Source organism: Cydia amplana, chromosome 3, assembly GCF_948474715.1.
Source record: "Cydia amplana chromosome 3, ilCydAmpl1.1, whole genome shotgun sequence".
Lineage (NCBI taxonomy): Eukaryota > Metazoa > Arthropoda > Insecta > Lepidoptera > Tortricidae > Cydia > Cydia amplana.
In genome coordinates, this window is record NC_086071.1 from 22,350,230 (window position 1) to 22,422,318 (window position 72,089).

General features: G+C 38.9%; 1 protein-coding gene across 1 annotated transcript; it reads left to right on the top strand.

Annotated features, from left to right (window-relative positions):
- Positions 1–21,764: 21,764 nt before the first annotated feature.
- Positions 21,765–50,878, top strand: LOC134662622 (uncharacterized; the record flags this gene model as incomplete). The annotated part of the gene is made up of 3 exons (XM_063518895.1): positions 21,765–22,517; positions 36,246–36,531; positions 50,697–50,878. Coding segments are annotated over 3 exons (1,221 nt in total), but the record flags the coding sequence as incomplete, so codon positions are not given.
- Positions 50,879–72,089: the final 21,211 nt, after the last annotated feature.

Sequence of the window (72,089 nt, forward strand, 5' to 3'; positions counted from 1 at the left end):
AGTTATTTTATTATTAAATTCCATAATGTATACCTACTTCTAACAAAAGGGAGCCATATAAATGCCCTACTACGCGCAGTGTACCGAGGGGTTGATGTTTAGGTTCAGACGTTAGTTCGTCGTCAAACTTGCTCAGTCCGTCAGACTTCTTGGGAATGGAAGCAAGAAGCAGACGACGGATTCCACACTGGTCTGACACCTGCTTTGGTCAGAATATGGTTGAAACTGACCAGAAGTAAATGCAAACCGGAATAAAAAACGCGATGCAACTACATGAATGATGAAATGTACGCATTTATGTGTCTGGGGAAGGAACTGTATTACGACACAAGACGCAAAATTAAAGTGTGGTAGGGTAATTCGCCAGTAACTGGCCACTTTTAGTAAGTGGCCACCTGTAACGTTGCACGTACATATTCAAAAATCCCAAAACCAAAAATTCATTTTAGGCTAGCCAGTGGCCAGTTATTGAAAGCTGGCCAGTTTTTGGAACCTTATACTAAAATGAATTCTGTTTATAGGTGAATAGAATTCATTTTTAGTTTAGAGTGGCTAGTTATTAAAGCGGCCAGTTACTGGAAAATTATTCTATAATGTAATAAGTAAGTACATTAAATAATACTTACAGTTTACTTCTTATTCATTGAGAACAGGGACCATGGAGTCCATGGAGTGGTTGGAATTAACTATGCTTCTATACAAAAGAGAGGCTCTATGATAAATTTTTCCAAGGTCCCTTTTTTCACTGAACGACACATTTTTTTTCTAATCAAATATTATGTACGCCTTTCTATCTTTAATATATGATCTACAATAATAAACAACACATTTAGTCGGTCTCCAGAGTGTGTACTTCGGATGTTGTCTATATCGATGCCTTTGTCGGTAACAAGATATTCACCGGCGCGGGACGATATATGTTTTTTTAATGCAATTTCTTTTTCATAAAGGTAAGTGTAGTATTCAGGATTAAGGAATCTAAGTAAAACCAGGAAGATAGCTAGATAATGACTGATTTATTTTTATTCTCAACCTACCGCACATTCCTCAGCTACCCACATCTATAATTATGATGATATACCTATGTATACAACATCTTCCCCCTTATGAATAATAATGCATATTTTCATATTAGGTATATCAATCAAGCTTAAAACACAGTTAACCTAGCCAAGCAAAATCAAACTAGAACCTTATCTTATTAAATGCATAACAAGACCATATATATATTTATACATATTTTTTTAATATCTAAGATTATATATTTATTTAACTATCACTATAGCAATAGCAACACTACTTTTATCTTATAATATTACTTCTACACATTTTTCTTATAATTTACAAAAATAAACATTAACATGCAGCGATACTTGCACTGGGCCATTGTAAACCCTATTACATTGCATTAAGGTTCATCACAAGCTTATTTACTGTAATTAGTATATGAATACAATGCAGTTGAGATCTTTTACTTTTGCTTTGTACATTAGTTATTTACGAGTAACCTATAACAATATCTTATTACTATTTATGATATCCTTATATACTAGTTGACATTTTAAACTTGATAAGTAAGTTAGGTATAGACAATATTTTGAGATATGTATTAGGTAATACCTAAGTGGTTTTTTTTTTATATGTATATACCTATACCATACCTATCTACTTCAGTTTTATAACTAAAACCTATCCGGCGTGCGTATTCGCCGGCCTGAACGAGTGTAGCGGAAAGCGGAATCTTGATCAGCTGTGGCCTGGGGCCCACGGGGACTCTGTGGTCCCGGTGTTTGACCTCCGCCACACTCCTCCAAGTCATCGTAATAGTATTTTGGAATATTTGCCCCTGAACTGCTACTATTGCCAGGACTGTCAGTAGGCGGCGCCGGCGCCGCCGGTATGATCTGCTGCCTGTTGCGGCGGTATCGGCGGCCGTCCGGCGTGCGCACCCAGTAGGAGCGCGGCTCGGCGGCGGCGCGCTCCACCTGCGCGCGCACCCAGCGCCCTCTGCCGTTTATATCGGTCGGGTCTCGAATACGCACCTGCTCATTATCTTTTAATGGTTTTAATGACCTAGTTCCTCTATTGTAATATTGCTTCGCTTTGTCATTCTTAATATCGCGTCTGATTGATATTTCTTTTCTCACCGGAGTCTTAGGGTTCAATAGGCTACTTTTTACCGGTAACTTTGTATTTAATCTCCTACCAAACAATAACTGAGCAGGTGAGTATTTTTCACCCGATATTGGTGTGTTGCGAAAATTCAATAGTGCCACGTAAAAATCAGTTTTAGTTTCTTGTGATTTTATGATCATATTCTTGACCGTCTGCACATTACGCTCCGCAAGACCGTTCGAGCGAGGATAATGCGGTGAACTAGTAACCTGTTCGAAATCCCAATCCCTAGCGAACTCTCTAAACTCCTGCGACACAAATTGACAACCGTTATCTGATACCAATCTTTGCGGTATCCCGTGACGTGCAAACATAGGCTTCAAAATACCTATTACTGTCGCGCTTCTCAAATCCACTATAGTGGCCACCTCCACGTACTTGGAGTAATAGTCGACCACGAGCAAATAATGTTTGTCCTTTACCTGAAAAATATCAGCTGCGAGCACCTGCCAAGGCCTATCGGGGTCGGCGTGCGGCGCGAGCGGCTCGCGCGGCGGCGAGGCGCGCCGCTGCGCGCACGTCTCGCACTCGCGCACCGCGCGCTCCACGGCGGCCGCCATGCCCGGCCACCACATCACGTCGCGCGCTCGTCTCTTGCACTTTTCGATGCCGAGATGACCTTCATGTACCTTCTTGATCATTTCGGCCCGTAAACCACTAGGGATAATCACCAAGTCGTTCCGAAACACTACGTCCTCCACGACATGGATCTCATCTCTGACCTCCCAGTAAGACTTCGCTTTTTCAGTTACAATACTTTTGGTATGCGGCCATCCCTTTCTGTAATACCCCATTACTTCGCATAAACTCTGGTCTATTCTCGTTGCCTCTCGTATTGCCTGCATTTTAGTGCTACTAAATGGTAGGTTACTCACCAGAGTATTTACGTGTAAATTTACCTCCTCTTGAACTCGGTGATCGCTCCTACCGCCTAAATCCGTGGTCGCCCTTGACAACGTGTCAGCCACGTACATCAGTCGCCCTGGTACATAACAAATGCTTAAACAATATATTTGCAGTTTTAATAACATACGTTGTAGTCTTATCGGTGTCTCGTTCAGCGGCTTTTTGAAAATTGCCTCCAATGGCTTATGATCCGTTTCTACCGTTACCTGAGAGTGGCCATAGATGAATTGGTGAAACTTACTGCAGCCAAACAGGATAGCGAGGAGCTCCTTCTCTATTTGAGCCCATCTCGACTCGGTGGGAGTGAGCGTGCGCGCGGCGTAGGCCACGGGCCGCCCGCCCTGCAGCAGCACGGCGCCCAGCCCGCGCGAGCTCGAGTCCACCGACACCGTCACCGGCTCGTTGGGCGAGTAGTACCTAAGTGTCGGCGTCTGTGCTAATTGACGCTTAAGATCATTGAATGCTTTCGTGTGCCCCGCATGCCAGTCGAAACTTACATCTTTTTTTAATAGCTCCCTTAACGGCTCCACCTTATCTGCATAATTATGAATAAAACGAGACACATAATTTGTCATGCCTATAAAGCGTTCTAACCCTTTTTTGTCTTCCGGAATAGGCATATTCTCGATACACTTCACCCTATCTGGATCAATCCGAATTCCATTTCTATCAAGTATGTGGCCCAAAAATTTTACAGTATCCTGACCAAACACACACTTGTTCTTATTGAACTTAACCCCATACTCAGCCGCTACACGCATTACCTCCCCCAACCTCTGATCGTGTTCATCTCGCGTCTTTCCGTAAACTAATATATCGTCAATAAATACCTCCACACCCTGCCTTGCAAATAATTTATACATTATACTGTGAAAAACTTCTGACGCACAACTGACCCCGAACGGTAACCTGAGGAAGCGGAAGCGCCCAAAAGGGGTCGCGAATGTGCAAAGTTTTGAGCTAGGTTCATCTAGAACACACATATAAAACCCTTTACTCGCATCTAACACCGAAAAATACATGGCACCCGAGATATTAGCCGTTATTTCATCAAGAGTGGGGAGTTGGAAATGGCTTCGCTTTATCGCTTTATTTAAATGCTGAGGATCCAGACACAGTCGAATATTTCCATCCGCTTTTTCTACTATCACAATATTGGAGACCCAGTCAGTCGGTTCACTAACCGGCACTATTATATTTAACTGCTGAAGCCTTTGCAACTCCTCCTCTAATTTTGGCCGTAATTTAATTGGTATTTTTCGAGACCCTCTAACAACAGGCGGGACAGTTTCATCAATTGTTAACTTATGTAACCCCGGTAACTGCCCAATTCCCTCAAAAATGTGCTTATGCGACGCTATCATCTTACTAATGCAAGAGTCTTTAATTTCATAAATACGCTTTATCAACCTTAATTGTACACAAGCATCTCGCGATAACAAATTGTCAGAGTCGGCGTCTAGCACATATATTTTTTGTCTAATTATAGCATCATTAAAACTCAAGTCCGCTTCAAAACAACCTACAACTGGTAATATATGTTTACTAACCTCTTTCAATATTGAACTCGTCTTACATAATGATTGCTTATCAAATCCGGCAGCCACATAATTGTTTATCGAGATAACTGTCACGTCCGCACCGCTGTCCAATTTAAACTGCACCCGTGCTCCGTTTACCACTATCCACTCGTACCAGTCCTTTCTGTCAACGCTTCCGATTTCAATTCCCCTTATCATAAACTCCTCCTCTTCGCTCATTTCCTCCGTCGATTGACACGATAACTCACGCATCGTATGACTCACAAATCCGGACGACCGACAACATCTCGCGAAATGCCCTCTCCTATTACACCTAAAGCATGTCACTTGCACAGCTGGGCATCTGTTGTCGTCGTGCGTGTAGCTACAATTCCAACATCGGCGCTCCCTCCGGCCGGCACCGGCACCGGTAGCGGTCGCGGCGCGGGGCCGGGCGGGCGGCGGCGGGCCCGGGCGGCCGGCGGCCCGCGGGCGCGCCACGACGGGCTCGATGGCGGCGCTCGGCGCGGGCGCAGGCGGCTCCGCGGCGCGCACGGCCCCGGCCTGCTCGCTCGCCACCTCGGCCACCCTGCACCATGCTGCGGCGTCTTTTAACTCCAAGTCCGACTTTCTGAGCATCCTTTCCCTCAGCTGGCCATCTTTTATCCCCCTTATCATTTGAGTCAAAATCAAGCTATCCCTTAGATCCCCAAATTTACACGATTTACTTTTCACTTTCAATGTGGCATAATATTTCTCAAACTTGTCACTTCCCTGCGAACACTCAAAAAACAGATGTCTCTCAAAGTTAATGTTTTTTGTTGGGTCACATCTCGATTCAAACTTTTCGCACAACACATCAAAATCGTCCTTTTCGGCCTCTTCAAAGTCCAATTCTTCATATATTTCGCGCCCGCTTTTACCAATGATATGTAAGAATAACGCACACTTTTCCTTCCCCGATGCCCCATCACGCCCCGAAGCTACTAAGTACCAATCGAATGTCTTTTTCCAATCACGCCAATTGTCCGCCATATTACCGTTGCTGCCGTCGCATAACGGCGGCGGCTGTTGTAAACTTGCATAGCCACTATTCTGAGCGGCCGACCCCGCAACTTCATTTCCCGTCATCACTAAACAACCGAGACGTCCGATTTACGATTAATACACTGAGTTATTTACACCTGACACCATGTAGTATTCAGGATTAAGGAATCTAAGTAAAACCAGGAAGATAGCTAGATAATGACTGATTTATTTTTATTCTCAACCTACCGCACATTCCTCAGCTACCCACATCTATAATTATGATGATATACCTATGTATACAACAGTAAGTAAAAGTTATGTTTTTAAAATCTACATTAAATAGTCTTTATCGTCATATTTTGTATGTAGAAAAACCAAGCAGTTTAATTTTGGCAATAAATAAAAAACCAAAATTACACTTGAAAATTTATTTTTTTGTGTTTTTTTTTTAATTTTTTCTACAAATTGCAATTTTTTTATACCAGAAATGAATTCTACGTTATTGATTTATCCGAAATTGATACCAAATATGACCTATTAGCTAAACGGGGCCTGTTAGAATTTTTAGAATGAAGCCGGGCGGGGCGCTACTTGACCCCCCCCCTAACCCTCTCGGGCTTAAGCGGGGGGTCCCTCGGGCTACCGATCTTAATCGGCTTATTTTGATATAAGGAACAACTGTGCCAAGTTTCATGCTTTAATCAAGCAAAAAAAGGTTCGACCTTTTTAGGGTTCCGTGGCCAAATGGCAAAAAACGGAACCCTTATAGATTCGTCATGTCTGTCTGTCTGTCCGTCTGTCCGTCTGTCCGTCTGTCCGTCTGTCCGTCTGTCTGTCCGTCCGTATGTCACAGCCACTTTTCTCCGAAACTATAAGAACTGTACTGTTGAAACTTGGTAAGTAGATGTATTCTGTAAACCACATTAAGATTTTCACACAAAAATAGAAAAAAAAAACAATAAATTTTTGGGGTTCCCCATACTTCGAACTGAAACTCAAATTTTTTTTTTCATCAAACCCATACGTGTGGGGTATCTATGGATAGGTCTTCAAAAATGATATTAAGGTTTCTAATATCATTTTTTTCTAAACTGAATAGTTTGCGCGAGAGACACTTCCAAAGTGGTAAAATGTGTGTCCCCCCCCCCCTGTAACTTCTAAAATAAGAGAATTATAAAACTAAAAAAAATATATGATGTACATTACCATGTAAACTTCCACCGAAAATTGGTTTGAATGAGATCTAGTAAGTAGTTTTTTTTATACGTCATAAATCGCCTAAATACGGAACCCTTTATGGGCGAGTCCGACTCGCACTTGGCCGCTTTTTTTGTTACTTAAAACCTTAACTATTGTGTTAAATTGTTACTCAAAGCTAAAGTTATCTAAAAGTATGTCAGTTGTTTTCTTTTCATAAACAATTTTGATTCTTCATCGTATTTTTATGAATTTCTTTAACGAGATAAATCATTATTAAATTATACAATGGGACTTAATCGCGTATCTAAGTTTTAAGATTTACCTCCGACGTTTCGAGGACGGCGTTGTCCCCGTGGTCTCGGAGAAGACTGGCTTAAGTTGACATCAGCATCGTCTAACCGCGCGAGTTTTTCGAACTACCCGCACTTGGTCTTGTTATCCGCTTGAACGTTTTGCGCACTAGGGATGTCACTCTGTCGACACACAACACTAACGATATTCGATTTATCGACTGTCGATATTCGTTTACGCTTACATCTACTAATGACTGGATTCCATGTGGATGAGATCTTGAAACCCTCGTCCCGATTGAAATTACTATGTTTTTTGATTTCAATGGCTTCCCGTGCGTATTTCTACAGCAGGAAAGTACGGGAAGCCATTGAAATCAAAAAACATAGTAATTTCAATCGGGACGAGGGTTTCAAATAGTTAAGGTTTTAAGTAACAAAAAAAGCGGCCAAGTGCGAGTCGGACTCGCCCATAAAGGGTTCCGTATTTAGGCGATTTATGACGTATAAAAAAAACTACTTACTAGATCTCATTCAAACCAATTTTCGGTGGAAGTTTACATGGTAATGTACATCATATATTTTTTTTAGTTTTATAATTCTCTTATTTTAGAAGTTACAGGGGGGGGGACACACATTTTACCACTTTGGAAGTGTCTCTTGCGCAAACTATTCAGTTTAGAAAAAAATGATATTAGAAACCTTAATATCATTTTTGAAGACCTATCCATAGATACCCCACACGTATGGGTTTGATGAAAAAAAAAATTTTGAGTTTCAGTTCGAAGTATGGGGAACCCCAAAAATTTATTGTTTTTTTTTCTATTTTTGTGTGAAAATCTTAATGTGGTTTACAGAATACATCTACTTACCAAGTTTCAACAGTATAGTTCTTATAGTTTCGGAGAAAAGTGGCTGTGACATACGGACGGACAGACAGACGGACAGACGGACAGACGGACAGACGGACAGACAGATAGACATGACGAATCTATAAGGGTTCCGTTTTTTGCCATTTGGCCACGGAACCCTAAAAAGGTCGAACCTTTTTTTGCTTGATTAAAGCATGAAACTTGGCACAGTTGTTCCTTATATCAAAATAAGCCGATTAAGATCGGTAGCCCGAGGGACCCCCCGCTTAAGCCCGAGAGGGTTAGGGGGGGGGGGTCAAGTAGCGCCCCGCCCGGCTTCATTCTAAAAATTCTAACAGGCCCCGTTTAGCTAATAGGTCATATTTGGTATCAATTTCGGATAAATCAATAACGTAGAATTCATTTCTGGTATAAAAAAATTGCAATTTGTAGAAAAAATTAAAAAAAAAACACAAAAAAATAAATTTTCAAGTGTAATTTTGGTTTTTTATTTATTGCCAAAATTAAACTGCTTGGTTTTTCTACATACAAAAAATATGACGATAAAGACTATTTAATGTAGATTTTAAAAACATAACTTTTACTTACCTTTATGAAAAAGAAATTGCATTAAAAAAACATATATCGTCCCGCGCCGGTGAATATCTTGTTACCGACAAAGGCATCGATATAGTCTTCGTCAGTCTTCTCCGAGACCACGGGGACAACGCCGTCCTCGAAACGTCGGAGGTAAATCTTAAAACTTAGATACGCGATTAAGTCCCGTTGTATAATTTAATAATGTGTAAAAATCGTGAAAGTTTAAATCAGTGAGATAAATCATAATTTGGTTACTTTAACTAAGCAAAAAAAAAGCGGCCAAGTGCGAGTCGGACTCGCCCATGAAGGGTTCCGTATTTAGGCGATTTATGACGTATTAAAAAAAAACTACTTGCTAGATCTCGTTCAAACCAATTTTCGGTGGAAGTTTACATGGTAATGTACATCATATATTTTTTTTAGTTTTATCATTCTCTTATTTTAGAAGTTAGGGGGGGGGGGACACATTTTACCACTTTGGAAGTGTCTCTCGCGCAAACTATTCAGTTTAGAAAAAAATGATATTAGAAACCTCAATATCATTTTTGAAGACCTATCCATAGATACCCCACACGTATGGGTTTGATGAAAAAAAAATGTGAGTTTCAGTTCGAAGTATGGGGAACCCCAAAAATTTATTGTTTTTTTTCTATTTTTGTGTGAAAATCTTAATGCGGTTCACAGAATACATCTACTTACCAAGTTTCAACAGTATAGTTCTTATAGTTTCGGAGAAAAGTGGCTGTGACATACGGACGGACAGACAGACGGATAGACAGACGGACAGACAGACAGACATGACGAATCTATAAGGGTTCCGTTTTTTGCCATTTGGCTACGGAACCCTAAAAAGCTTATTATACATTAAATGAATTTTTTCACGACCAATAATTGCAATTAAAAAAGTACCCCTATACAATAAATAACATTTAAGTATAAATAAATAACATCTTGTACAAAAAACTCGATCTCCTCTTGAATAAACTGTTTGCTGTGCCCTACAGCACGGCTAGCACATGATTACCCGCGGGATAGCTCGCGCCGCGAGAGACGGCAGTCGCCCGTCACAAATTTCTATCTCTATCTGTCAATTCCTCGATTTTGGCAGCATGAGTTCGCACATCGAGAAAAGAGTTCCACGAGAGAGAGCCATCCCGCGCGCGACTTAGCCAATGTGGCCATTTATACATGGAACAAACTTTTCATTCGTGGCAACACTGAATCGGTAAAATAATAATCGGATAAGTAATGAATAGTCAGCCTTAGAAACGGAGCGTCCCTAGTCACGATAACTTTGTCTCTTTCTCGCAGTATGAAGAATAAGAAATAGCAAATATTATTTTTAAGTCGAAAATGTCAGTGTCAATACTGTCAATCAAAATTTGATTCGCTTTGTCGTTACAAGTTGGGATATATTATTATAATTATCTAAAGATTACCTACCTAATCATTAAATAAAATACAACTCCTTACGAATAATTGGCGTTTTGTTAAAAGTTTTGGCTAACAAAATACCATCTTTACGAAGAAGTCAAGTTGTAAGTACGTACACAATTCAATCTTCATAAAGCTCTTTTCCGTTGTCTTTTGCAAAAAAATTACATTCCTTTTAAATCTTATTTACAGACTAAATATCTTATGCTAATCCCCGACATATCTCCCTTATGGCTTCGAAGATAGATTGAATGATAATCATGCACAAGCCTGTCATCAAACACGGAGGTATTCTCTACACCTAAGCATGCTGCTGCTAACCGCAGCCCTCCTGCCATCACGGAGGACATAGAAGGGCTCAAGTTGGGAACCTACTCCGTGCAAGGACAGTCGAGTGTTGATAACACTTCTCAAATAATGTGACTTTTAAATAAATACTACCAAAAACTTTAAATGATTTTATTTACTTTGACCTTTTTGAGATAGGTACTCAGATTTAAGTACGATTCGTCGGAGTCGGAGCGCATTTCACATTTGTATGCCCAAAGCCGGTCGGCTGCTTGCGGATCGGATGGCTCCGGACGGATTCTATCGCTTCTGCCACACATTATGTAATAGGTACACTGAAAAAGCACTCCGGCGCGGCCCAACTCTAGCCGGTCGGTGGAAATCGTAACTTAAGGATTAGGCTAGTACCAACTCGTACACTACAAAGTAAGTATTACGGCTGTGGTCTTCTGTGAGGTGGAGGTTGAGTTGAGCTGCCAGATTCATTATTTGCATTATTTGTGGAATGATGTTTCACAAAATTTCGTCTAAATCGGTTCGGCGGATTAAGCGTCAAGAGGTAGCATATAGTCAGCAGCAATAGTTGCTAAGCGGGCGAGGTGTTCAAAATTACCTTGACGCGCTCTTATTCTCTTAACAATAAAGTCGCGTCAAGATCATTTTGAACACCTCGCCCGCTTAGCAACTATTGCTGCTGACTGTACATAGGTACATATTTACTTTTGCATGTACTTATTATAAGTAAGGTTGATCGCAATATTCAGGTCGGGATTGTGTTGTTTATATCCCGCAATGAATGGAAACACCTAAGGAGCGACATAATATAGGTTGTCAACAATAATTGCATGTAAAAATACGCGTGTAAGTAAATATAACGGGTTAGCACTGATTGATAGCACGTAATTGTTTCGCGGATTAGCAATGTACTATTTTTGTATCAATTATTTATGTTTCTATTAATTATCCCCCAGTCAATTCGCCACCAAAGGTTTGCTTTGTTGATGAGGTCGTGGTCGTACAATCTTAGGCTTAGATTTTTTTCTGTCGGATTTTCGTTTAACTTAAGAGAACAAACAAGTCATTGTGAAAAAATATAATCATTTTGATATTAATGGCATGATCATGAAACTCAAGATTCAAATTATACTTAAACAAAAAAGTGTTGTAGTATGAAATAAATATAAAATATGGAAAATTATCTTTCTTTTAGAACAAAAGTCAACAAAACTTCGACCAAATACGCTTGTCGCGACCCTCTAGCCTCGAAGACAATTTCTCTCATTTTAACGTTCAAACGCGGGACATTTTGTCTCCCATAGTACACTCGTGCTACGATTTTCGAGAGTATCCCGCGTGGAACTGTCAAACGACAAAATTATGTCGCTTTGACATTTGTCCGCGAGACAGCGGGTTGTCGCGCGGTTCTTATGCTACCGATTCGCGAGAGAGCTCTATGTCGCGGCATTTTCTCGCCTGTCGACTGTCGCGCCCATCATGTGCTAGCCGTGCAGGGTGTCATGTTGTACACGATTATCTTGTCTTCGCCTCCGAGATTTATCCTTTACATGGTAGTTGTCTAGCTATGCAGCAACCTAACGCACAAGTATTTAGAGTAGAAAGAGAAAACAAGATTGTTGTCTCTTTCTCCCATCGAATGCTCCCCACGCGCTACACCCGGGTGCAGCTTCATTCTTGTCTGTGCGTGCGCACCGACTGCACAAGTGAAATAAACCTTTGGTTAGTTTTTACTTCGTACAAACTACCTACGTTTAATAAGTAAAAATGTCACGACGTCGTCATGAAGAAACCGGTGAAGAACAATGGGCCCGGCTAATGGAGGATTACGAACGGATGTTTCAAGAGGATCGAAGACCGAAACGTCGGCGTATTATATACTCCAGCTCCAGTAGTGAAGATGAAGATGTGCCACCCGAAGGTTAATATTATGGCCCCTCAGCTCGCCGTGCTTTATTGCTTTTACCGTTGAATTCTTCGGTAAAAGAAATGATATTTTTAAATATTTATAAATCCCGTTGTATTCTTCGGGCTAAAAATTGCCTACACAGTACGCATCTATGCGAATGATTATTCAGTTGCATTCCACGGACCACTTTAAAAAAAAAAAAAAAAAAAAAAAAAAATAGTTTTATTTGCCAAAAAGTTTACAGGTTTTACTTAACCTATGACTGCCACACTAGGCTACGCCTGTATTGTGTAGTCAGATTGAAAACATTACTACATTGAGTTACCTACATCCTACGCTGAAGTTTTATTTTCTAATAAGCATCTAGTACTAACTAATATGTTTAATTATGATAACAGGCTTAATCTAACAGGAACAATCACAATTTAGGTAGAGCAATAAGTTTAATATTAATTCATACTATTTTTTTTACCTATTGTATACAGCAACCATGTGAGGTGTGTTTGTGGTGTGAATGAATGTGTGTGTGTGTGTGTTATAAGACGTAGCGAGAGTGAAGGTTAAATTTCTATTATTAAAAGCCTACCGAGAGGTTAGACTATTGATTTTACCAATCATTTGTCTTCATTAGCTGCTCTGTTTCAATATAAGTAAGATTTTTTATCCAAGAAGTTACTATTATTTTAGCTTTGCTAGCAGTATAGTTTTTAATATCGCAATCTTTGTTTACTTTATTATATATATATGGCAAAAGGAAGTTTTGAAATCTTTTTGCAAAAGCAGTTTTTGTCCTGGGAACAGGCAGCTTAAAAACACGTTTATTATAAGAAGTTCCATATCCTGATTTGACTAATTCACGGTGCATTATCATTGTTAACCTAATGATAGCAAGCTTACGGACGCTGAGCACGTCCATGTCCCTATACACGTCTATTGTAGGGTAAAGCCTGGGTTTTTTAAGGATTACCTTAAGTAAAAATCTCTGTGCTCTTTCTAGGGTAATCATTGCCGAACTAGTTGCCCCTCCCCATACGGTGATGCAGTAAGTTAAAATTGGCTGACAAAGTGCAGTATATATCATTTTAAGTAGTCTCCTGTCAGCTGCATCTCTTAGTTCCTTCATCACATAAATTAATTTTCTTACTCTAGCAGATACTGATTCAATGTGGTTAGAAAAATTAAGTTTTTCATCTAGTGTCACGCCTAAGTATTTTATAGATGATGCTCGTTCAATTGCAATACAATTGCAAGAAGGTGTACAGTCACCAGCAAAAATATATGACTGTGGGCAGCCGTGCAAAAATATCTGATGCTCCATTGGAGGCATAAGTATATGACGACACTACCTCGGTAAAAATATGTGATGCTTTGTGGCCGGCAAAAACATCGTTACTCTGTATCCGCATAAATATCGGATCGGATCGCTTAAAAATATTTGATTACTCATAAAAATCAAAATTATGTGATTACTCTCATCTGCACGGCTAGCACATGATTACCCGCGAGATAGCTCGCGCCGCGAGAGACGGCAGTCGCCCGTCACAAATTTCTATCTCTATCTGTCAATTCCTCGATTTTGGCAGCATGAGTTCGCACATCGAGAAAAGAGTTCCACGAGAGAGAGCCATCCCGCGCGCGACTTAGCCAATGTGGCCATTTATACATGGAACAAACTTTTCATTCGTGGCAACACTGAATCGGTAAAATAATAATCGGATAAGTAATGAATAGTCAGCCTTAGAAACGGAGCGTCCCTAGTCACGATAACTTTGTCTCTTTCTCGCAGTATGAAGAATAAGAAATAGCAAATATTATTTTTAAGTCGAAAATGTCAGTGTCAATACTGTCAATCAAAATTTGATTCGCTTTGTCGTTACAAGTTGGAATATATTATTATAATTATCTAAAGATTACCTACCTAATCATTAAAATACAACTCCTTACGAATAATTGGCGTTTTGTTAAAAGTTTTGGCTAACAAAATACCATCTTTACGAAGAAGTCAAGTTGTAAGTACTTACGTACACAATTCAATCTTCATAAAGCTCTTTTCCGTTGTCTTTTGCAAAAAAATTACATTCCTTTTAAATCTTATTTACAGACTAAATATCTTATGCTAATCCCCGACATATCTCCCTTATGGCTGGCTAGCCGCTGCATTGCTGGCTTCGAAGATAGATTGAATGACAATCATGCACAAGCCTATCATCAAACACGGAGGTATTCTCTACACCTAAGCATGCTGCTGCTAACCGCAGCCCTCCTGCCATCACGGAGGACATAGAAGGGCTCAAGTTGGGAACCTACTCCGTGCAAGGACAGTCGAGTGTTGATAACACTTCTCAAATAATGTGACTTTTAAATAAATACTACCAAAAACTTTAAATGATTTGATTTACTTTGACCTTTTTGAGATAGGTACTCAGATTTAAGTACGATTCGTCGGAGTCGGAGCGCATTTCACATTTGTATGCCCAAAGCCGGTCGGCTGCTTGCGGATCGGATGGCTCCGGACGGATTCTATCGCTTCTGCCACACATTATGTAAATAGGTACACTGAAAAAGCATTCCGGCGCGGCCCAACTCCAGCCGGTCGGTGGGAATCGTAACTTAAGGATTAGGCTAGTACCAACTCGTACACTACAAAGTAAGTATTACGGCTGTGGTCTTCTGTGAGGTGGAGTTTGAGTTGAGCTGCCAGATTCATTATTTGCATTCTTTGTGGAATGTTGTTTCACAAAATTTCGTCTAAATCGGTTCGGCGGATTAAGCGTCAAGAGGTAACATATAGTCAGCAGCAATAGTTGCTAAGCGGGCGAGGTGTTCAAAATTACCTTGACGCGCTCTTATTCTCTTAACAATAAAGTCGCGTCAAGATCATTTTGAACACCTCGCCCGCTTAGCAACTATTGCTGCTGACTGTAGGTACATAGGTACAGATTTACTTTTGCATTTACTTATTATAAGTGAGGTTGATCGCAATATTCAGGTCGGGATTGTGTTGTTTATATCCCACAATGAATGGAAATACCTAAGGAGCGACATAATATAGGTTGTCAACAATAATTGCATGTAAAAATACGCGTGTAAATATAACGGGTTAGCACTGATTGATAGCACGTAATTGTTTCCCGGATTAGCAATGTAATATTTTTGTATCAATTATTTATGTTTCTATTAATTATCCCCCAGTCAATTCGCCACCAAAGGTTTGCTTTGTTGATGTGGTCGTGATCGTACAATCTTAGGCTTAGATTTTTTTCTGTCGGATTTTCGTTTAACTTAAGAGAACAAACAAGTCATTGTGAAAAAATATAATAATTTTGATATGAATGGCATGATCATGAAACTCAAGATTCAAATTATACTTAAACAAAAAAGTGTTGTAGTATGAAATAAATATAAAATATGGAAAATTATCTTTCTTTTAGAACAAAAGTCAACAAAACTTCGACCAAATGCGCTTGTCGCCAAACTCAGTACCGGGAGCAAACCCTAGTCGCGACCCTCTAGCCTCGAAGACAATTTCTCTCATTTTGACGTTCAAACGCGGGACATTTTGTCTCCCATAGTACACTCGTGCTACGATTTTCGAGAGTATCCCGCGTGGAACTGTCAAACGACAAAATTATGTCGCTTTGACATTTGTCCGCGAGACAGCGGGTTGTCGCGCGGCTCTTATGCTAACGATTCGCGAGAGAGCTCTATGTCGCGGCATTTTCTCGCCTGTCGACTGTCGCGCCCATCATGTGCTAGCCGTGCTGGCATAAATATCTCTCCAATGTGAATGCAAATACATCGGATGGCAGACGGACCGCCTATATATCTGACACGTTATTATGAAATATGTCATCAATCGGCAAAAACGAACCGTACCTGGATAGCATAGAGCCTTACATTGTTTGAAGTGATTTGACAATTCACGAAAAGAGTGCAGACTTGTCATTGCATATGTCTGTCTCACATATTTCATTTGCAATTTTAAATTGTGACATAATTCAGGTAGACTTTTAATAGACAATGTGTAATAAACCTCCTTCTTACATAAAAAAGAATGATGAAGAGGTCAACCTGTGAGACTGACAAGGACAAACAATAATAGCGCTTTCGCTGCTACTCCTACTGAAAGATACATAAGACTATCCCGTTTTGTCATTTCCCCCACCCCTCATGCCAGATCCAGTTATATACTAGATTCATGATTGCAATACGTTACAATTCAAAATTATATCCAGTTTATTCCGTCAAATCGATGATAGAATATAATATGAGACAGACATATACAATGACAAGTCGGCACTCTTTTCGTGAATTGTCAAATCACTTTATACAATTTACGGCTCTATACCAAACATGTATGGTTCGTTTTTAAAGGTCGATAACATATTTGTGATTTTCCAACGTGTCAGATAAATAGGCGGTCTGTCGTTCATCCGATGTATTTGCTTTTACAGTGGAGATATATTTATTCCAGATGAGAGTAATCACATAATTTTGAATTTTATGAGTAATCAAATATTTTTAAGCGACCCGATCCGATATTTATGCGGATACGGACTAACGATATTTTTGCTGGTCACAAAGGATCACATATTTTTACCGAGGTAGTGTCGTCATATACTTATGCCTCCAATGGAGCATCAGATATTTTTGCACGGCTGCCCATAGTCATTTATTTATGCTGGTGACTGTACCTTGTTTGCAGTTTATATCATGTATTCTTATTTCAGGGCGGATTGACGGCTCTGAGGCAGCAGTTTTGTGAAAACAAAGAAATTTAGTTTTCGTAGTATTGAGAGTTAGTAGATTACTTTTTAGCCAACTGTAAACCGATTCCATACCGTTCTGGGCGATCTCTAGGCATTGCGACCACGAGTCACCGTGAAATAGTATAGCAGTATCATCTGCGTAGCAAATAATATCTGCGTTATGTATGGGAATATGTGTTAAGTCATTTAAATATGCTATAAAAAGAGTTGGGCCAAGGATACTCCCTTGCCCAAAAGTTACTGGTTTTGCCTCGCTTAACGTGTTTCCAAACTTTGTACATTGACGTCTGCCAGTCAAGTAACTACTGAACCAGGTTAGGGCCACTCCTCTGATTCCAAGGTGTTCGAGTTTCTGTAGTAGTATAGGAACCGAAACTGTGTCGAATGCCTTGGACAGGTCTAGGAATACTCCAGTGCATGGATTACCCTTATCCAAGTATGTACTGACCTGTTTGGTAAAAAGAGAGACCGCATCCTCTGTAGATTTTCCTTGTCGGAATCCAAATTGCCTTTCCGAAAACAGGCATTCTGAATTTAGGAAGTTGATAAGTCGTTTGTTAACTAGCTTTTCTAGCACCTTTGAGCAACTTGACAATAGTGATATCGGCCTGTAATTACTTGCATTATCCTTGGCGCCAGATTTATAAATTGGTACTACAGCTGCCGTCTTCCAGGTTTCTGGAAAGGATCCGTGTTCTAGACTAAGATTACATATGGTTGTTAGGGGTTTGGCCACGTAGTCTTTCACGCGTTTTAGAAACTGGTTGCTTATCCCATCTATGCCTGAAGCACCACTCATTTTGAGGCTCATGATTATACTTTCAACTTCCTGTATGTTAGTTGGGGTCATAAAGAAAGACTTTGATGATGATGTGGCTATTTTAAATTTGGATGCAAGGGATGCTTCAGTTTCTCCAGAATTGGCAAGAATATTATTTGCAAGCGACTGGCCTACGGTCGAAAAATAGTCATTTATGTAATTCAATGATTCAGGTAAGGTCGATTTTATGGTGGTATAGCCAGGGGTTCCATTATCTTTAGGGGTTTGTATTATTTGCTTTATAGTTTTCCACAGTTTTATTTTATTTTATTTTTTATTTTCTTTATTGGGGAAAAAAACAGATACAGGCCAATAATATTTACAGGTAGAATTACAAAAATGGTAGATATAGCCTACATCCTAAGACAATTCCCACTAGGAGGTGTGACAATAGTTTTAGGATAGCATTGTGATCGGAACTAAATAAACAGACTTATACTATACAAACTTACACTAAGATTTAACAATGCGACTTTTGACACTTCCAAAGCGACATTGAGCACATGCATAGGTTTATCGTAAATATAAATTACAGCTAGTAGACACTATAAGAGATACAATAGAAACAAGGGTACACAACATATATTATTAGAAACTTAAAATTAGAGTTATAGTAGCGAGCTGACTTTGCGTTTAAATTGAACTCGAGTATTATTGAATATGTCGGCCGAGACTAGGCGTTTGTTGTAGTTATTACATATCCTACGCATCGGGGCTCGCACCCCAGCGTTAGTGGCAGCTATCGGGACCGCGAATAGGGACAAATTTCTTGTCCTATAGGTTGAAGCTCGGAAACTAATAGCCTCAAGTAGCTCTGGGCAGTTATACTGACCTGTACATATATTGAATAAGACGGTGGCATCTTGGGCGTGGCGTCTGCTCGACAGCGTTTTCAATTTGTACCTATCAAGTAGCTTGTCATATGACATTGTTGTATGTTCGAGTCTGTAGTGGAGGGCTCTAAGAAAACGCTTCTGTACCGCCTCTACAGCATTAATGTAGACGGCGTAATGTGGGTTCCACACCTCTGATGCATACTCGAGGTAAGGGCGGACAAGAGCATTATAAAGTAACATATATGACGAACATTTTCTTAAAGGTTTAGCTGATCTGAGAACAAATCCTAACATTTGTATCCTAACCTAACGTTCCTATAGCGAGTGAAAATTAGTTTAGCATTAAGGTCATTAGGGTTTTTACGGCTTATCAAATGCAATCGGTCCTTATGTTTAGAGCACCTAATTAACCCTGGAGTTATCCATGGCTTAATATTAAACTTGGAGCGACTGACAGCCTTTTTTGATGAATTATTGTGGATAATTGTTGTCAAAGCTTTAGTAAAGATATCTGCAGCTTCAGTGGGAGAGGAACTATTGGTGACAGTATCCCAGTTAGCTTGCCCTAATTCATTATAAATAGCATCATAATCTACTTTGTAAATATACCTTTCTTTTGGGACTGATTTGGATTTACCTGACAGGCAGAGTATTACCATATCATGATCAGTTATGTCTGCTTCACAAATTACTGCTTTATAGGATTGCTTTGATCTTACTAGGTAATGATCCAGGCATGCTTCATTTCTTGTGGGCTTGTCAACTGCAGATTTGAGACCTAGGCTAGCCATTAGACATAAGTAATCAGAGGACTGGGGTGTTACCTTCATAATATCTATATTTATGTCCCCTGTAATAATGAGATCCAGACCACAATCTGTACCGTTTATAAAGGATTCTAGTGAATTTAAGAACGGGTCAATATTATTCGCTGACGGAGAGCGATAGATTCCTAGAAGTGAGAAACATTTAGGAATATCAATATATAGGCAATTTGCATCTTGAATTTTTGGCTCACTTACTTGAACATTCCAAGTATCTTTTACATACACCACGACTCCACTAGCCTGGTTTCCTAGATTTTCAGTTTGGTAGGAGTTGTAGCCATCAATTTGTTTGATCACTGAGCCTTCCTTCAGCCAACATTCGGTCAGTACTATAAAATCAAACATTGTATTAAAGCGTTTTAAAGTGACTAAAAAACTAGAGATGTTATGTTGCAGGCTTCGAATATTAAAAGTTATAATCTTGATGTTGTGTATTTGGCTAAGATAATATTGGCATAGCTCTGGAGTCCCTACCGTGTGGCAGTTCACCATGTAAGTTTCGTCAATATCCTCCCCCGGGTCTAGGTCGGTGGTGGAGGTTGCATGAACGGAGCATCACTAAGCCGCAAGGTAGGGAGGAGTCCAGATTCAAATTTTATACTGGATAAGTGTCGGTGAGTAGTGTTTTTTTGTGTAAGACATGTGTTAGCATGTATCCATAATATTTGTGACTGTTTGAAACGCTGAATACAACTTAATGTTATACTAGTTACATTTTTATTAAAAATACGACAATAGCAAATATACCAAAATCTACTATATATTTTTAAATTATATTGAAATACACTTAAGAGACATAAGATACACATATATAAGATAGTACACGGTATCCTTACAGTTAGGGAACTATTACTCCTCAGGAAAATCTTTAGAAGCAGACCCAAGCTGGTGTTCAGTTCCAAAAACGCGGTCAATACAGTCTTGATTAATAATATTGATGGCGTCTGCTCCATCTCGCTTTCGTGCATAGATAAATCCGCCTCGTGTCCAACAATATTTGAAATTTGCCTGGGCCGCCCGCTCCCTGGCGATTCGAAATAACTGGCGGTTTTCGCGAGTTAGCCGTTCATTGATGTATATTTTCTGTGGGGTACCTTCAGTGATAATATCTGTAGTATCCAAATTTCGTCGGATTTTAGATTTCGCTATAAAGTCATCACGGACCTTCCTGCGGGCAAAGCGTACAATTACAGGTCGTGGTAATTGACTGAACTCATTGCTAGATTGTTTCCTCTTGTGGCCTGCTCTTGAAACGTAGTCTATGTCGACGTCCGATACACTGGCACCAATCTTCGTGGCTATGGCCATCATAGTATGATGTAGATTTTCATTTTTAATTTCTGGGCATCCTATGATTTCTACATCGTTTCTTAAAGCTAATTGTGCTTGAATGTTGTACTTGTTTTCAAGGTCCTGTAACGTAGCTTTAATTCGCACATTTTGGGATTGCTGGTCTTCCAAAGCCTGCAGCCGACGTTCCGTATCTGTAAGCTTGCCGGTTATCTCGTCCATTCGGGTCTGGCACTTGGCCAGGGAGTCTAGTGCAGAAGTTATTTGGCTTTTCAGATCTGACATGTCACAGCGTAACAGTTTAATCTCCGATGTAAGCTCGGCGAGATCACCGAGATCTCTCTTAGGTGTCTGTGGCTTTGGCGGTTCAGCCGCCGGTTTTGACGGCTCGGGCCCCGACCCCGGTTTAGACTGTGAGGTTTTATTTTTATTACGTATAGTGACATTACTATCAGATTGCAGGGTACGAACCGGGGTGGAGGTGTTATCGCCACCTCTTTTTGACAAGGCTTTGCAATCTGGGCATGACCAGACGTTTTTTTCTGCCATTGATAGTTTAATTGGAATACACAGGTTGCAGAAGACTTTTTGACATCCTCCTGACTTACATAACATCATAGCTTTGATGTCCGCTATTTCTTCATCGCATCCAGAACAAATCTTCGTATTGGTATTTGGTGACATTGTTTTTTTTGCAGTATTCGACTTATTACCGTTGAATTCTTCGGTAGAAAAATGTTTGTCCTATACATATTTTTAAACCCGTTGTATTCTTCGGGTTATGTACCTATCTCAAAAGAATATTGGAACAGGCTTTCTGCCTTTCTTACTGTTAATTTGGAAAAATAACGCTTGGTATTTGCCGAGAGCAATATAGGCACCGCAACTGCAGGCTACCCTCTTTTTTGCAATATTTGGTAACCCGTTTAATGCGCGTGAGATCATCGCGCCCGAGCATTTGGCCTTTATAATTGTTACATTTTCATTTTTACGTTATGTTCGTAAATTGTTACAGAACATCTCAGTCCTACGAATGTGGATGCTGAGGTTTTAGAAGAAACCAATCCTGTTATTTCTCCCGCCAATGAAGAGGTCGCGGATAATTTTGACCCAGATTTAATAAAAGCTCTTGGCGAAACGGAAACCGAGCAAGGTGAATTTGGAGTGGACCTGCAACCTGACATCGCCAGTCGTTTCCAACAGATTTTGATAAACGGCTTAAAAAAGGAAACGCGGGAGGAGTTATTGAAAAAATATTTGTTTCCCAGCAATGTTCCTCTGGCCAAAGCTCCTACACTGAACCCGGAGGTAGCAGCAATGTTGGTGGAGACTTGCCGCCTTCGGGACAAGCGATTATATGGTAAGCAGGATCAGCTTGGGAGAGCTCTTGCGGCTGTCGGGAAGGCCCTGACATATTTATTAAAGAAGAACCCTGACATTGCCGAGGTGATGTCTACTTTGAATGATGCCGGCAAACTAATCGCCGATTCTCATTATGCGGAAACCGACACCCGTCGATCAGTCATTATACCTCTGGTTGATAAATCTCTTATTGAATCCTTTAAGGACAGGAAAAGAGATAGTTTTTTGTTCGGTGACAAATTGGGCGACTTAGTAAACACCTCAAAGGGCATAAAGAAGACAAGTCAATTTATACAAGCATCGACATCTGCAAACGCAGGGTTAAACTCGACAGGCCCACCGCCTACGCCTTATCGACCGCGGCAACAACGAGCCAGGCAATACTACCCGCGTCGTGTCGGTGGGCCGCCGACGACCTACCCTCCGCACCAGAGGGCCTACCGCGAACCACGTTCGACGTGTTACCTCCCTGTCACACTTACGTACGAATTTACAAGTGCGACAGAGAGGCAACACGTCGAACGTGGTTCGCGGTAGGCCCTCAGCTCGTGAATCGGCGGCGCGAACTACCGACGCGAGCGCCCGGTCGACGTTATCCCCGCCGCCTCCGCCGCCGCCGCCACCGCGCGCTCGACGTCACCCACCGCAGACGCATCGTTCAACCTATCGGGATCGGGACCGCAATTAGACTTACAGTCTCAGGTACACGCAGGTCGTTTGCGACATTATTTACCGGAATGGCGTTTGCTTACGAATGATAATTTTATTTTACGTGCTGTTTCAGGATATAAGATCCCATTTATCACTGAACCAAAACAAGCTCTAAGCGATTATCCAAAAAGACTTTTTTTCCAAAAATGAGCTAATTGCAATTAAACAGGAGTTAGCACATTTTATTGAGATTGGGGCAATTAAAAAATGTTTGCCTTCTACTGGCCAATTTGTTTCGGATGTCTTCCTAGTACCGAAAAGTGATGGCAGTATGCGCTTTATACTAAATCTCAAAAAGTTAAACAGATTCGTAAATACAGATCACTTTAAGATGGAAGACATTCGAACTGCAACTAGACAAATTTCAAAGGGATGTTTTATGGCTACAATTGATCTGAAGGAAGCTTATTTACTAGTACCAATTCATGATTCTCACCAAAAATATCTACGTTTTTTCGTCGAGGGTTCACTATTCGAGTTTAATGCTATGCCTTTCGGTTTGTCTGTGGCTCCATACATTTTTACCAAAATATTGCAGCCAGTAATAGGTTACTTAAGGGCTCGTGGTTATAAGTCTGTACGATACCTAGATGATCTGTGTTTATTTGGAGATACGGAAGAGATGTGTATGGAAAACGTCAATCATACAATTGAGTGTTTAACTCGTCTTGGATTTGTAATTAATTATAAAAAAGTAAGCTTACACCTTCCACGTCATGTAAGTTTCTAGGTTTTGTCCTTAATTCAAAGTCAATGGCCTTGTAATTACCTAATTGTAAACGTCAGAGTCTGTTGAAACGCATAAATAATATGGTGCTTACAAAAAGTATACGAATCAGAGATTTTGCGCGTTTCCTTGGTTCGCTTACCGCCGCGTGTCCCGCTATGGCTTACGGTTGGTTATACACCAAGTCTTTTGAACGGTTCAGGCGGAGTATGTCACTTTCTTAGGACGTCACATTCTGAGTTCGTCACTTTCTGACTTTGTCACTTTCTGAGATCGTCACATTCTGAGTTCGTCACTTTCTGATTTTGTCACTTTCTGAGATCGTCACATTCTGAGTACGACACTTTCTGAGGACGTCACTTTCTGAGAACGCCACTTTCTGAGGACGTCACTTTCTGAGTTCGTCACTTTCTGAGTTCGTCACTTTTTTAGCATAGGTACGATTTAACAGTATAATATACCTGCACGAAAGATGTATACTGCCAGCAACCAGATTAATAGCTGTTTGACATACGGTCGCTTTTATATCCTACATACCAATACCAATCTCTGTTTGCCTTACGCCTGACTCGTAGAGAATTCCATTTGGCAAAACGTCCTATGTGTCGTGCAATAAAGTGAAAATAGAGAAATAAATAATAATAAAAAACAATCTAATTATGTTTCAATCAGAGTATTTAATTCAGAATAAGTACTTAGAAACTACAAGCACCAAAACATTTAGCCACAAATTGGAGTTAGGCCGGCAACAGCTTCGATTCAATACACATAAATGTATCGCACAGTAGGAACCATGATTTTATCATTCTCCGCTGTGATTAGCTCGTGAAGGTATCACGGCAAGCTCGCTGACACCAGTAGAAGGTCATAATTCCAACATATTTACATTTAAACGGACTGCCGCTCCTTTCGTGACAACATATTCTTCAGCATACCGCGTCTTCTGTCATGTCTCCATAAACTCAAACGTCTTTTTTTCTGATGATAGTGTAAATTTTGGATACCTATCTGCGTATAAAATCAGCATTGCAGTTTTGTTTCAGACAATATTTCTTCTCGTGTCATCTGTGGAGAATAGGCGTCAATGGATTTTTTCTTCAAAGCGTTGCCGAATTTCAGAATACGTATATGTTCAGCCATCAATCACTTTTGCGTATGGAGTGATCCATACTCTCATAGTTCTCATGTTCTTTATTTGTTTGTTTTTTTCCTATATAGGTTACACGATGAATTTTTAAATTATTATTACATTATACTTTTAGCCTGACAATAGAAATCTAGCATGTCGCCGATTTGATAACGCTGATTTTTTTTCTATTTAAAATGCGAAACTACAAAAAGGTTATATATAGTTTGAGGACTGTCTCATTTCAAACATAGACAGAGATAATCATACTATCTTTGTCTTACTCTAGTACTAGCACCCAAAAGAAAAGGATGAGTATAGTTTGCATTGTTCTTATTTAATGACAAATTGGTTTAACCAACTGTAATTTGATAATATGGTGCGCTAGCTTCGACCCGTGACTTCATCTGCGTGGAAATATGATGATAATAATTATAGCTGGTCAACCAAATCTTGTCAGTAAAAAAAGGCGCGCAATTCTAATTTTCTATGGTACGATATCCCTTCGCGCCTACATTTTTCAAATTTGCCGCCTTTTTCTACTGTCAAGATCTGGTTGACCAAGTATATGTCCTTCCCCGGGCCTCAAATCTTGGGGAACGAAAATTTGATTATTTTTGCGCTACGACGTACGGTTTAGGAGATACAGCATTATAAAGTTTTTTTTTTGGTTAATTAGGGGTTTCTTACAGAGGAATGAACATTTTATTATTTTTGCACTACGACGCACGGTTTAGGAGATACAACCCATAAACCTTTTTCTTTCTTTTTTATTTTTTTCTTGTTTTTCGTGTTTTTTAAACATCACTTAGGGGTTTCAAAGGGGAACGTAAATTTGATTATTTTTGCGCTACGACGTACGGTTTAGGAGATACAGCTATATAAAGTTTTTTTTTTTTTTTTTTTTTTCTTTTTTGTCTTTTTTTTTATATTAATTAGGGGTTTCTTACAGAGGAATGAACATTTTATTATTTTTGCACTACGACGCACGGTTTAGGAGATACAACCCATAAACCTTTTTCTTTCTTTTTTATTTTTTTCTTGTTTTTCGTGTTTTTTAAACATCACTTAGGGGTTTCAAAGGGGAACGTAAATTTGATTATTTTTGCGCTACGACGCACGGTTTAGGAGATACAGCATTATAAAGTTTTTATTTTGTTTTTTTTTTTAATTTTTTTTTGTGTTTTATTTTTAAATATTAATTAGGGGTTTCTTACAGAGGAATGAACATTTTAATATTTTTGCGCTCGGTTTAGAAGATACAACCCTATAAACATTTTTCTTTCTTTTTTTTTCGTGTTTTTTAAATATTACAAGGGGTTTCAAAGGGGAACGAAAATTTGATTGTTTTTGCGCTACGACGCGAAGGACCTAATTATTGTTTATAAATCATCATCATCATCATTATATTTCCACGCAGATGAAGTCGCGGGTCGAAGCTAGCGCAACATATTATCTACAGTCCGTTAACTCTAATGACCTTCGGATTTTAGAAAGATCGGGTATCGGCGCTAACACGCGAAGGTGATACTGCTATTCTGCTTTCTTACTCACTCACAAAAAGTTTTAAACTTACCGCAAAAAGTTAGGGATACCTATTGTCTCAATGTAAAATAAGCCCTAATTTAATGGCGTTATGCTTAATATTTGGTTGATGACTATATTGCTATTTGACTTTTTGTCATATTCTATATAAAATAGAATCAGAATTTGAAAGCAGAACGTCACACCGTCATTTACTACTTCTGGCTGAAATTATATAGAGTGGTAATAACAGTCACATTTTTTTTTGTAGGTAAGTAAGTATATTTTATAGTTTGTGTTTTTTATTTTATCTCTAGTTTTAATTCAAATTTACTTTAAAATAAAAGAATAAATTAAAACAATAATTTTAAATTTAATTTGTAAATATACAGTAAGTACTTACGAGGGGCGTTCAAAATATTCTCGGTATTGATATCTTACAACCTCTTCTAAAATTTCTTTCGTTACTGGCCGCTAAGGTTTATTCATTGACATTAAAAAAAAGTATAATTCGAACCGAGATGTTTTTTTGTTTTTCTGCAATTGCTGAACAAACATGAACATCATGTGGGAATTGACAATGTTAACTAAATTAGAACATCGATGCGTGATAAAATTCTTGACAAAACAGGGTAAAAATCAAAAAACCATAAAAGAGGAAATGGATTGTGTTTACCGTGAGTCTGCTCCTTCTTTATCTACCATTCAAAAGTGGTCAAGCGAGTTTAAACGTGGAAGGGAGAGTGTTGAAGACGACCCTAGACCTGGCCGGCCTGTAGTAGCTACTTCACAAGAAAATATTGATAAAGTGGAAAAACTTATATTGGAAGATGGTCGAGTGAAGGTAAAATCTATAGCACAAGTAACCAATCTCTCTATTGGTACCGTACATGATATTATCCATGACCATCTTAATATGTCAAAAGTAAGTGCAAGATGGGTTCCGCGAATGCTGACTCGGCTTCAAAAAGACATGCGTGTAGCTTGTTGTTCCGATTTTATTGACCTGTGCGGTGAAAATCCTGATGAGGTGCTGCAAAGAATAGTTACTGGAGATGAAACCTGGGTTCATCATTATGACCCAGAGAGTAAACAAGAGTCCATGCAGTGGCACATTAAGGGTTCAGCTCATCCCAAGAAGTTCAAGGTCATCCCTTCAGCTGGCAAGGTCATGGCCACGATATTTTGGGATTGTGAAGGAGTATTACTGATCGATTATAAAGAAAAAGGTGTAAATATCACAGGACAGTACTACGCTAACATTCTACGTCAATTAAAGGATGCAATCAAAGAAAAGAGGCGAGGAAAGTTAACCAAAGGTGTTATGCTTCTGCATGACAACGCCCCCGTCCATACTGCTCATATTGCCAAGACAGCTATTGTTGAATGTGGGTTTGAAACTGTTACTCACCCACCGTATAGTCCGGACTTAGTCCCCAGCGACTTCTTTTTGTTCCCCAATCTTAAAAAGGATCTGCGTGGAAATAAATTTTCCGATGATGAAGCATTGAAGGCGGCAGTGGAGGAGCATTTTTACACCAAAGATAAAAAATATTTTTATGCAGGATTAAAAAAAATAATTGATCGATCTTTTAAGTGTATGAACATAGGGGGGGAGTATATTGAAAAATAAAAATATCAAACTTTTCGTACTTGTTTGTTTTCATTCTCATACCGAGAATATTTTGAACACCCCTCGTAAAAGTCACATATTTTAATGAATTTAAATATTTACTTACCTACTAGTTATGGTGGTATTAACTACTCTATACAAGGTGGTACAAACCTCGATGTCCAAAAATTTTTTTTAGATTCTTCACTACGTGGGCTATCAGATTACTAATTTGGGAACTTTCCACCTCGGTTCCTTTGACCGGCGACTCTGTCAAATTATGATGTTATTATGGTGTTAAGGTCCCTTTTTAGAGTTTTTCGTAAATAACTCTTGAACGGTGGCCCGTAGCAAAAAATGTTCTACTACATAAGTAATCCATATAAAATTTCCTACAAAAAAGATTCAGTACACTTTTTCGCTAGGATCAATGTTTTAAAATATATGAAAGTGGGAAAGTCACGTATAATTTATTCTAAGGTTGTTATTTTTTAGTTTTTCGTAAATAACTCGTAAACGGTAGCTCACAGCAAAAAATTATCTTTTACGTAAATAATCTATTTGAGATTTCTTATAAAATAAATGCTACTTTTTTTCGCTAGGATCAACATTAAAAAATATATTTTCTATTTTCTATTACGCGATTACGTCCGATTTTACCCGAAAAACGAATTTCATTCTGAGAGTTAACGGACTGTAAGTATAGTTGGTCAAACCAATTTGTCATTAAATAAGAACAATACAAACTGTACTCATCCTTTGCTTTTGGGTGCTAGAGTAAGACAAATATAGTATGATTTTCTCTGTCTATGTTTGAAATGAGAGAGTCCTTTGACAAACTACTTATATATAACCTTTTTGTAGTTTCGCATTTTAAATAGAAAAAAAATCACCGATGTCAAATCGGCGACATGCTAGATTTTTATTGTCAGGCTAAAAGTATAATGTAATAATAATTTAAAAATTCATCGTGTAACCTATACATATAGGAAGAAAACAAACAAATAAAGAACATGAGAACTATGAAAGTATGGATCACTCCATACGCAGAAGTGATTGATGGCTGAGGCTGAACATATATTCTGAAATTCGGCAACGCTTTGAAGAAAAAATCCATTGACGCCTATTCTCCACAGATGACACGAGAAGAAATATTGTCTGAAACAAAACTGCAATGCTGATTTTATACGCAGATAGGTATCCAAAATTTACACTATCATCAGAAAAAAAGACGTTTGAGTTTATGGAGACATGACAGAAGATGCTGAAGAATATGTTGTCATGAAAGGAGCGGCAGTCCGTTTAAATGTAAATATGTTGAAATGACCTTCTACTGGTGTCAGCGAGCTTGCCGTGATACCTTCACGAGCTAATCACAGCGGCGAATGACAAAATCATGGTTCCTACTGTGCGAAACATTTATGTGTATTGAATCGAAGCTGTTGCCGGCCTAACTCCAATCTGTGGCTAAATGTTTTGGTGCTTGTAGTTTCTAAGTACTTATTCTGAATTAAATACTCTGATTGAAACATAATTAGACTGTTTTATTATTATTATTTATTCCTCTATTTTCACTTTATTGCACGAAACATAGGACGTTTTGCCAAATGGAATTCTCTACCAGTCAGGTGTAAGGCAAACAGAGATTGGTATTGGTATGTAGGATATAAAAGCGACCGTATGTCAAACAGCTAATCTGGTTGCTGGCAGTATACATCTTTCGTGCAGGTATATTATACTGTTAAATCGTACCTATGCTAAAAAAGTGACGAACTCAGAAAGTGACGTCCTCAGAAAGTGGCGTTCTCAGAATGTGACGTACTCAGAAAGTGACGTCCTCAGAAAGTGACGAACTCAGAATGTGACGATCTCAGAAAGTGACAAAGTCAGAAAGTGACGAACTCAGAATGTGACGTCCTAAGAAAGTGACATACTCCGCCTGAACCTTTTGAACGGGTTAAGTACTTGGCACTATTAAAGAATAATGACAATTACGACTCATTTATGTCTATCCCAGAAACTTTGATAGATGATTTAAATTGGTGGAAGAGAAATATATTATCGTCGGTAAATCCTATAAAGCACTACAAGTACAAATTGGAAATTTTCACGGACGCCTCAACCACTGGCTGGGGGGCTGCATGTAATGGTGAAAAGACAGGAGGTCTTTGGACCTCATCAGAGAGTTGTAAGCACATTAATTACTTAGAACTCTTAGCAGTATTTTTTGGATTAAAATCTTTTGCTGCAGACTTAAGTTGTTGTGAAATTCTTTTACGCGTGGATAACACCACAGCTATATCATACGTCAATCGCATGGGAGGTATCCAATATCCTCATTTAAATTCGGTATCGAACATGATTTGGAAATGGTGTGAAAAAAGAAATATATATATATTCGCGTCATATATAAAATCATCATTAAATGTGGAGGCTGATAGTGAATCCCGGAAACTTAACGTCGATACGGAGTGGGAATTAGGAGCGTATGCTTTTGAAAAGGTTGTAGAAACCTTTGGTCAGCCGGAGATTGATCTTTTTGCGTCAAGGATAAATGGAAAGTGTCATTTATATGTGTCTTGGAAAAGAGATCCATTTGCTTACAATATTGATGCTTTTACGATAGAGTGGAGTTCATATTTCTTTTATGCCTTTCCGCCATTTTCCTTAATATTGAAGGTTCTAAATAAAATTGTAACTGATCAAGCGACGGGCATCGTGATTGTACCGCAGTGGCCGTCCCAACCTTGGTATCCCTTATTTAAGGCCTTATCTATATGTGATATATTGATATTGCCTCCTAATAAAAATCTTCTTTGTTCGTCTTTCAGACTAACACACCCGCTTCATCGTCAGCTTTCCCTGGCTGTGAGTGTGTTATCCGGGAAGCCTTCATCAGGCAAGGAATATCATTAGAATCTGCAGATATTATGCTCGCTTCCTTGGCGAAAAATACAAAATCTCAATATTCTTCTAGTTTACGGCAATGGATAATCACTTTCCCTATGCTATAAATGTGTCTTTTCTATTACATTTTTTAACAGAATGTTTTAAGTCTGGAGCCTCTTATGGAACTCTTAATAATCATAGGTCAGCGATTTCATTGATTTCTCCTCATAGTGTTGGTCAGGATGAAAAGGTTAAAAGGTTCTTTAAAGGAATATTTAAATTAAAACCCGTGTTCCCGCGTTATAACGTTACTTGGAACCCATGTGTAGTGTTAGAATACTTACAAACCATTGATAATGATACTAATGATTTAGAACAATTAACAAAAAAGTTAGCCATGTTATTAGCGCTAGCGTCTGGACAAAGGACCCAGACACTTTCATTAATTCGAATAACAAATATTAAATCGTACAATGATCGAATAATAATCACAGTTTCAGATTTGATTAAAACTTCTGGTATCGGCCGTGCTCAACCTGTTTTTAATTTGCCTTTTTTCAATCAAAATTTAAACATCTGTCCACCGACGTTGCTAAATAAATACTTGTCATTTACATCATCTCTTAGACTTGATAATGAAGATCGTTTATTCTTAACACATAAAAAACCGCACAGAGCTGCTTCATCCGAGACTATAGGTCGTTGGATCAAGCAGACTCTTCAGGCTAGTGGTGTCGACACTTCCATATTCGGAGCTCATAGCACGCGGCACGCTTCAACTTCTGCCGCTGCGCGTAATGGTGTAAGTGTCGACGTCATAAGACGATCTGCTGGTTGGTCTGGGCAATCAGCCGTGTTTGCAAATTTCTATGACAGACCAATTGTTGATTCAAACACAAATTTGTTACCAGAATAATATGTTATGTATTAATGTGATATTTAGATTGTGTAATAATTAATACATTATTTAAATACCTTATATTACTGATGAGTTTCCTTTTGTGTCCTATTTTATTACCTATAACTATATTACACGTCGCAACATTGAAAATCTGAACATCTACCATGTAAAGGATAAATCTCGGAGGCGAAGACAAGATAATTAGATGATCAAACGAACTTACCTGAAGTGAAGTTCGATCTTAATTATCTTGTCTTCGCCGAGGAGATTTAAGGGCCCTCCCTCCACTTATTTTCATCTGGTTTGAATATTTATTTTTTCCCCCTTAAGTTCAATGTTGCTGTTCCTATAGTTTCGTCTCTGAAAACAATGAAGCTGCACCCGGGTGTAGCGCGTGGGGAGCATTCGATGGGAGAAAGAGACAACAATCTTGTTTTCTCTTTCTACTCTAAATACTTGTGCGTTAGGTTGCTGCATAGCTAGACAACTACCATGTAAAGGATAAATCTCCTCGGCGAAGACAAGATAATTAAGATCGAACTTCACTTCAGGTAAGTTCGTTTGATCATCTAATTCTATGCAATAGGTTAAGATACAATGTGATATGCAATAAAGATTATGAGTATGAGTATGAGTATGAACCCTTTGTGGAGTAGATAGACTGGAGCCTTGTAAACCATTATTTATTAAACATAAGTTACTATCCTTCCCCTGTCTCTATATTTACGAGATATGTGTTTTTGTAAAACTCAATATTCAACTATTCACGTTCGTAGAAGATAAGGAAACAACACGGTCACATAGACGCTGTAGTTTAGCATTACAAACTATACTAACAAATTAGCACTTAGAAGAAAAAGCGCTTTTAACATGTGCATTACTATATTTACTATATTTTTTCTAATTAGATTACCTATTTAATAAACTACCAGCCGACTTATAGACATTGCCAATAAACCAGTTTAAAACAAAGCTGTATAACATATTGATCGATAAATGTTTTTACAGTACATATGGGGCTACTTTTCCGCACTAGTGCGTAAAATAGCACTTTTCGTGCGTATGTCGAAACTTTAAAGTGCCATATGTACTGTAAAACGTTGTTCGATACACGTGCGAATAGGTAATTCGCAACTCGTGTAGATTTAAAACACTCCCTTCGGTCGTGTTTTAATTTATCGCCACTCGTTTCGAATTTCCTCTTTTTCGCACTTGTATCGAAAATAACTATTATAGTATTAACGAATTTTTATTATATACATTTTGAATATAACCTGACACATAATGCTTTACTCGCACCGTAATCGTAAATATGTATAATGCTCAAACTGCATGTGATTAGCGCTAGCGTTATGTTTAATTAGAATTATTTTTAAGTAGTAGCCGTGCGATGGCCAAGTCATTATATGTATGAAAAATTAAAGATATCTTATTGATACGGTTTTAACACCCCCTGGCACTGACTGAAATAACCGACTTATTATTATTATTATTATTTATTCAGGTAATTACAACACAATATCTAAACTTAATTACAAAAGTATCGGTAAACCAGTAAGGTTTGTCTCGATACTCCATCCGCGGTAGATTTTATACAACAATGAATATCTTTTAACTTAAGAAACTACTTACATTCATAAGTTTCATAACATGCTCAACTTAATCTATCATTTAAATTACAACAACCGACACCACTGCACTGAGCGCTAAATAAATAACATTTTTCCTTATCCTATTGTGCTGCCGACCGGCCGCTCTGGCCGGACCGGACTGCACTCGCCTGGGCACAGGATGCTCCAATTTTGTTTGAGTGTTTAATTATCTTATTACCAGTGATCGGAATTGGTAGTGCCATTTCACGGGACTTCGGTGCGTAAACTTAGTATGGATATACCTTTTCACCCCGGGTTTCCATATTACCTACTTCAATAGGGATGATGATACATGTTGAATTTTATAACAAAATACAGCCTGACCTGAAAGTTTCAAAAATTAAGTTTTTTTTTACTTCCAAAAACGATAAAAGTAAGGTTACCCTTCGATTCCTTACATTTTATCCAAAAAAATATTGTATAGCAACTATATACATAAACGCAACATTTCACGGACAAAAACGCAATTTTCTTATTTTGTCCATACTTCAAGATGGGATCTCAATGACCTTGACGTCACGTTCACTTATCCTTTTGTGAGGGGCGTTTCGCGAGTGAAGTGCGACTTTGGCTATAATTTCTGACTTTTGTGTTGCTTTAATGCAATGGGTCCCATATAGACATTTGATCCTAAAAACAAACCCGATCGATTGATACCATAAATGAAAATTAGTCATGTAGCCTATTAAAGACATGCAAAGAAATATTTTCGTGAAAAAATAAGAGTCTTGGAATCCCGAGTCTTATCCATGTTAAGTACAATGTTTGAGGTCATTGACCCCAAATGGCACTACCTATTCCGATCATTGCTTATTACGTACCTAAAGTTAATTAATAACCCTACCAATGATTTCAAATTTTGTAGTTTAATATTTGAAATTAATTACTATTATTACTTATATAATAATATAAATAGGTACCTATAAGTGCGAAGTTAACTCTGACTCTGCCTGTCGGTCTGTCTGTCAAGTCATCACGCTCTAACCACTGAACCGATTTTGATGAAATTTGATATGGAAGCTATAATTCTTAGGAAGCGAAGGGTCGGGGGGGGGGGGGGGGGGATGCAATACGAAAGTACTAATTCTAATTCTACAACTAATTTTCTTACAGCTGATTCAATAATGCTCTTTTAAGGTAGTTTGTAATATTGTTAGGTGAAATTTCTGCCTTCCATTCAGTTGGGAGTTTATTTATGAGATCTGGTAGTATAAATTGCGATGTACGTCGTCCATAGAAGTTTTTAAATTGAGGTTTCTTTAGCACGCTATTTGTAACCCGCCTGGTCGTTTTTGGATGATCAACTATATGCTGTATTTCGATCCTAAAATATTGTTCTTTCAGCATTTGGTATTCAAATTTCGTGTGTACTGGTAATACTTTGCACATTCTAAAGAGGTCTTTGTCAGATTCACGATTATTTTTAACATTGAGAGGTACAACAAGCTTAAGTAACCTAACCTGTAAATTGTATATTTTGTCAAGATAAGACTTAAAGATGCGACCGTAGCTACTTAGACCGTAAGAAATAATGCTTTCAACAAGCGCGTTATAAATATCTAATCGTATTTTAAACGGGATTCTATTACGTAAGATATACATTTTTGCATAACTTGGTTTCACATTACCTACATCTCAAAACTTTTTTGTAGTTAAATAATTTCGTTGCGAGACTTGCATCTTTTTACATGTAATGTTTTTGATGGGATCATATATTTGTATGAGACTACAAACTTACTAATGCGGTTCTTAAATCTTTAAAACGTGACTGATATTGCAATATTTTTAGGTTTTCTAGGGCTTGATAAGAATGATAAGCCGAAAACTACGTATGTTTAAAATTTGAAGCTTGTGGGTCTGCTAGAAGTACCTTAGAATTACGATGATCGTGAGTGAGTGAGTGTGTCAGTATCGAAATTAAGGAGCTTTGACGTACAATCATTCTTAAACTACAAGTTCAAATTGAATGTTTTTGAGAATATATCTAAAGCATGTTAAGTCCTATAGGTATGTCACTGAAAATTCATGGTTCTAACTTTAGCCAGCACAAAATTACAGGACGTCGAAAATGGCCTGAATCGCTTCGAGAAAAGGATGGTACGGCCGTGCCTCTTTGTTGTGCTCGACTTGGCGGGGGTACTACCGTGCCCCCAGATATAACAAAATATGGACCATGTTTATCTGAAATAAATGCATTTTTTTTATATCATAATTATGGAACTAAGAATGTAACGAGTTATCCACCCTCGTAAATAGGAACCCTCATCCGCGGTATTTGGGTAACAGCTCGTGCTCAATTACAACGGTAATGGGCGATTTCGACATTTTGGTTTTGTTTTTTTTTCTTTATAATTGTCCAAAACAAGGCCAGAAATTAAGGAATAAAAGTTAACACTTGAATAAATAAACTGTAATAAAAAAAACCGGCCAAGTGCGAGTCGGACTCGCGCACGGAGGGTTCCGCACCATCAACAAAAAATAGAGCAAAACAAGCAAAAAAACGGTCACCCATCCAAGTATTGACCCCGCCCAACGTTGCTTAACTTCGGTCAAAAATCACGTTTGTTGTATGGGAGCTCCACTTAAATCTTTATTTTATTCTATTTTTAGTATTTGTTATTATAGCGGCAACAGAAATACATCATCTGTGAAAATTTCAACTGTCTAGCTATCACGGTTCGTGAGATACAGCCTGGTGACAGACGGACGGACGGACGGACGGACGGACGGACGGACGGACGGACAGACAGACAGCGGAGTCTTAGTAATAGGGTCCCGTTTTTACCCGTTGGGTACGGAACCCTAAATATTTCTAGGTTCACACAGCGCCGGTTTATGCTTAATTTTAGGATCTTTTTGAAAAAATTGTTTAATTGTTTAAAGCCGTTGCTTAAATCAAATATATCAATATTATCAACATTACGAAGTAGGTACGTAACAGGACGGTAAACAGTAAAGTTGAATCATTCGGCCGTGTTCCAGGTGACCATCAGCAACTGGAAAGGCTGGAACACGATTAAACAGGAAGGCGGGAAGTCTGAAACGCCGTATAATGACGCCAATGCAATCGAGGGCAGTGACAAATCCTGGACGGAGTACACCGTCGTGTGGAGCGGGGCCAACGGCTCGATTTTAATATCGCAGCCGCGCTGGCCCAACTGGGGAAATAAACCCTACTTTCGGTGGGAGCCTGAGCCGCACCGCAGGAGCATCAACTACTTCGACGTGTCGGGTAGAGACAACTACCCGGCCATCTACGTACTCCACGGTGTGTACACGAGCGAGTTAAGGGTGCCAGCACCCCTGATATATCCTTTGTCAGCAATAAGTAAACAGAAAATGCCTAACTAGAATACACGTCAATGCTGAATTGCATTATTTAAGAGTGCTATTACATTTCGGGGATGAGCGAGTTTAGGTATTTTACGCGCTGCGGCAGGCCCCACGATCTCAGGTCGCCGAACCCTTCCACCGCATTTTCCCTCGGTCGCACTACAATGATGGATTAAACATTCTTGATCCGATCGTGAAGCACATTGAAATCAATCATAACAACACTAACTGTACTTTAATATCAAAGTCCTAAAAATGTTATTTGGTACGAAAATACTAAATCCAGTGCAAATATACATACTTATGTAGGTCATTATTACTAGAAAGAAATTATACGTACTTACTTAGGTACTCGCTTATTTACATTTTTCGTCATTGCATATGGTATAGGTTGTATAGTGAAACTATTTTAGCTATATAATAAAACCTTTAATTTGTATCTTAAGTTTAGAAACGAGCTGATACTAAGCATCTGATGATGAAGCCTGATGATGATGATGAAGGTGGTCACGGATACCAATCAACCATGTAGTAACATGATTAGGCTCGTTTGATTCGTCTCAACAAGATCATTGGCACTAGGTGACACTCAGGGTCTGATAATGGAGCTGGAAGGTGGCCACTGTTACCAGTCAACTATGCAATTAAACCACTTCGTGTTTGAGCTCGTTTGATTCGTCTCAACAAGATCTTTGGCACTAGGTGATACTCAGGGTCTGATGATGGAGCTGGAAGGTGGTCACCGGTAACAGTCCACCATGCAACTAAACCACTTCGTGTTTGGGCTCGTTTGATTCATTTCAACAAGATTTTTGACACAAGATATGACTCAGGGTCTGATGATGGAGCTGGAAGGTGGTCACCGGTACCAGTCAACCATGCAACTAAACCACTTCGTGTTTGAGCTCGTTTGATTCGTCTCAACAAGATCTTGGACACTAATATTCAGGGTCTGATGATGGAGCTGGAAGGTGGTCACCGGTACCAGTAAACCATGCAACTAAACCACTTTGTGTTTGGGCTCGTTTTATTCATTTCAACAAGATCTTTGACACAAGATAGGACTCAGGGTCTGATGATGAAGCTGGAAGGTGGTCACCGGTACCAGTCAACCATGCAACTAAACCACTTCGTGTTTGAGCTCGTTTGATTCGTCTCAACAAGATCTTTGACACTAGGTGATACTCAGGGTCTGATGATGGAGCTGGAAGGTGGTCACCGGTACCAGTCAACCATACAACTAAACCACTTCGTGTTTGTGCTCGTTTGATTCGTCTCAACAAGATCTTGGACACTAGGTGATACTCAGGGTCTGATGATGGAGCTGAATGGTGGTCACCGGTACCAGTCAACCATGCAACTAAACCACTTCGTGTCTGGGATGACAACCTTCCAGCTGCACATCAAACCCTGTGAGTACTATGTTGTGTCAAAGATCTGGTTGAGACAAATCAAACGAGCCCAAACACGAAGTGGTTTAGTTGCATGATTGACTGGTACCAGTGACCACCTTCCAGCTCCATCATCAGACCCTCAGTACTATCTTGTGTCAAAGATCTCATTGAGAGGAATCAAACGAGCCCAAACACGAAGTAGTTTAGTTGCATGGTTGACTGGTACTGGTGACCACCGTCCAGCTCCATCATCAGACCCTCAGTACTATCTTGTGTCAAAGATCTTGTTGAGACGAATCAAACGAGCCGAAACACGAAGTGGTTTAGTGGCATGGTTGACTGGTACCGGTGACCACCTTCCAGCTCCATCATCAGACCCTGAGTCCTATCTTGTGACAAAGATCTTGTTGAGACGAATCAAACGAGCCGAAACACGAAGTGGTTTAGTTGCATGGTTGACTGGTACCGTTGACCACCTTCCAGCTCCATTATCAGACCCTCAGTACTATCTTGTGTCAAAGATCTCGTTGAGAGGAATCAAACGAGCCCAAACACAAAGTGGTTTAGTTGCACGGTTGACTGGTACTGGTGACCACCGTCCAGCTCCATCATCAGACCCTCAGTACTATCTTGTGTCAAAGATCTTGTTGAGACGAATCAAACGAGCCCAAACACGAAGTAGTTTAGGTGCATGGTTGACTGGTACCGTTGACTACGTTCCAGCTTCATCGTCAGACCCTGAGTTCTATCTTGTGTCAAAGATCTCGTTGAGAGGAATAAAACGAGCCCAAACACGAAGTGGTTTAGTTGCGTGGTTGACTGGTACCGGTGCCAACCTTCCAGCTCCATCATCAGACCCTCAGTACTATCTTGTGTCAAAGATCTTGTTGAGACGAATCAAACGAGCCGAAACACGAAGTGGTTTAGTTGCATGGTTGACTGGTACCGTTGACCACCTTCCAGCTCCATCATCAGACCCTGAGTTCTATCTTGTGTCAAAGATCTCGTTGAGACGAATCAAACGAGCCGAAACACGAAGTGGTTTAGTTGCATGGTTGACTGGTACCGTTGACCACCTTCCAGCTTCATCATCAGACCCTGAGTTCTATCTTGTGTCAAAGATCTCGTTGAGAGGAATCAAACGAGCCCAAACACGAAGTGGTTTAGTTGCGTGGTTGACTGGTACCGGTGACCACCTTCCAGCTCCATCATCAGACCCTGAGTCCTATCTTGTGTCAAAGATCTTGTTGAGACGAATCAAACGAGCCGAAACACGAAGTGGTTTAGTTGCATGGTTGACTGGTACCGTTGACCACCTTCCAGCTCCATCATCAGACCCTGAGTTCTATCTTGTGTCAAAGATCTCGTTGAGAGGAATCAAACGAGCCCAAACACGAAGTGGTTTAGTTGCGTGGTTGACTGGTACCGGTGACCACCTTCCAGCTCCATCATCAGACCCTCAGTACTATCTTGTGTCAAATATCTTGTTGAGACAAATCAAACGAGCCCAAACACGAACTGGTTTAGTTGCATGGTTGACTGGTACTGGTGACCACCTTCCAGCTCTATCATCAGACTCTCAGTACTATCTTGTGTCAAAGATCTTGTTGAGACGAATCAAACGAGCCTAAACACGAAGTGGTTTAGTTGCGTGGTTGACTGGTACCGGTGCCAACCTTCCAGCTCCATCATCAGACCCTCAGTACTATCTTGTGTCAAAGATCTTGTTGAGACGAATCAAACGAGCTGAAACACGAAGTGGTTTAGTGGCATGGTTGACTGGTACCTTTGACCACCTTCCAGCTTCATCATCAGACCCTGAGTTCTACCTTGTGTCAAAGATCTCGTTGAGAGGAATCAAACGAGCCCAAACACGAAGTGGATTAGTTGCATAGTTGACTGGTACTGGTGACCACCTTCCAGCTTCATCATCAGACCCTGAGTTCTATCTTGTGTCAAAGATCTCGTTGAGAGGAATCAAACGAGCCCAAACACGAAGTGGTTTTGTTGCATGGTTGACTGGTACTGGTGACCACCTTCCAGCTCCATCATCAGACCCTCAGTACTATCTTGTGTCAAAGATCTTGTTAAGACGAATCAAACGAGCCGAAACACGAAGTGGTTTAGGTGCATGGTTGACTGGTACCGTTGACCACGTTCCAGCTTCATCGTCAGACCCTGAGTTCTATCTTGTGTCAAATATCTCGTTGAGAGGAATAAAACGAGCCCAAACACGAAGTGGTTTAGTTGCGTGGTTGACTGGTACCGGTGCCAACCTTCCAGCTCCATCATCAGACCCTCAGTAATATCTTGTGTCAAAGATCTTGTTGAGACGAATCAAACGAGCCGAAACACGAAGTGGTTTAGTTGCATGGTTGACTGGTACCGTTGACCACCTTCCAGCTTCATCATCAGACCCTGAGTTCTATCTTGTGTCAAAGATCTCGTTAAGAGGAATCAAACGAGCCCAAACACGAAGTGGTTTAGTTGCGTGGTTGACTGGTACCGGTGACCACCTTCCAGCTCCATCATCAGACCCTGAGTCCTATCTTGTGTCAAAGATCTTGTTGAGACGAATCAAACGAGCCTAAACACGAAGTGGTTTAGTTGCGTGGTTGACTGGTACCGGTGACCACCTTCCAGCTCCATCATCAGACCCTGAGTCCTATCTTGTGTCAAAGATCTTGTTGAGACGAATCAAACGAGCCGAAACACGAAGTGGTTTAGTTGCATGGTTGATTGGTACCGGTGACCACCTCCCAGCTCCATCATCAGACCTATATATTCTGATTCTGACATGTCATCAAAAGCATTTGTATTCAGCCATTTTTTTATTTAGTACCTATAAAATATCTTTAATGCTGTCCGGTAGTTACATACTATACTATAAAACCAAATACACAGTACTAGGATCAAAGTTTCTCAGTCGCCGTTTACACGCACTGTCACGCACACAGTATAGCATTTTACACGGCGCCTGCCGCACACAATGATAAAAAACCTCGTCGTCGCCGTTGAAAACGTGCGGAGCCGACCGACACACGTCCTACCTCTACAAGCTCTGCCGCGGCACTGAGCTCACGACCGCGCGTCATCGGTAATATTAGAGTCGTTTTCAAAAAATTGCCAAAAAATTATAGTAGAATTTCATAAACACTAATGTATACCATCAGTATAAGCAAACGCTGCAGATTGCTTGAGTATGAAAATGACTTCGATATTAAGTAGAATTTCGTAGGAATTGACACTTGTTTCGGAGAGAAAATTGAGTTTGTTTTTCTTCGATTTTCTCTTTCTCAAAGGTATTTAGGAAAAATGTCAAAAGTAATTCCTAATGTACAGGGTATTAGTAATACAAAATAGCCAGCTTTACCAGAGTAAACTTCTCAACATTTCCAAATACGAGCTCACAATTTAGTGCTTCACGTGGTTTTTCGGAAACAACCATCAGAAAAAAAATCATTACTAATTTAATAAGCCCTTTTTCCAATATTTAAAAAGTAATTCCTAAAGATAAGAAGACGCTTTTACCGTAACAAGTACTCATTGTTTCTAATAATGACCCTAAAGTACTGAATGTCATCGAGGAATATCATCAATTTTGCATTATTTTGACTTTTCTTGTTGGAGCGCTCTTAAGTACGAATACTAGCTATTAATTAATTTTAAGTTAGAATAATCTTGATTGTTAACTAGGTTGTCACTCTGCTAGTTTGAATGAATATATTTTTAGGGTTCCGTACCTCAATAAGAAAAAAACGGAACCCTAATAGGATCACTCGTGCGTCTGTCTGTCTGTCCGTCCGTCTGTCACAGGCTATTTTCTCCGAAACTACTGGACCAATTAAGTAGAAATTTGGCACACATATCTATCTATCTAATACCTTTAAACGAGCAATTCTTGTTTATTTATTTATTTATTTACTTATTTATCTAATACCTTTAAACGAGCAATTCTTGTTTCTTTATTTATTTATTTATATATATATATATATATATATATATATATATATATATATTTCGGGGATCTCGGAAACGGCTCTAACGATTTCGATGAAATTTGCTATACGGGGGTTTTCGGGGGCGAAAAATCGATCTAGCTAGGTCTTATCTCTGGGAAAACGCGCATTTTCGAGTTTTTATATGTTTTCCGAGCGAAGCTCGGTCACCCAGATATTGTAAGTTTATGACCCAAAGATGGACGTGTAACGTAAATAAATGAATTTTAAATATGAAGGCCATTTTTGGGAGGTAAATGAGAAAATTAAAAAATAAAGTTTTTCGAACTATATCGTGTTACATATTACATATCAAATGAAAGAGCTTCTTGTAAGAATCTCAAATATATATTTTTTATAATTTTAGGATTAATAGTTTCGCAGTTATTCAAGAAAATAGGCAAAAAATGACCATCCCCCCTTATCTCCGAAACTACTGGGTCTAAAATTTTGCAGGGTCTTAAATGTGCAGCCAAGCGTGAGTCGGACTTAATGTACGGAACCCTTGAAACGCGAGTCCGACTCGCACTTGGCCGGTTTTTTTAAACTAAATCCTTGTCGGTATCTTAATTGGCGCTGAGGACAGGATACTCGTCGTTTTCCTGACATGTTCAGAGGCCGATCAAATATCGCGACCGTACCGTGCCGCACTACGTACGTTTCTACGTTTCAACGGGTAGCCGAACAAATAAAATGTATTAAGAAAGACCAAGAGGACCTGCCGCAGAAGAAACCAGTCAACCTAGCTGTTCCAGGAAGCTATCCATCTCCAGCCGACCGGAACCAATCCAGAGTATTCCAGACCAGCTGTAAGGTGTCGTGAAAGCTGCCGGAATATGAGTAAATCTTTTGCATCATCCTTTCTGTTCCTTAATTATACAACACTACTTACTTTTTAGGGTTCCGTAGCCAAATGGCAAAAAACGGAACCCTTATAGATTCGTCATGTCTGTCTGTCTGTCTGTCTGTCTGTCCGTCTGTCTGTCCGTCCGTTAGTCACAGCCACTTTTCTCCGAAACTATAAGACCTATACTGTTGAAACTTGGTAAGTAGATGTATTCTGTGAACCGCATTAAGATTTTCACACAAAAATAGAAAAAAAAAAACAATAAATTTTTGTGGTTCCCCATACTTAGAACTGAAACTCAAAAAAATTTTTTTCATCAAACCCATACGTGTGGGGTATCTATGGATAGGTCTTCAAAAATGATATTGATGTTTCTAATATCATTTTTTTCTAAACTGAATAGTTTGCGCGAGAGACACTTCCAAAGTGGTAAAATGTGTGTCCCCCCCCCCTGTAACTTCTAAAATAAGAGAATGATAAAACTAAAAAAAATATATGATGTACAGGATAGGAAAAGAAATACTCGTGTAGCACTCAAAAATGTCAAACGACCTCCACAGGTGGCGGATGATAATACTGATGGCCCTGGCACATCAGGGATGCAGTCTCAACATCCAAAACCTCTAGCGGAATCCGGGGATAGCTCCAGTCAGGATGAGCAGAGCTCTGATGAGGACTGGCTCTTGGAGCATAATTAAGATTATAGATCTAGAGTCAATAAGTTCATTATCTATTCTATATATATAAATGCACGTGTCCTGACTGATTGACTGACTGACTGACTGACTGACTGACTCATCAACGTAGAGCCGAAACTACAAATGCTAGAAAGTTGAAATTTGGACACTAGGTTGCATTTATAAAATGTATAAGAGCTAAGGAGCGATTTTGAGAAATTCAACCCCTAAGGGGGTTAAAAAGGGGATGAAAGTTTGTATGGGGTTCAAATTTTATTTTGAGCTAGGAAATTGAAACTTTGTAAAAATGTACTATATTAAAAAAAAAGAAAACTAATTTCTGCGTTTTCGAAAATTCATCCCCCAAGGTGGTGAAAAAGGGGTTGAAAGTTTATATGGAGATCAAATATTTTTATGAGTGTTGGACTTGAAACTTTGTATATGGGGATATTATTATAAGACGGGAAAAGTAATTTCAGCGTTTTTGAAAATTCATCCCCTAACAGGGTTAAAAAGGGGTTGAATGTTTGAATCCATTACAAATGCTTTGAAACTTCTTAGAAAGGCATAATAGCCGATTACAAAAAAAGTAATTGCAACGTTTTTGGAAATTCAACCCCTAAGGGGGTTAAAAAGGGGATGAAAGTTCGTCTTAGGGTGCAAATTTTATTTAAAGCTAGGAACTTGAAACTTCGTAAATAGGTTGTTAGGTAGTAGGTTTTATTAAATACAGGACATGAAAATCTTCTAAGGGGGTTTAGAGGGATTACATCGAGGACAATTTTATTCAGTTAGGGGCTTGAAACTTCGTAGGTTGTGAAAGACAAGTCTCATGCGTCGTATAATATTAATAATTAAGAAATGATTAACCGTCCTACCGCAATCTCTTGCTGCATAATGTTCTAAGCTAATGTAGAATATATAACCACCAATATACAAATCCACGCGTACGAAGTCGCGGGCAACAGCTAGTTAGAAATAAATTTAGATCAGTATAGCAAGATAAAACATATTATTGATATAGATACAAGAAGAGAACTAATGGGTTTAGAAATACAAATAAATTCATTTACAGAACAATCTAGACATAGACTTTTACAGATCTTACCAACTGCAAGAACTAAAAGAGGTATTCTCAACCCGTTAGGATCTATAGTTAAGGTATTAATAACAGGTAATTTAGATAATAATGATGCTCTTAGATTTGATGGGATAATAGACAAGATGAAACATATGGAAATATCAGTAGAGAATAATGTAAAAGACGTAGAAAAACATGCAACCTTAGTTTATCCTGTGTCAAAGGAAAATCTAGTTAAGATAGAGCGTAGAGACCTTAAGTCTTTCAGTAGTAATAGTCGTTTAACATTTATACTAGATATCCCACTAATTGAGAAACATATATTTACTACAAGATTATACCCGTTCCAATTTACTACCCCCAAACCGAAAAGACAATTACCATTATTCCCAAATATCCTTACCTTATGATGAATAGATATTCCGACCCGTAACAAGATACTGCGAGGAAATAGAAGAAGAGAAATACATCTTCACTGATGACGACGCAGTAGCAGCAACTTGCATAGAACAACTGATGTTACTCAAAGACAACATATCCAAATGTAACCAACAAGTAATCAAAACAGAAGACACAGTTATACAGAAAATTACATCCGACCATTGGCTTCTTTACACCAGAACAAGAACAGTGGACAAAAACATGCAGAGACGAGGTTTCCAATCAACTTGTAGGGAACCTACATATTGACACCAGCTAAACACTGTGAAACGCAAATAGAAGACATCATCATGAAAGCATTCTAACACTACAATGACCAGCTACATCCTGCCCCCGGTTGTATTGCCGGAACTGCAGTCAGAGATCCAGAGAAACGAGAACGAGGTAATCTGCGAGGCGTGGACTTCAGCGACGTAAAAGACATTCTCAACAGTGTTAAATATAGCAGTGAAAGTGATAATAGTGAGGGTTATATCATTAGTAATACAGTCAGTGTCTGGACCATCATTTTATATACCATCTTACATGTAATAGCAATTATATACATAACACGTAAACTACATTCTGTATTTTTCATACAAAATTCTCTGAAGCCGACTTTGCCACCTTCAGATAATTTCTCTCTTAAGGAGGGAGGAGATAAGGGTGCCAGCACCCCTGATATCCTTTTTCAGCAATAAGTAAACAGAAGATTCAGAATTGCCTAACTAGAACACACGTCCATGCTGAATTGCATTACGTATTTAAGTACAAATACTAGCTATTAATTAATTTTAAGTTAGAATAATCTTGATTGTTAACTAGGTTGTCTCTCTGCTAGTTTGAATAAATATATATTTTTAAACTAAAACCTTGTCGTTATCTTAATTAGCGCGGCTTCTTTTGCGGAGGCTCGAGCGTTTATGGATTACTTCATTTTAAGTCAGGTCATAATAATAAGTTCTGTCACAAAGGTTTTAGACGTTTAACCCTCTAAACCCCATGCTGTTGTCCTATGGCACCCCAGAAGTGCAAAGGTCTCAACCCTCATAGAAGAAGAATTTTCCAAAGCGCTAAAATCAGTTTTCTTGTATTTAAACGACCGTAGTGGGTATAGTGATCCTGCCTGTGAAGCCGATGGTCCTGGGTTCGAATCCCGGTGCGGGAATTTATTTGTGCGATGAACACAAATATTTGTTCCCGAGTCATCGGTATTTTCTATGTAAGTATTTATAAGTTACTAGCTTTTGCCCGCGACTCCGTCTGCGTGGAATTAGTGACAGCAGCTAAAGTATAGCGCCTGAATAATGCAATCATTCAATTTGCGCATTGCTTACTTCAATTATTAAGTAATTACCTAATTAACTCTTTGAATTCCACCCCCTTTGCACTCTCTTCAGGGATGATACCGACATGAAAACTATCCTATGTCTTTCCCCGAGACTATCTCTATGCCAAATTTAAACTAAATCGGTTCAATAACGGTTTAAGCGTGAAGAGGTAACAGACAGACAGACAGACACACTTTCGCATTTACAATATTAGTATGGATGTTGTACGCTGTCGGGCCGCCGATGCCCTATGGCGTGTAATGACCATAATTTTACGTTTTGTTTCAGATTTACCATACAGTAAGTATCTATATTTAGTACCCAGAGACGTGCACCAGCCAGCAGCGTCTATCGGTTTATAAAAATACAATCAATTAAAAAAAAGTAATCAAAACATATGTTGTGCAGTCACCACACGGGATTGTTACGCCATTTGGGGTCATAGCTAAATGGGTTGTTCCATACTGTTTACATTATTGGAATATCCAATTTAGCTAGAAACCTAAATGGCGTAACAATCACGGAGCGTGACTGTACAGTGTTAAGAAAAGGGAGTATGTGTCATCGTTTTCCAATAAAACACACGTGCCACAATATTCAATCAAAATATTTCATAAATAAGGGTAAAACTATTAGTATTTAAGTACAAAAATGACAAAAAAACAATTATATATATTTTTAAATAACTTTATGGGCCCCTTGCTTGTATTAATAGTAGGTATTTTTCTCCGATCAAGCACTTACTTTGAAATAAAATTCTAAAAAACAATATTTTTCATTCAGAATTAGCAAAGTATCCGGTACGGGCGGGAAAATAATGAATGAAATTTAAAAAAAATACATGTATTTCATACAATATTTTTTAAGTTGTCAATACACGAAGTATTGAAAAAGTGCCAAAAAGATACTGTGTGTATGCATCATGCACAAATGCTTTTTTGGGGAATAGATATACTAAAGACTTGTCTGGACAACTACAAGGTAGGGTTTTAAAGATGTTTATCTACACACATGTCATTAGTGCTCTATAATGCGTTCAGAAACCGTAGGAAATGACCAGCTTTATTACAACTAATTGTACTATAACTTTCTTATCTGTGGTAGTAGGAAAATTTGTACTTTAATGTAGGTACATAACGTTATAGAATTTTGTACGGTTATGAGTTTAAATTTGGAACAGCAGTCAAAACTCAAGTGGGTCTCTATTCTAGTATCCATAGATATTAAAACAGTTATCGATACGAAACGTCAATTTAGTATGTTTTTAGGGTTCCGTAGCCAAATGGCAAAACACGGAACCCTTATAGATTCGTCATGTCTGTCTGGCTGTCCGTCTGTCTGTCCGTCTGTCTGTCCGTCTGTCTGTCCGTCCGTATGTCACAGCCACTTTTCTCCGAAACTATAAGAACTATACTGTTGAAACTTGGTAAGTAGATGTATTCTGTGAACCGCATTAAGATTTTCACACAAAAATAGAAAAAAAAACAAAAAATTTTTGGGGTTCCCCATACTTCGAACTGAAACTCAAAAATTTTTTTTTCATCAAACCCATACGTGTGGGGTATCTATGGATAGGTCTTCAAAAATGATATTGAGGTTTCTAATATCATTTTTTTCTAAACTGAATAGTTTGCGCGAGAGACACTTCCAAAGTGGTAAAATGTGTGTCCCCCCCCCCTGTAACTTCTAAAATAAGAGAATGATAAAACTAAAAAAAATATATGATGTAGATTACCATGTAAACTTCCACCGAAAATTGGTTTGAGCGAGATCTAGTAAGTAGTTTTTTTTTATACGTCATAAATCGCCTAAATACGGAACCCTTCATGGGCGAGTCCGACTCGCACTTGGCCGCTTTTTTAAATATAAACCGCACGATATTTGATCTCGAGTGACATGAGAATAGGGACTTCATTCTTTTGTCTAGGAATTAAAAAAAAACTACGGATGTGTGACATGCTTGAAAAAAGTTTTCATTCACCGCCATTTGACGTACAGTACGACCGACCGTATACCGACTTATCTTTCCACACTGTATATATATATATATATATATATATATATACAGTGTGGAAAGATAAGTCGGGCCCTGGAGGGAAACTACCTTAAATCCTTAAGCTGGCTTATTTTACTTAAAGGAGACATTCCTTTATTTTTAAAACGAAACAAAACTGCATTCAAAGATTTTCTAAAACTCGCTTGCCTCGCCCGGGACTCGAACCGACTAAAAATTCCAAAAAATAAAAACTCGCAATTTTATTCTACTAGTCGATACAGTTAATGTTAATGATAACATTTCTACAAGAAACATTAGATCTTAAACTCGTCTGTCGTACAAAATATCCATAAAATGTAATATTTAGTACTCAAGATTTTTTTAGACAAGCCAAATCGAAGAAAAAAAGAAAAATACTTTGAATGCAGTTTTGTTTCTTTTAAAAAATAAAGGAATGTCTCCATTAAGTAAAATGAGCCAGCTTAAGGATTTAAGGTAGTTTCCCTCCAGGGCCCGACTTATCTTTCCACACTGTATATATATATATATATATACAGGGTGTCCCAAGAAGTAGTGATATACTGAAGCTGGGAGGTAGAGGACCTAGAGGGCTATCTGAATCACCCCCATGTATGTTCCGCGATTTTTCGTATTTTCGGAGTTATGATTTTTTTTAATTTTTCACCTATCGCCGAGTACGATGAGATTTTTATTTATGGTGACGTGAATTATTGCGGTAGATACTTGATTTTTTTTGTGTGCTACGCTGATAGATAGGCCAATTCAGTATGGTAACATTTACTATCGTTAGATCTTTGAATAGAATTAAAAAAAAAATTAATGCCAAGAAAGATAAAATTACCCAGTATGTTCACAACTTCAAGCGCGCTTAGAAAAATAAAACATACTGGGTAATTTTATCTTTCTTGGCATTAAATTTTTGAACAATAAATCGGTCTATGCATTGAACTTTGGGTGGACAATGAGACTGGGTTAATGTAAAAGAAGTCCAGACACCTGCCATAACAATGCTAACACACGTTATCGAGGCAGGTGGTGACTCGCCGCTGACTAGATGGGCCCCTGAAACTGCCGTCGTAAAGACGACCAGGGGCAACATCGGTGTGAGCGGCTCAGGGGTGTCGAGAGGTGTGCGCCGCTTTCTACCCAGTGGCTGTTAACAGCCACTGTGCCAACTCGCGTCTTATGCATCTTTTACTTCCACCCCTGGAGCATATAGCTCTAACGACTCCTCTCTGGACGGCCATTTAAGGCAAGCCAGAGCCAAGAGTCCTGCGGGTCCCCTTGGGATCCACTCCGACCGACGAAGACACGCCGGAGACGGAGACCCTGACCGACTCTCTGGAGCACTCGGGTCCGTGGGGTCGTTACTCCCCAACAGCTCGCCACAAGCTGCCCTGCGGGCATTTTTAGGGTTCCGTAGTCAAATGGCAAAAAACGGAACCCTTATAGATTCGTCATGTCTGTCTGTCTGTCTGTCTGTCCGTCTGTCTGTCCGTCCGTATGTCACAGCCACTTTTCTCCGAAACTATAAGAACTATACTGTTGAAACTTGGTAAATAGATGTATTCTGTGAACCGCATTAAGATTTTCACACAAAAATAGAAAAAAACAATAAATTTTTGGGGTTCCCCATACTTCGAACTGAAACTCAAAAATTTTTTTTTCATCAAACCCATACGTGTGGGGTATCTATGGATAGGTCTTCAAAAATGATATTGAGGTTTCTAATATCATTTTTTTCTAAACTGAATAGTTTGCGCGAGAGACACTTCCAAAGTGGTAAAATGTGTCCCCCCCCCCTGTAACTTCTAAAATAAGAGAATGATAAAACTAAAAAAAATATATGATGTACATTACCATGTAAACTTCCACCGAAAATTGGTTTGAACGAGATCTAGTAAGTAGTTTTTTTTTATACGTCATAAATCGCCTAAATACGGAACCCTTCATGGGCGAGTCCGACTCGCACTTGGCCGCTTTTTAATAATTAATAGAATACCTCCGCTAAACGTATGTATCGTGTTACCGGGCGTCGGTAACATAGTGAGGTGAGTTTTCACTTCTATCGGCACTCCCGGTGTGCAACCGTTGTTGCTTGTTTTTACACACAACATAACAGTCACCTCAGACCTGCTAGCATGAGTTGCCTTCTCGCGCGCGACTCCATAGTCCATACATCTAGCGCGACTTCAAGTATGGACTCGCGCGCGAGAACGCAACTTATGCTAGACCAGTCACCTTTTAGAAATCGTGCTTGCAGCCGATGCGAATATAAACGACATTTTTTTCGAGGACAAACTATAATCGTTAAAATGATTAATTATATTTTTAGACCTCACGGTGATAAAAAAGGGCAGTTGCCAACCGCCCAACCAAAGGGACGGACAGCGTGCTGGAGATGACGCGGAACGTGGAGAGGGCGACCGGCTGCAGCGCGACGGCCTGCGCGCTGAGGACTGGTCCGCGAAGGACGGGCCCTACATCGAGTACCCCCAAGGCGCCTACGGCAAATAATGGGCAGATTAATGTTAAAGTTTACATTTGTCGTGGGTAGTTATTATTTGTGCTTGTCAAATAAATAGTTGCTGTTTTACATTGACGTGTTTCATTACATGGTGGCAGCGGTGTTAGTTATTTACAGTCCGTTAACTCTCAAAATGACCTTCTTTTTTCGGGTAATTTCAGACGTAATCGCGTAAGTAATAGAAAATGACAGTACCTTACTGATTTAGTTGCAATCCGACACGCAGGGTCAATTTCTGAACACGATTTTTTTTCTGTCCGTGATGAAAATCGCGGGTTAGCATCAGACAATACTTACCAATTTTTTTTTACATACAGAAGTCACACTTTCACACCGAGTTCCATATGAATTCACTGATTAGTTGGTTTTTAGAGTACACATAAAAATACCTAAAGGCTGAAATTACTACTCCCGTGCCCTGTCCGGAATCTACTTTTGAGCATAATGAAAAATCCTACGAAAAATTCTACATTAGTATCACTAATTTAGTGTCAAATACTTAAACTAGATGATATTTACTATCACTGAGCACATATACTATTAACTTCATTGTGGTAAATAACTCGTGATCGATGTTTAAATTTTGTCCGAGCGCGCGAGTAAAATTTCGTCGGCAAAACTCAAAGGGCTCTGACAGCCGACGTTTCTATTTGAACCGCCTCGTGTCCCGCCTCACCTGTACTGGCAGTATTCGGCTGTCTCTCAAAGCAAGCGGATGTAAGTCAAGCCGCGGCGTGTTCGAGCAAATCGCGTAAGTATTTCGGAATCCGGGTGGGCGACAATTTTTTTCTAATTTCGATGCCCCTCATAAATTTTATTTTCCACATAGCTTTTCAATAGCAATTGTCATATTTAGGAGCCCTTTATGTATCTTTATGTAAGCGATAACATAACAGTTTGGTCAAACACGATTTAAATTTTTGGCGATTTTTTTTATTACGAATTCTAATTTCCGTGCCCTAATTCCCATAACAAATTTACCTAAAACAGCTGATTAAGTGGCACGGGAATTAGAAAGTATTACATATATTGTCAACAAATCTTTTATTGGGGGCACTGTAAGTTAATTGGCAATGTTTACGTCATATTATTATTACTTATATATATTGGCATTGAATATATATTATATGTAATAATAATACGACGTATATCTTTCTATTTTACATTTATAGAAATCTTAAAGAATGCACAAAAATCTGTGAATAGTTTTTTAGTATAAGTACTATAGTACTTACATACAGGATCGACCCGAATAACCCGGGCAATTTTAATACTTAAAGTAAGGTGGGGTAAGACTATCACTTGTATGGAATCCTTGTACTGTTAGTCTTGCCCCACCTTACCTTATTCATTGATCATATTATAACATTAAAATATTATATAAACATAAAACTATTTCTGGAATTATTACATATTATAATACCTGTACCTAAGGTTACATGAAACAAAATGAATCACATTTGCAATGTTTTGTTTTTGTAAATTTGACAGCTGACAGCGTATGCCGTATAAAGTTTAAATATCTGGGAGACCGAGCTTTGCTTGGAAAACATATAGGTACCTACCTACCTAAAAACTCAAAAATGCGCGTTTTTCCAGAGATAACACCTACCTAGATAGATTTTTCACCCCAGAAAACCCTCATATATGATAAAATTTCATCGAAATCGTTAGAGCCGTTTCCGAGATCCCCGAAATATATACAAGAATTGCTCGTTTAATAGATTAGTTGTTATAAATTAGCTTTCCTAATACAAGAAAAATTAAATATATCCTATTCTTACTATATTATAAATGCGAAAGTATCTCTGTCTGTCTGTCTGTTATCTCGTCACGCTTAAACCGCTGAACCAATATCATGTTGATGATATTTTGCATGGAGATAGTTTGAGGCCCGGGGAAGGACAAAGGATCTGGGGACACGGCAGTGCCGCCGCCAAGTCGAGCAAAACAAAGTGGCACGGTCAAAATAACATTTAATTTGAACATGTAATCTAAGAATTAATGCACTTTAAAATCCCTTAGTTTTGTCACTGACACAATCACTCACGATCATCATTATTCTAAGGTACTTCTAGCATACCCACAAGTTCCAAATTTGAAACGTAATTAGGTTTAAGCTTTTTAAGCCAATAAAAATCTAATAATACTGCAATATTAGTCACGTTCTAAAGATCTAATAACTGCATAAATAAGTTTGTAATCCTATAGAAATATATGCGATAACAAATTTACCTTTTAGTTCTTACAATTAGTAGGGAAAGTAAAGGTACACTACGATGTACGATGTGAGTATGAATAAAGATGTATATAGTTATGATATGTGTATACATAGTATCAGTATGGTATGGGTATGATTACCTGAAAAGAAGGACAGCCTACAAAAAGAGATGGGATCCTATCAAAAACATTACATGTAAAAAGATGCAAGTCTCGCAACGCAGTTCTTCTACTACAAAAAAAGTTTTGAGATGTAATGTGAAACCAAGTCGGTTATTTTAGACAATGCCAGGGGGGTATTAAAACCGTAATACTATTAGATACCTTATTAGGGTTCCGTAGCCAAATGGCAAAAAACGGAACCCTTATGGATTCGTCATGTCTGTCTGCCTGTGATAGTCTTACCCCGGTGATAGTCTTACCCCACCTTACCTCATATGTGGTTAAACAATTGTTTGTGTTATGAATTTATGAAGGCAGCATATTCGATTTCTTCAGATTAACTTACACAATAACTTCTTCTCTCTGTGCCCCTATTTATTTCTTAGTATCATTTCCTATACGGCCATAAACCAGATCATACACCTTGTACCTATCTACATGCAGATACATAATGACACTTTTTAATGAATAGTTTTGTATGTAAGGCGGACATGTTTACGCAACTACTCAAAGTATTGTTTTGAAATATATATATTTTACTAAGAAAGAGAGATTAGTTGCCATTAAAATCAAGGAAACTATTAGTCAAATACGTAGTTTTTAGTGTATCATACTTTCGTAGATTTGTCGTCCGAAACTAAAATTAAAGTAGATAAATATGTTCGATGCCGCTTCAGTATGGTTGAAGTATATTATTGTAGATTAAAATATACATAAATAATAGTTTTAACTACCAAAATAACCTAAGAAAACAATTCCTGTGCCATGTTCTAATTTTCGTGCTAGTAAAATCTAATTCCCATGGACACACTAATTCCCGTGCCCTGACCAAAATTTTAAATTGAAATTACTTTTATAGTTTTATGAATATTTTTACCCCATAAGAAAATTAATGTTTATTATATTTTTTATCAAATAAGCGCTGGTGGCCTAGCGGTAAGAGCGTGCGACTTGCAATCCGGAGGTCGCGGGTTCGAACCCCGGCTCGTACCAATGAGTTTTTCGGAACTTATGTACGAAATATCATTTGATATTTACCAGTCGCTTTTCGGTGAAGGAAAACATCGTGAGGAAACCGGACTAATCCCAATACGGGCCTAGTTTACCCTCTGGGTTGAAAGGTCAGATGGCAGTCGCTTTCGTAAAACTAGTGCCCACGCCAATTACTGGGATTAGTTGCCAAGCGGACCCCAGGCTCCCATGAGCCGTGGCAAAATGCCGGGACAACGCGAGGAAGAAGAGATATTTTTTATCAAATTATCAGCATATTTTTTTTTGTGTAATGTTGGTATTTCAAAATTCCATGGGAATTAGACAAAAATGCTCGTTTGGTGAAATTGACCCACACAGAGAGTGTAGTCGTCTTTTCAGCCTTAAACTATATAGAGTACGGTTACGGTATAAGCGGTACGGAAAAACTCATTGGTATCCTGGCTCGTACCAATGAGTTTTACGGAACTTATATATGTACGAAATATCATTTGATATTTACCACTAGCTTTTCGGTGAAGGAAAACATGGTGAGGAAACCTGCATACATCTGCGCGAAGAAATTCAGAGGTGTATGTAAAGTCCCCAATCCGCATTCGGCTAGCGTGGAGACTATTGCCTATTGACTATTGACTATTGCCTATTGTGTTTTTCATGTCGCGAGGCCCTTTGTATGAACAAAATATTTCGCTTATGTATTGCCTCACAGCTGGTAGAGGCTTCCCGGCGACCCACAGTTTGAAAAACACTGGCCTATATATTAGCGCTGGCGGTACACGGCGAAAATCAGTAAAATGCTGCAAATGGTGTTAAGGCTCCGTTAACGATTTTAGAGCCAAAATGTAAAATTGATAGATTTAGTCGTTGAAATTGTACTCCTTTTGTTACTTAATATCTAAATAACAAGTATTGGTTTCTATTGACACGTCTTCTCATCTTGCCTTTTAATAATAAGGTCCCGAACGTGCGTCACCGGCAATATATGACGAGCAGGGGCAGTTTTTAAAAATTCATCAAAAAATTATAGTTATAAATTATAAAAAATTATGTATAAGAACAGTTTCAGGAAATGAATGCAGTTTTGTTTCTTTTTAAAAATAAAGGAATGTCTCCTTTAAGTAAAATGAGCCAGCTTAAGGATTTAAGGTAGTTTCCCTCTAGGGCCCGACTTATCTTTCCACACTGTATAACGGAATTTTCAAAAAGTTGCTTATATCTCGGAATCTTTAAGTCGTAGTAAAAATTGTCTATGTAAGAATTAATTGAAAAAACTCACCTTTAACGCCCCCCGCTTTCCCCGAATTTTCCACCCCCCACTCATCAGTACTTTTTCTTACTTACTTATAGCTTAGACATTACCAAAGGAACATGTAAACCAAGTTTCAATACTCTTATTTTACCTTAATGACATTATACTCGTATTGAGTAATTCGCCAGGAGTATTATTACACTATGAAAAATTAAAAATTCAAAAAAAATACTAAAAGTAAATATTTTCAAAATTGCTTTATTAGAGTTAGATATGAGGACATTGGCTATAATTTGAGGTATATTATACAAAAAAAATACGGTATTGTATCCAGAGAAGCCCAAACTTGGAATTTTAATAACTAAATCATTAGGTGATAGCCAAGCCAAGCCTAGCCAAGATGATAATTTTTGTTTTTAATTTAATAACCAATTCATTAGGTACAATGTAGCTGTTCTGGGAGCCTAGCCAACATGCCAATCGTTTGCGCTACTACAACGAAACGGTATCTCTCTTTATCGCACTAATATGTAAGAGTGATAGAGACAGAAAGCGCTTCGTCGTCGGAGCGCAAACGATTGGCATATTGGCTAAGCCCCCTGAACAGCTAAATTTTAGCCAAAGCTTTGGTTCTTAAATTAAAAACATAAATTGGCATCTTGGCTAGGCAGGCACCTTGGGTGCGTAGCCAACGTGCCAATCGTTTGGGCTACGACAACGAAACGCTATCTCTGTCACTCTATCGCACTAATATGTAAGAGTGATAGAGACAGAAAGCGCTTCGTTGTTGGAGCGCAAGCGATTGGCATGTTGGCTAGGCCCTCAGAACAGTTAAATTTACCTAATGATTTAGTTATTAAATTAAAAACAAAAAATGGCATATTGGCTAGGCACCTTGAGTGCGTAGCCAATATGCCAATGGTTTGCGCTACGACAACGAAACGCTATCTCTGTCTCTCTATCGCACTAATATGTAAGAGTGATGGAGACAGAAAGCGCTTCGTTGTCGGAGCGCAAGCGATTGGCATCTTGGCTAGGCCCCTAGACCAGCTAAATTGAAACTAATGATTTGGTTATTAAATTAGAAATAATACAGTTACTGAAACTATGCGACAGTCAAAATGTAAGATTTTAGTCTATAAAATAGGTACTACCTATAAATTAGACAAGAGACTAACTACATACTATATTACATGGACGTCAGCTGGGGCCGCTCAGGAACTGCCGGACCGGTCTTCTCGGCTACGGTTCTAGCCGTAACTAGGCTCCCCAAAGGGGATTTCAAAACTGAATTTAATAAATTAGTACTGAACGAGTACAGATTTAAGACAAACGAATGTATATTATTCGTTATTAAAACTCGCCGGCTACGTCTAAAGTCGCTTGCGCGGAGGCAAAGCGAACGTGCGCCGGCTTCGAAAGCTAGATCTCTCTGTCCGCAGCGCTGGCGAGTGGGCCGCCGCGGGAGCAGGGCGCGGGGCGGGGAACGCCAACAGCAGGGGCGGCTGGTAGCTATGTATTATGGGTGTTCACTCACAATAAAAAACAAAAACTAAACCTACACATTCAATTAACCGTCGCAAAGTACCTAGATGTCGGTTTCCGTCCACCCGGTCATTGAACTCTCTCATAGATTTTCGGTATTACGAATATCTTGACGACCGATAGACGCCAACTGCAGTCCATTTTACAAATGGATATAATGTTTTTATTTCAATTTTATGAAAAGATGTGCTAAATGGTTAATAACACCTGTTTCGCTCCAAACAAACTCACCGCACAGCCGTCGCTCGCGCCCGCGCCAAGCACAAAACATATACTTAGATAACACGAAAAACAAAATAAGCTAGTTACTTTTATCACATTCACACAACACAACCACGGTGTTTTTGCATATTGATCTGATTTAAAATATATATGTCGGCGGCAGATCGTAAAATCGGGCATATCGAGATATTCCTAGGCATATCATGAAACGCCGCCATTTCATGATCTGACTAAGATTAACCCAGGCGTATCACGATCTGCCTTATAAAAGAGGCGGCAGATCGGTCAGACCAATGTATTCGTTGATATTCCTAGCTTCATACCGGGCGCATCGTAAAATAATTGATGAGATATTCCTAGGCATATCATGAAACGCCGCCATTTCATGATCTGACTAAAATTAACTCAGGCATATCACGATCTGTCTTATAAAAGATTCGGCAGATCGATGGGAGCAATGTATTCGTCGAATTCCTAGCTTCATTCATACCGATCGCATCGTAAAATAATTGCATTTTTTGCCACTGGTGGCGCTGCATTCTATATGGCGCTGCGTCCGAGTCCAGTGTTGCCAGATCGTACCTTTTAATACAAGTTTATGTTCCTTTTGAGCCTTGAGGTTTGCTCGATATGGCTGGTGGTCGCTAGGCAGATCATGAAATGCCGGCGTTTCATGATCTGCCTAGGAATATCACCCATTGAGGTTTGCACGATATGGCTGATGGTCGCGCTAGGCAGATCATGAAATGCCGGCGTTTCATGATCCGCCTAGGAATATCACCCCTTGAGGTTTGCACGATATGGCTGGTGGTCCCTAGGCAGATCATGAAATGCCGGCGTTTCATGATCTGCCTAGGAATATCACCCCTTGAGGTTTGCACGATATGGCTGGTCGTCGCTAGGCAGATCATGAAATACCGGCGTTTCATGATCTGCCTAGGAATATCACCCCTTGAGGTTTGCACGATATGGCTGGTCGTCGCTAGGCAAATCATGAAATGCCGGCGTTTCATGATCTGCCTAGGAATATCACCCCTTGAGGTTTGCACGATATGGCTGGTCGTCGCTAGGCAAATCATGAAATGCCGGTGTTTCATGATCTGCCTAGGAATATCACCCCTTGAGGTTTGCACGATATGGCTGGTCGTCGCTAGGCAGATCATGAAATGCCGGCGTTTCATGACCTGCCTAGGAATATCACCCCTTGACTCTTGAGGTTTGCACGATATGGCTGGTCGTCGCTAGGCAGATCATGAAATGCCGGCGTTTCATGATCTGCCTAGGAATATCACCCCTTGAGGTTTGCACGATATGGCTGGTCGTCGCTAGGCAGATCATGAAATGCCGGCGTTTCATGATCTGCCTAGGAATATCACCCATTGAGGTTTGCACGATATGGCTGGTGGTCGCGCTAGGCAGCTCATGAAATGCCGGCGTTTTATGATATGCCTAGGAATATCACACCCTACTTATTTGATATGCCTAAACGTCGCTAGGCAAATCGTCAAACGTTGATGTTTGAACGATATGGCTGGTAGTCGCTAGTCAGATCATGAAATGGCGGCGTTTCATGGTATGCCTAGGAATATCTCGATATGGCCGATTTTACGATCTGCCTCCGACATATATAAGTTTTTGTTTTTGACTAACATTGCTACGAAAGTTCAAGGTCGTCCATAATTTAACTCGAGTCGATTTTGTAAACTTTTTCACATTCTCACGTTAAATTCATTAATTTTTAAACACCTCACAACAAACAGATTATGTGCTTTAACTGTTTAAACTCTTGTTTCATTATTTAGAATGAAAAAAAGCCAAAATTGCATTCCCGCACATAATTTTAAATTGACTAAGGTCTGTTTAGAAACACGTGACAACATCAACATGGCGCGCGGGATGCGCGCGCAAAGTCAACCGGGCTCGGAGCGCCGCACCGATTTTGCCTCTTCCCTTATAGAAAATCTTCCGTTTCACGTGCGGACCTGTGGTGAAACTTCTCTTTCGCTCTTATTGAATTTCCTATTGATCGAATGTACTAACTCTTTTTCCATAGGAGCGCAATCCAAAGCGCTCCGCTTCGCGCGTTACCTTTGATTTCTATGAAATTATAGGAGTACGCCGTGTAGGTAGTGGTGAGCTGTTTATAAACTTATAATGAATAAAGGTTATTATTTAATTGGTATTGAGTTTTTTACGATCGATCTTGAATAGTAATATATTAAATAGGTACCATAATTTCATTTTGATTATATATGGGAGTGCACCGCACAAGCGCTCCTTAAGGCGGGCCGCGGCTGGCCAACAGCCGGTTACTTCGAAACAAAGGAATGTTGCGCGAAGTACAGTGCGTCGCAGAAAAGAGGAAACAAACTGAGACTTGATACTAAGTATTTATATATCCTTAACGTATTTTAATTTTAGTGTATTTTAGGTAAGTGTTTTATTATTAAGGTATTTATTTATTTTTGGTCTTAAGTTAGGTTATTTTATAATATGGATATAAAAATAAAATACAAAAACACTTACAAAAACAATACAAAATACTTATAAACATATTATAAAAAACCTAACCTAGGGTGCCGCCAGCAGCGGGGCAAGGCCCAAGCTGCCGGTGGTCAGGGCTGCAGAGAGAGGAACCGGCGGACTATCCGCGCCGTGTCCAAGATCACCGCCTTCTGCATCTGACCCTTGATCCAACCACCTAGCGAGAGTCTCTCAAGATGTTGGTGGTTGTATTTATTTTATTATTAGGATATTAGTTATTTAATAACTTAATTTAACCAAGGTTACGTAACGTTTTTACGTTACACATAAACGCCGTCGAGAACGTAATTTACTTTATTCTTTATTCTTTATTATATTGCAGTCATGTTCATGTTACATTAGGTGTTACGATTTGAGAATGGTAGGTACATGACACCCTGTAAGGGCACTCAATATTTCTTAAGTCTAGGTAAGTATATGCATGCATCTTATATCAATAGCAATAAAATCTATTCATAATTTTGTACTTTATCGACCTTTATGTAGTACCTTTATATTCAATGTCACTCCTTTTATGAGAATAGTAAAAAATAATGAATTATCATGCTAATTAATATTAAATATAGATGTCCAGGTTAATATATAAATAGATTCAAACAATAAGCAATATGGCCACATTAATTAGTTATTATGTCGTTTTTAGAGTGCATAAATGTCGATAAATGTTTACAATAATATTTTAATAGAACTTAATTAGTTTAATATGGGTAAGTACATAGCATAGCATTATTCCAATGTTTGGTCATTTAAAAATTCGTCTATTGTATAGTATGATTTTTCTAGAAGAAGCTTTTTAAGCGTATTTTTAAACTGTTTGTCGCACGGTTCCTGTTTTATACTGTCGGGGAGTTTATTTGTAATTATAATACATGGGTAGAAGGGCCCCTTTCTGCACATAGCTACTTACTATACATCTCGCTCGTACTCGCATATTTGTGCAAACGAGATGTATAGAAAGTAAATTACGTTCTCGGTAGCGTAGATAAATGTCAGTTTTGACACTATTAAATTATACAACGGGACTTAATCGCGTATCTAAGTTTTAAGATTTACCTCCGACGTTTCGAGGACGGCGTTGTCCCCGTGGTCTCGGAGAAGACTGGCTTAAGTTGACATCAGCATCGTCTAACCGCGCGAGTTTTTCGAACTACCCGCACTTGGTCTTGTTTATCCGCTTGAACGTTTTGCGCACTAGGGATGTCACTCTGTTGACACACAACAATAACGATATTCGATTTATCGACTGTCGATATTCGTTTACGCTTACATTTACTAATGACTGGATTCCATGTGGATGAGATCTTGAAACCCTCGTCCCAATTGAAATTACTAGCGGTTAGAAAAAAAATGAAAAAAAATGATCGACCCACCTAGTGGAACTCTGCGACATAGGCACACGAAGACAACTCGGTTAACCAAAACAAGGTGTGCCTATGTTGCACCAAACCTGAGTTCCACTAGGTACAGCCAGGGTTCAGCATCAGCTCTATCTTGGGCACTGCTCTCCCAAGTGCTCATCAAGATGTGACGGATGACCAAAATAGCGTGGGCCTATGTTGCACCAAACCTGAGTTCCACTAGGTACAGCCAGGGTTCAGTAACAGTTCTATCTTGGGTACTGCTCTCCCAAGTGCTCATCAAGACGCGTCGGATGACCTAAACAGTGTGTGTCCATGTTGCACCAAACTTGAGTTCCACTAGGTACAGCCAGGGTTCAGCATCAGCTCTATCTTGGGTACTGCTCTCCCAAATGCTCATCAAGACGCGTCGGATGACCAAAACAGCGTGTGTCCATGTTGCACCAAACTTGAGTTCCACTAGGTCCAGCCAGGGGGGTTCAGCATCAGCTCTATCTTGGGTACTGCTCTCCCAAGTGCTCATCAAGACGCGTCAGATGACCAAAACAGCGTGTGCCCATGTTGCACCAAACCTGAGTTCCACTGGGTACAGTCAGGGTTCAGCATCAGGTCAGCTCCATGTATACTAAAACCTTCCCCAGAATGAAACAAACACTTTTCTGAAAACCGCATCAAAATCGGTTCAGCCAAACGCGAGATAATCGCGGACAAATATACATACATACAAACATACAGGTCAAACTGAGAACCTCCTTTTTAGGGTTCCGTAGCCAAATGGCAAAAAACGGAACCCTTATAGATTCGTCATGTCTGTCTGTCTGTCTGTCCGTCTGTCTGTCCGTCCGTATGTCACAGCCACTTTTCTCCGAAACTATAAGAACTATACTGTTGAAACTTGGTAAGTAGATGTATTCTGTAAACCGCATTAAGATTTTCACACAAAAATAGAAAAAAAACAATAAATTTTTGGGGTTCCCCATACTGCTGAACTGAAACTCAAATTTTTTTTTTTCATCAAACCCATACGTGTGGGGTATCTATGGATAGGTCTTCAAAAATGATATTGAGGTTTCTAATATCATTTTTTTCTAAACTGAATAGTTTGCGCGAGAGACACTTCCAAAGTGGTAAAATGTGTCCCCCCCCCCTGTAACTTCTAAAATAAGAGAATGATAAAACTAAAAAAAATATATGATGTACATTACCATGTAAACTTCCACCGAAAATTGGTTTGAACGAGATCTAGTAAGTAGTTTTTTTTTTAAACGTCATAAATCGCCTAAATACGGAACCCTTCATGGGCGACTCCGACTCGCACTTGGCCGCTTTTTTTTGAAGGCGGTTAATAAAAAATGGGTTTAATTAAATCGGCTATATGGATATTTTATAAAAATGTTGCTTTCTTTGGATGTACATTATTTATATTCTTAATAAATCACTTTAAACGTAATGACAACATTGACAACCAATGTGAAGATCCATTACGTTACAAAATTTAGGTAGGTTTTAAGAAAAGATCGGAGTATTTTAAGTGAACGAGTCTTTATTTATTAAAATACAAATAATCTTCTAAAAACGAATAACAACTGCAATACTATGTATTGCAATAAAGTTATTAGACTAGAGATAGAAAATTGAGAATAACATTTCACATTTTCCCCATAGTAAATGTATGGAAAAAGTTTTTATTAATTTGTGGCTTTTTAATACATTACCGTAAATTGATCCCTAGGAAACTATTGATACTGGATAGGAATGGAATCGATTGGCATACAAAAACAGCATGTGAAAAATAAAAGTTTTCATTTTCATACAAATTGTATGGGAAAATTTTTCTTCGATTTGTGGCTTTTCTAGCCGGAATTTTTTTTGTTTCCATACAAGCTTTTGATCCTTAATAGGAATAGGATCGATTGGCATCAAAAAAAAAGTTTGTCAAAAATGACCTTTTTATCGCAACCTGTATGTTTTTCCAAAATCTATAAAAGCCAATCTTCATTAATTTGAAATCGAGGGAAGGTCTTCTTAGACCGTTTTCTCGTAGCAGCACGGGATCTTGTAGCTGCCCTCACTGACCCAAAAAGAAAATCCACCCCATAGCATGTGAAAAATAAATGTTTTCATTTTCATACAAATTGTATGGGAAAATTTTTCCTCGATTTGTGGCTTTTCTAGCCGGAATTTTTTTTTTTGGTTCCATACAAGTGATCCTCAATAGGAATGGGATCGATTGGCACAAAAAAAAAAGTTTGTCAGAAATTACCTTTTCCTCGCACCCTGTATGTTTTTTCCAAAATCTGTAAGAGCCAATCTTCTTTAATTTGAAATCGAGGGAAGGTTTTCTCGTAGCAGCACGGGATCTGATAGCTGCCCGCACTGACCCAAAAAGAAAATCCACCCTGTATTAGTTAGTGTGGTTCAAATCTTGGAAATGGCATTTGAGCCACTTTTGGATTTCCGATTGAGTTGAAATTTTGGATACGTATGCAAATCGGATGACAATGCAATCGGGCGACAAAAATGACTAATAAGTAACTAGTTTTTTCCAAAAACTTATTCCCTTTCCAATATCTTATACTGATAGGGTATGCCCATTATAGGGGGCCCATTACTGGATCCACGTCCATTACCGGGGTTCCATTACTGGAGCTTTGGTGTCCATGACTGGAGAAAAAAAACATACTTTTAATTTATTAATTATGTGGAAACTAACTGCAGTATCTTTGATACAACACGCCTGAAACATGAAAGAAGGATAGGATATTCATCTTTTATCAAGCTAAGCGGTAGAACTTTTACATGTAACAGGGAAATATCACAAATACTCCAAATTTCCTCTTAAATGTCCCATGACTGGTGCCGTTACTATATATGTAGCTAGTATATAATAAGTAATGTCTCACTAAAGTCATAATTTAGACCCCATAGGTTAAGATACGTCGTATGAGGAAATTAAAAGACTGGCACAAGAAAGAAATGATTGACGATTACTCCACCGACAAGAGCAAAGCTCTTATGTTATGTATGATGATGATGATGAGGTTAAGATAGGTTTACTTAAGTTTTAATTTGTAAAAGTGTGTGATTATTACGATTTTACATTTTCGAATAAATTATTAAAGATTCATTAGTCATAATAATAAAATTTTTAGAGAGACAATCATTACATTCAGTAGTAATTAAGTATCTATTTTCCGCACATGTAAACCTTTCATGTGATTCCTAAACGCGACATATGGTCCATATATAACACTAATAGCGGACCCAGTATCACCTTCCATCATTAACGAAACATTATTGATGTTTACCTTAACCATCCACTTAGTATCCGGTTCCGCATCGGCGTCGCTCAGCTGATACACTTGTAGGGGCCCGTCCTCGGAGTCAGATCCATCTGATTGCAGTCCATCGATCCCCTCAGTGACAACGCGGTGTACTCTCTTGGGATCTTTTCTAAAACGACACATTTTGGCGATATGACCTACATCACCACACACATAACACTCACTATTTTTAAACGAACACTGCTGCTCTGGATGCCGTCCGTCACAACGATAGCACTGTCCTCCTGCGGATGTCGACCCTCCTCGGCCGTGGTCGCCGTAGCCTCGACGCTGAGGCCTGTGGCGCGAGCCTCGAGCCCGCGCGCCGCCGCCGCCGCCGCCTCGCTGGCGCGGCGCGCCGCCGCCGCTGACCGCGAACACGGGCTCCGCTTCGCCGCGGTTGCCGGACGCGGTTGCCGGTTGCTGAGCCAGCCCCGCTGGCTTGGAGTCTCGAACGGCCGCCTCCAGCGACAACGCCAATTCCGAGGCGCGTTTGAATGTGAGCCCGTCGTCCTCTGTGAGCATTCGCTGTCGAATGCGCTCGCTTTGTAACCCGTAACAAATTGGTCCCGTAAGTTTTCCTTCAAAATGTTGTTATCCGTAAACTTACAATGCTTACTCAATTTCTTCAATTGTACGAGGTACTCGCTTATGGTTTGACCTTCGGTTTGTTTACATGCCCTAAAGATCATTCGCTCCGCGATTATTGACCTTTTTGGTGAAAGATGTTCGTCAACTAAGGTTACAATTGTATCGAAACCAACCTTTTCGGGCGTCTCCGGGTAGCACAGGTCTATGATTAAATCTAAAGGGGTAAGTAATAGAACGTATACAAACCTATAATATATTGCTCAGAATATATAAATTCAATTAGTATAATTTTGAATGGCATAACGTGCAAAAAGTATAACATGCGATACGTATAACAATGAATTCTATAATTTTATAATGTATAATGAACTTTACATATAATATCGTTTATGATAAGTATAAAAAGGTATAACGTTGAAATAATATAATATACAAAACTAATACCACGCAATAACCCTAAGCCAATGCCCTAACCTTTTATTTTTCTGGGGAGTCACAGTTCTAACCTAACCTACTTTTCTGGTAGCAGTTTCTTTCTCTAAGGGGGTCACAGTTCTAACCTAACCTAACCTACTTTTCTGGTAGCAGTTTCTTTTTCTGGGGAGTCATAGTTATAACCTAACCTAACCTACTTTTCTGGTAGCAGTTTCTTTCTCTGAGGGGTCACAGTTCTAACCTAACCTAACCTACTTTTCTGGTAGCAGTTTCTTTTTCTTGGGAGTCACAGTTCTAACCTAATCTACTTTTCTGACAGTAATTAGTTTCGATGACCTATGAAATACTGAGATATCCAAATAATTTTACTGATGCTTTGTTCAGATACGAGTTCAGATATGATATATGAGATGTTATTCATTATTTAAATTTATATGCATAATGAATGTTATATTAAATGTAATTAGTTCATATGTATGTTATACCAAACAGCGGTATGTATATTGTATGTTATATTATTTTTATGTTATACTTATTGAAAATATAGATTTAGTGCATTATACATAAGATTAGTATACGTTTTGAACGTTTGTAAACTGAAATTATACCAAAAGTGCGTATTCATTATGATACGCACCCAATCTAAAGGCTCGGTGCCCACTACCGCAACTAGGTATTTCGAAAAATCCGCAGCTTTTACATCTTGTAAGGTGAACCAGGCCTTCAATCTGCTGACGTAGGTCGACCATATGTCGACATTCATTTTAAACTCTTTAAGGGCACTCAGGTCAGGTTTTTTATCCACAGCCATGATTTTTACACTTTGCTAAACACCCAAATTTAATAGCCGGACTCGTCGCCAAATGGTATATACTGGGAAATGCTTTAGAAGGACGGCGAATGAAACACACGTAATTCGAGACTGACATTTATTTGTATCTGCCGGTAGGCGGCAGAAAACCAAAGTACCCACATGTATACAGTATAAAAATTATGAATCCTTTAGACTTCCTCTTTTTCATACAAAATAAATATTGCCTTCAATGTACGCTGACATCAGTGTGTTTGACGTTGCTTGTCACGCTATAAACATAATAAAATTTGCAGTACATTGCGTCTTAGAATAAACTTTAAAGTGTAATAAAAATCAAAACCTGAGTTATTTTCAAAAGTTGCTGAACAAATGTTGGTCAGTTTGAGGAGTACAGCCTACAGTTTAATTTATTGCTCCTGTTACAGGAAGCACTCTGTATACAATATACAGCACGTCAGAAAATATCCTAATTTTTTTCCAAAATTTGCCGACCGTCCTCGACGATACGAAAGTAGATATAAGCATAACCTGGCGCCACCCGAACGTTCAGAACTACAGCTACACAAAACAAGTCCAAAAATGATGGCCATCAAAATATATAATACACTCAGCGACGACATTAAACTTCAGACATCAGATAAACAATTCAATAAACTGTTGAAGAACTTATTAATTAACAAGTGTTACTATAAACTGAATGATTTCTTGGAAGATAAAAATGATCACGAATGTTATAGGTTTTAATTATTACTCATTTTATAATTTTATCTTATCTATTTTTTAACCACTATTATTAAATTTGTGTGACATAAAATGTCTTATTCTTGACATGACTATTAAATAAATAAATTAATATTATATACTTATCCTACAATTTCAATGTTAATTCTAATTATCAATAATATTTCCTATACATTCATTGCTATAACATTTTAAATTACAATCTCTTAACCATTGTGTTAAAAGACCTAATTTTATAATTATTATATAAATATATTGTCGAATACCTAGCATAATTTAGATTTAAGACTATTGCTGTGCCCTACCAGGGTCCATGTGAAACTCACTTTCACTATGTAACACCAATGTAACAACCATGGATGCAATAAATAAATTATGATTATGATTATTTAAAATAAATTATTTTACACGCATGCATGCATGTGATGCATGAAATAAAGTACCAGATAATTATTAGAAAAACATATATAGGAGTTATTTTTAAGCACAAGTTCTATTTAATAAATCGGATAGAAATATAAAAAGTAGGTGACTTGACCGTGACGTCACGATGTAATGTTTCATATAAATTCCATATTAGCAAATCGTTTTGACAGCTCTAAAAAAGTAACTGATTTGACTAGTTGGTCAAGCAGATCTTGTCAGTAGAAAAAGACGGTAAAAAATGTAGGCGCGAAGGGATATCGTCTCATAGAAAATTTGAATTTCGCGCCTTTTTCTACTGACAAGATTTGCTTGGCCATCAATAGTAGGAAAATACCCTATTGTTTAAAAATAATAATTAAAAATTGACGTTGACGTATTCGAATTCGACATACGTTACTTAACTCGTTTTTGTTACGTTTGTTGCATTATTGTTTAATAGTTTCCATATACATGGATCCTAATCCCCCATCTTCTTCGTCGCATGTACTTACGCGGCGAAGATGTGTCGCCTCGGAAAAAACGTAAAGTTAAACCCCTCAGCAAAGGCGAGAAGTTTATGATAGTAAATGTGTACAAATATGTGAACGAAGAGGCAAAATATGTTCATTGTGTTACAGATACTTCATCAACAAATATAAGTACCTCCCAACCGTTACCAACCGAAAATAAACGGTTAGTAACGGTTGTAGCACATCACTATTTATAAGACGTAAAAAGCTAGCAACACATGAAATGTCATTTTAGTCTACGGAATTAAAAAATACACTTAGAGTAACCAGCAGAACGAATCAGTATTATTGCTCATCAATGCATTGCAATCAAAACCATACCATTGATTTCCAAGATAATTTAACGGTTATCGTATACAATTGAACGTAATACCTATCTAGTCGTTATTCGACAAGTTACGCGTCGTCGTTATACATTTGCTTGCTCTTTGGTGAGTTATTTTTTTTCTTACATTTAACATGAACTTTTACCGTTTCGTCTATGGTACTAGCGAACATGGACTCAATAGAATCTAGCCGTGTATGTATGTATCAATCACCAAATTGATTGCCGTTTTGCCAATTTATTTGCCTAGATGTAATGTAAGTACCAAATTTCACCAAATTATTAACCCTAAAATGCTAAAAGTTTTCGAGAAAATTAAGAAAAAATGGTGTTCATTTGATTTCTTTATCTAGACACACGGCAGCGTGTCAAACCAAGTTCAAGCAAAGGAACCTGCTAGCCAGCGCCGAGTGTAATATTACACGAACCACTTGTTGCCACTTTTGACCCTTCTATAAGTCAAAACCTCTTTAACGTAAATACATAAAACTACGTGTGTTTAATTATATCCATAAGGACATCTAGAAGCCCAAATTTCATGAAGCTAGCTCAAACGGTTATAAAGATATGAAGGTCAAAATGTCGTAAATTTTAGCACTGATTGACTGACTGACATATAGTACCTAAACCCAACTAGCAAAAAGCGCTCTAACAACAGTCTCTAGACTACAATTTTTCGCTCTTATATTGATTTTATATCATCGTCTAAGCCCGGATTTGGGCACAACTTATAAGAGTATTTATTTTAATATCGTTCTAATATCAGTCTAATTGAATGCTGTTTGCACTCACAGTAATCTTTTTCAAAACTAAATTAAGCTGCCTTAGGCTAATATCGCTTTTACGCTTGGGGGATACAACTAAACGGAGTAGCCATTAACAGGCTTTCCCCTCTGTCGAAAATAGGCGGCCAACGGTCATACACAATGTATGGACTGACGTTTATCTGACATGGCTATTTTTACGTTACGCATACATTTGACGTTCCCCTCCCCCGCATAAATCGGCAGACTGTTTTGTACAGAAAATTACAGACATGGCGCCTCCGTTTGATTATATCCTCCAAGCTTTTACGTAAGTATCTTGTAAGCCTACAACTACATAGGCTTATATTGGTCGAACGTAAGTATCTTGTAAGCCTACATATGTAGGCTTATATTGGTCGAACGTAAGTATCTTGTAAGCCTACATAGGCTTAAGTTGGTCGAACGTAAGTATCTTGTAAGTCTACATAGGCTTATATTGATTTGTTTGTAAGGTCACACAGTCTCACACAGAGATTTGAAACATTCTATTTGTGATGTATAAAATATACGGGTGAAATTAACTGCAACGTGACAAAAATATATCAGTGTAAGTGTTTATGAATTATGTTAACTATAGGTTATAGGTATTCGCGGGCTTGGTTTCCGCAACTCGACGTCATATTATTGCGCCTATTTTGCGTGATGGGTTAGCGGCCTATTCCTGCCAACCCAGCTCTACCAGGAAGCCTAGCAGACCCTTGACGTTGCCGACGACTTCTGGGAGCGACCCCGGTGAGCCGAGGTGTTGTGCCCGGTATTCTGCCACCCCTGGGCATTCGAGAATGACGTGGGCGGCTGTCTCCTCTGCCTCCATGCACGCCCTGCAGAGGGGGCTATCTGTAACACGTAGGGTTAGTAGGTGTTTGTTAAATGAGGCGTGGCCGGTTATGGCCCCAGCTATAAGCCGGAGCTGTGGTCTCTTCAGCTGTCGCAGCCTCCGTGACAGATTGGGGTTGAGTGTCGGGAGGGCTTCCTTCGCCTGCCTGCAGGTGCCTAGGTTAGACCAGTATTGTTGGTGTTTTACCTTGGTGTTATGTCGCAGCATGTTCCGGAGCCAGGCAAATGGCAGAGGTATAATTGGCTCAGGTCCTGCCACCTTCAGTTCCGAGCCACCTCTCGCCAGGATGTCGGCTGCATCGTTACCTCGTGAGTTGCTGTGTCCTTTGATCCACTGCAGAGTTACGCCATTGGTGGTACATACCTCTGACAGAGCTTTGTGGCATTCGTAAATTAGCCCTGAAGTGAGAGTATAACTTTGTAGAGCTTGCAGTACTGATCGACTATCAGAGAGTATGCGGATGGGGTAGTCCATTACTTCCCTTGAGACGATTGCGTGTGCTGCCATTATGATGCCCATACATTCCGCCTGGAAGACTGTGTTATGGGCACCAAGTGGTGTTGAGATGTGTATGTTTAGGTCCTCTGAGAAAACCCCAGCGCCAGTGCCTGACCTTGTCTTTGATCCGTCCGTGAAGATTCTCAGCTCCCTTGGGTTGAGTCCTTCATGGGGTTCTTCATGTAATTGTATTTTGTATTTCTTGTCGAAGACGAACTGCTTGGGTATCCTGTCAGTCACCGCTTCTATGAGCGGTTCCCTACCTATGGCCTCGTAGAGGATTTCGGTGTGTGGCACCCTAGGCGGTCTCCAGACCAGGTATCCAGATCCAGGTATGTTAACTATAATAACGTGCTGTTTATCATCGTGTGTTTATGTTATGGTAAGTATTCACATGGGAAAATATTATTTACTGTAAAGTAGACCTTAATACACTTCAAAGTTCATGCGCCTAATCAAATATGGTATTTGAATATTTTTATAATTATTTTATTTCTTTATTTTGTATTGATAGTCAGCCATTGCTGTAGCTGTATTTTTCAAGCGCACTAGTCTTATAAGCATTCTGAATACAAATGATATGGCCATGTTGAATAAATTAGGGTTCCTTGCTTTACTTATACTTACAATAGTGTTCCCAAAAACGATTTAAGATCAAACCATCTTATCTTCACTTTTGTGATATAAGTGTCTTGATCCTATATCACTCCAATATCTTACTAAAGTGCTGCTGTTGATCTTATTATAGCTTTGAATAAGATCAGAAAAGTACGTACTTACAGTGTTTTATGCTATGCCGATATTAGTCTTACACCTCTGGAGTTGCAGGCGTCCATAGGCTACGGTGACTGCTTACCATCAGGCGGCCCGTATGCTTGTTTGCCACCTATGTGGTATAAAAAAAAACATTCTTACAATAGCATTTAGAAATTTAATATAAAATTAAATGAACTTAGAGAATGGGAATATAAGACCAGGTACTCTCAAGTCCAATGAGACTTCGTAAATGTTATTATAAGAGCAAGAGGCTCATAATAATATTATGCCATGCTGATATTAGTCTTACATTCTTATAATATCATTAAGAAAGTCTAATATAAGATCAAATGAACTTAGAGAATGTGGATATAAGACCAGGTACTCTCAAGTTCAATGAGACTTAGTAAATGTTATTGTAAGAGCGAGAGGCTCATAATAGTATTATGCCATGCTGATATTACTCTTACATTCTTATAATATCATTTAGAAAGTCTAATATAAGATCAAATGAACTAGCTTAGAGAATGTGAATATAAGACCAGGTACTCTCAAGTTCAATGAGACTTAGTAAATGTTATTATAAGAGCGAGAGGCTCATAATAGTATTATGTCATGTTGATATTAGTGTTACATTCTTATAATAGCATTTAGAAAGTCTAACCTATCAAAAACATTACATGTAAAAAGGTGCAAGTCTCGCAACGCTTTTACTTCAAGATAGTTAAGGTTTAAGTAACAAAAAAAGGTCGAACCTTTTTTTGCTTGATTAAAGCATGAAACTTGGCACAGTTGTTCCTTATATCAAAATAAGCCGATTAAGATCGGTAGCCCGAAGGAACCCCCCGC